This window comes from Lactuca saligna, chromosome 5 (assembly GCF_052625555.1).
Source record: "Lactuca saligna cultivar CGN05327 chromosome 5, ASM5262555v1, whole genome shotgun sequence".
NCBI lineage: Eukaryota > Viridiplantae > Streptophyta > Magnoliopsida > Asterales > Asteraceae > Lactuca > Lactuca saligna.
In genome coordinates this window covers 61,409,686-61,481,774 of record NC_136421.1, presented here as the reverse complement: position 1 = coordinate 61,481,774, position 72,089 = coordinate 61,409,686, and the positions used below count along the sequence as shown (strand labels likewise).

Sequence of the window (72,089 nt, the reverse complement as noted above, 5' to 3'; positions counted from 1 at the left end):
TTAATACGTGTATAGTCATGAGGCATACTTTTGATTTAGTCAACGTTGGTATATTCAATTACGTCTTTTATTATATACATCTTATTTTTATTTTCAAATCTACTATAAACAAGTGATCCTTATTTACATTTGCTCTTTCGTTTTAAATTCGAAAACTAGATTTAAAATGCAATTTTCATTCTATTTCTTTCCTTACAATTAATACACAAGATGAATACCCTTGTTCTTATCATTTTTCTTATGTTTTTTTTAATATTACGATTATCTATCCTTCAAATGATTGTTTTTGGTACAATCACAAAATTGAAAATGCACTATTTTCGATGATCGATATTCTTACTCACTTCTTAAAATAACATTCTACTTTTCAATTTCCAGTTAGTTCCTAAACTCTCAAATTTGTTTTCATAAGTATTCTGGCTCCTAGTAATCTTGAATTTGTCCTGACTTAAATAATTGAAAAAAATTTCAAAAAGTGTAATACCAGTATTTCTATACGAATTCCCTAAATGACGACTTAAACCTTTAACATTAAGTAATCTTTATATTATTTTACTATTTTGTTTGATCATCACTCAAGTATCTTCATTCTCTTGGATTATTACACATTTTGATAACAGTAAGATTTTTATCACTTCTAAACAATTAAAATGCTATCTACACAATGTAATTTAAAATATCATAAACTTTCACCACCTTAATTAGAAACAACGACTTTCTAATCATATATACTCTTCGAATATAGTTCTATTATTGTAATAGTAACCGTAGTAGTAATTATAGCCTTGGAGATCCTCAATCATTTCGTAATTTATTTTGTAGACGACACTTAAATAGCCCTTACATTTGAGATGTATCAAAACTTCGTTGCCTACCCTTAGTACGTATTTTTAGGAACTTACCCTCGATCTCTTCCCTTTCATTCGCGCTACCCCTTCTTGTTTCGAAATATATCTTTTCAAGATTTAGTAGCCAACCCAGAAGTGAACAAAGTGTTCCTAATCTATTCACTATCAGCCGACAAATTTACACTTAGTTCCGATTTAGAACCAAATTTAGCATTAATGCAGATTTAACGCTCGGGGTGTAGTTGGTGCTTAAGCAAAACTTATACGACTCTCTTAATTCAGATAATATCTAACTAGATTATCTTTTTCGACTAGGTCGCTATGGTTGGATCATGATTCCATGACCCAAATTTTCCATAATATATACGAAAGAACTTGAATTAAGGAAACAGTAATTTGACTATAGCTAAAGAATTGGGCTATTCCTTTGAGGAAATAAACCCAAACTAACCAAAGAACACTTCAAGTCGCCACCTCTCCAACTATATAACTGGGGGAGACTGTGACAACAGTCAAAACTCGAGTCGGTTCTAGATTTGACTAAACTTAGTTGCACGTATAGGCACGACACATACTAGACTTAGTAACTAGAAGCTAAGTTATAACGTACTATAAACTTGGAAACAAGTAGAATCGAAGGATAGTGTACTTAGATTTCACATGGTTATGTGAATTCTACAACTACTTAAGTGTAGAGACTATCCATATTCGGGTCACTCTTTGACTCGAACACATTTTCATGAATCATATACACGAATTATGAACTTGACTTAAAAGTAGAAATTAGGTCAAAGTCTTATAGAAACATAAGTTAAAGTTGAAGACAAGGACTAGTATACTCGATTCCTCAATTTCGCTTGAATCTCGAAACCACTACACAGAATGCCAATAAATCGAAAAAAATAAATTACAAACATTATTTTTAACTAGAAAAGGGTTATTAAACTCTAACATAAATTGAAATCTCAAATATTTCAATTCATTTTGATATCCAAATATTTATTAAATCTCAAGACCCTAAAAACCCTAAAAACTCAAATTTATAAACTCTAACACCTAAAAATCCATAAAATTTGGTATGGATTTGTAATATCAATTTAAAATAACTCAAATTAGTAAAATATAACCAAGGAGAAATTTAAATCATTAGTATTTAACTTTATTTTCTAAGCCAAAAATCAAGGTTTTGTGAATGAAAATTAGGATAAGGTGCATATTTTATAAAAACTTGATATTTTTATAAAATAAAGTTATAAAAGAGCGAGCCACTCTCTCCATTCAAAAGTCGCGTTCCTCTCTCTCTCCTCTTCCCAACACACTCAATCAATTCCCCTCCACACTCCATTTCTCCATACTTTGCTTTCTCATTATAGCAACAAACTTTGTTTCTCATTATACCAACGAACTTTGTTTCATTATAGCAGTGAACTTTGTTTCTCATTATAGCAATGAACTTTGTTTCTCATTATAACAACGAACTTTGTTTATACAAACTTATTTACTTATATTAGCAATATATTTTTATCTATGGAAATTTATATCAAAACTTTGATTTTGATTCAGGAAACCAATATTATTTTTTACTTATGAACTCACCAACTATTTTTATAGTTGACATTTTTTCAGGAATCATCGAGTAAGTGGCACTTAGGGACACTTCACTTTTAGGAGCATTCGCATGTGTTATATTTTAATTCAAATTGTAATTTCATTTAAAATTTTGTTAAAACATATTGTAAATTTATAATGATTTTTAATACTATGGTTGGTGTTGTCTTTTAACTTTTGCTATGAGACCCTTTGTATTGCCACGCCTCGTGTTTCCATTTTAGCGGGGGTTTGACAAAAATCTAGACTTTAATCTAATTGTACAAAACTAAATTGCAAGTTATCTTTTTCAAGAAGGAATTATGAATTCATGTAGTATTCATTAGCCTATGGCGTTCTTTGCTATTTTTTATGAAATTCACCAGGTCCAAGGTTGTTATCAAAAGTCGATACCATTTACAGGTGGTCTAAATGTTTGTGTTGTTTCTTGATTTGATAAAGGACCCATTTCACAATTGACTGTCATTAAAGCTCTTATGTTTATAACATTAGGATCCATTTCAGAATAAACCCTTGATAGATCTCTTATGTCCATATAATATGTACCCACTTCTGAAATGACTATTAGAATTTTTCTTGTATTTATTGTGACATCACCTGGATACTGTGAATGAGCATAGGCATCATCATTTCCGAAGTAGCAATATTGTTCTCTACCAGCTAGTTGAGTCCCCAATTTCTTAGCAACCCATCTCCCATGGTGCATGTATCAAGAATATTTAAAACCATACCACTTACAAACTACTGTAGTAGAATATGGATGTTAAGTGAGTTCATCTAAGAGGTTGCTATACTGTTGTAAATATGTTTGTTAAAAAGGGGAGAAAAATACATATATATATATATATATATATATATATATATATATATATATATATATATTTGTAACCTATAGTATGTGTACATTGATGAACCTTGTCTTGAGGATTTTTGGAGAATTGGTTTTTGAGATTGTAGATAGTTGTCGTAGTGAGCTCTCTGTTGAATGTGTGATAGTGTCTGCGTTTAATTGTTTGAAAGAATCTGTAACGATGTAAATTTTCAAAACAAAATTTTGATTTGTTAAACATGTTTTCTTCCAAATCAAGTCATAAAAATCCAATATATCATATAGTCATACAAAACATATAAATCCCAAGATCATAAAATAAATCCTCCGCTAGTGTGTACAGATCATGTCGGCGCCTTCCCACGGTCCTCGCTAGTACCTAAAACACATAACACAACAACTGTAAGCATAAATGCTTAGTGAGTTACTCAAAATACTACTTACACTCACATACGCCCTTCCAGGCCCTGACCTTCCGGTCCATGTGTCTCAGGGGACTTCCGTCCCAACCTGGTAAACCTTCTAGTCCTACCAGCGTCGACCTTCCGATCCTCATCACAATGCCTTCCGGCCCATAACATAACGCCTTCCAGCCCACATCAAACATAGCATACATAGCACATACAAACAGTTAACTTAATCACATACAAAGCATAATTCTCATAACACATCCGACCTTCCGGTCACACATAAATACTCCTCCGAGTACAGTATAGTGAGAAGACTCAACTCAGATATCTCGGTAACTCACTGACTCGGTGGGAAATGCGATCTAGCCTCCGCCTAAACACATAAGGCAAATATTCCCATAAATATGACCGTACTCTAACCTTTCTTAATATCCTCAGAAGGGTAAAAGACCATTTTACCCCTCTTTTGACTCAAAGGCCTCGCTGCTGACCAAACCCTAAAAGCCAACCAAAGTCAACGGTCAACTTTGACCCGACTCGTCAAGTGCACTTGGGCAACTCGGAGAGTCCACCTGTCTCCACTCAACTCCTTAGTCCAATCAACACGTCGAGTACTTCCCTTTACTCGACGAGTCCCCAGGCATGAATCGCGGGGCTACCTTGACTCAACTCGCCGAGTCCCAAGAACAACTCGGCGAGTAGATGCCATGCACAGATTCTTTTGACCTCCTGAGGTCAGATCTGTTCCTCCATTCCATAGATCTGACCTTTCCAATCAATATAATCACGTACAGCTCGAAACTTGATGCTTATAAACATATATAATGGCATCAAATGGAGATTTAGTCCCATAAATGGAAATCTAAGTTCAATCACCCCTCAAGGACCCATAAAGCATACTGGATTTAAGTCTTCGAACCTCTTTGAGTCCAGATCCAAATCATAGACTCAATAAGGGACCAATTGCTCCACATAAACATCCTCCAAAAGGGTTAGAAAACCCTAATACCTAGGTTAAATACCAAAACTGAAGAAAAATCAAATGAATACCTCAAGTTGGAATCTACGGACTCTAAAACCACTTGAACCACACCTCCTTCAGCCTCCTCTTGCTCTTGATCACCTCCTTTTTGCCAAACCAAGGAAAGAAAGATCAATAAAGGCTTCTTCTTCCTTCCAAACGAAATAGATCACTAAGGGAGCTCTCAAGGGACTGGTAGCCGCAATGGGAGGCTAAGAGTACCCTTAAATAGGCTCCAACCCCGAAGGATTTAGGGTTTCATTAAACAGCGTGGACTCACCGAGTCCACTCATGGACTCGCCGAGTCCAAAGTGAATCCGGATGAATAATCACGACCCTACTCGGCGAGTCTACGCATTAACTCATCGAGTTCCTTCTCATAATAATTAAAAAAAATATTAAATAATATACCTGGGATTCCGGATGTTACAATTCTCCCCTACTAGAATCAGACTTCGCCCTCAAAGTCTCATTCTACAAACAATTCCAGATGCTACTCCCGCATCTCGTGCTCTGGCTCCCACGTCAGCTCTGACCCCTTCCTGTGCTGCCACTGCACTTGCACCAAAGGCATTTCCTTGTTCCTCAGAACCTTGATCTTCCGCTCCCTGATTGCCACTGGTCTCTCCACATAGTTCAGGTCTGCATCCACCTGAATGTCCTCCAATGGTACTACTGCCGACTCGTCAGCAATACACTTCCTCAACTGTGACACATGAAAGGTGTCCTGAATCTGACCCAGCTTCGCAGGTAGATCCAAACGGTAGGCTACTCTGCCTACTCTCGTGATTACCCTGAAAGGTCCAATATATCGAGGCCCCAACTTGCCCCTCTTCCTGAATCGGATCACTCCTTTCCAAGGAGAGACCTTTAAGAGTACAAGGTCGCCAACCAGAAACTCGATCTCGGACCGGTGCCTGTCCGCATAACTCTTCTGACGAATTTGAGCGATCAACAATCTCTTCCTGACCTACTGTATCTGCTCTGACGTCTGAAGCACAATCTCCGTAGTACCCATTACCCGTTGCCCCACTTCTCCCTAGCAGATGGGGGTCCGACACCTCCTCCCATACAACAGCTCAAAAGGTGGCATACCAATGCTCGAGTGATGGTTGTTGTTGTACGAAAACTCCGCCAAGGGTAGATAGGTGTCCCAACTCCCTCCAAAATCAAAAACACAAGCTCGAAGCATATCCTCAAGCGTCTGAATAGTCCGCTCACTCTACCCGTCCGTCTGTGGGTGGTATGCGGTACTGAAATGTAGTCTCGTTCCCAACTCCTCGTTAAACTTCTTCCAAAATCTGGAAGTAAATCATACGTCCCGATCTGAAACAATCAACATTGGGACCCCGTACAGCGATACCACCTCCCTCATATATAACTCTGCCAACCTCTCCGCAGAAGAGCTCACACTGATAGCAAGTAAATGAGCGCTCTTTGTCAATCTATCCACAATCACCCAAATTGCATCGACCCCTCTCGCAGTCCTTGGAAATTTGGTGATAAAATCCATGGTAATCTGTTCCCACTTCCACTCGGGAATCTCCAGCGGCTGCAACTTACCATGTGGACGCTAGTGCTCGGCCCTAACCTGGCGACAAGTCAGGCACCTCTCGACGAACCATGCAACATCCCTCTTCATACAGGGCCACCAATACTCCTTCTTTAGATCCAAATACATCTTAGTATCATCGGGAAGGATCGAGAACTTCGATCGATATGCTTCTTCCATTAAAATGGTATGCGTCCCGCCCACAAACGGTACCCAAATCCGTCCCTGAAATGTCATAGGTCCCCGAGTATCGGTAACGAACTCCGATACCTGCCCGACAACCCGCTCCCTCTTTTGGTTTTCTGATCTCGCAGCCTCAGCCTGGGGCCCTCGGATGGTGTCCAATACCGGAGTCATCACTGTCAACCTCATACAAACGTCTCGTATCGGGGCGCTCTCCGCCCTACGGCTCAAAGCATAGGCTCCGACATTAGCCTTTCCCGGGTGGTACATGATCTCACAATCATAATCCTTCACCACATCCAACCATCTCCTCTGGCGCATATTCAGGTTTGGCTGATCCATCAAGTATTTCAGACTCTTGTGGTCTATGTATATGGTACACCGAACCCCATACAGATAGTGCCGTCAGATCTTGAGGGAAAACACCACAGCCCCCAGCTCCAGATCGTGGGTGGGATATCTCGACTCATGAGGCTTCAGCTACCTCGATGCATACGCTACAACATGCCCCCTCTGCATAAGCACTGCCCCTAACCTGGATATTGATGCATCACAATATACCACAAAATCCTCCATCCCTTCCAGGAGTGCGAGCACCAGCGCTTTGCACAACTTCTGGCGAAGTGTCTTAAATGAGGACTGCTGCTCCAGACCCCATGAATATGCAACACCCTTCCGGGTCATCTTGGTAAGTGGCACGGCGATCTTGAAGAAATCTCTAATAAACCTCCGATAATAGCCGGCCAATCCCAGAAAGCTCCTGATCTCTGTGGGTGATCTCGGCAACTCCCATCTCATCATCGCCTCAATCTTGGACGGATCGACCAATATCCCTTTCTGGTTAACAAGATGCCCTAGGAATTGGACCTCTCGTAACCAGAAATCACACTTGGATAATTTGGCATACAGCCTCTCCGATCTCAGAACTCCAAGGATCTCCTTCAAATGCTCCTCGTGCTGCTCTCTAGACCTCGAATATACCAAAATATCGTAAATGAATACGATCACCGACCGATCCAGCATCGGCCCGCACACCCTGTTCATGAGATCCATGAACGCAGCTGGGGCATTGGTGAGCCCAAAATGCATCACCACAAACTCGTAGTGTCCATAACGAGTTTTTGAATGCAATCTTTTGGATATCTTCTTCCTGAACCCTCATCTGATGATAACCCGACCTCAAGTCTATCTTGGAGAACCAAGATGCCCCCTGCAACTGATCCAACAGATCATCGATCCTAGGTAACGGATACTGGTTCTTGACCGTCAACTTTTTCAACTCCCGGAATAGCAACGAGTCACCTCCCTGAGGTCTAGCAGCAGCCACAGCTGTCGTAGCTGCAGCGGTTGCGGCCTCAGTCACCGCGGCGTACCGCTCGTCGAAGTCTCCAACAGCGTGGTCTTGATAGACCCAAACATCTCCGGAAATCTCGGCCCGAATCGCCACAGCCACCTCATCGTGGATCATCTGACGAAGCTCCTCGTCACTCACACCGCTCGTCCCAGGTCTGTGGCGTGTCCCAACCATAATGCCTCTCTGAAACACAACACAAAAATATCAGAGAATCCATCGAGCATACTCGCACTCGATAATGCAACCCTACTCGATCTCCGATTCCCAAAGGATTCTTACTTGGGCAGCCCACTGAGCCGGTGTCTTCAGTAGCACGGGCCCTATACTACTGACTACACCGCATCAGCATTCACCCCAAGCCCTCCTCCTTGGACCCTGGATCCCGAGTACTCTATTTTTGCTATGCATTGGCTACCTACTCGCTCTCAAGACATCTCATAGCAGCAGGATTTCCTAGACTAAGGCATCACAAATCAGCCCACTTTATTCCTAATATGAATACCTAGTCTACTCTAGCATGCATAACGTATCATAACATATTTCATAACACATATTGTAAGGATATCTTGGGGATGTTACTGTTCGGGCGCTGGCTGATCGTACACACTGCTCCTTTGGTTATCACAAAATCTATTATAAAATTTTATGCTTTTATTATTGAAATTTTTTTCTCAAATCCTCAGTTTGAGTTCAGTTACGCTCGAAGGTGCACCCGAATGCCTCAAACCTGGCTCTAATACCAACTTGTAACGACGTAAATTTTCAAAACAAATTTTTTATTTCTTAAACATGTTTTCTTCCAAATCAAGTCATAAAAATCCAATATATCATATAATCATACAAAACATATAAATCCCAAGATCATAAAATAAATCCTCCGCTAGTGTGTACAGATCTCGTCGGCGCCTTCCCACAGTCCTCGCTAATACCTGAAACACATAACACAACAACTGTAAGCATAAATGCTTAGTGAGTTCCCCAAAATACTACTTACACCCACATACGCCCTTCCAGGCCCCGACCTTCTGGTCCATGTGTCTAAGGGGACTTCCATCCCAACCCGGTAAACCTTCCAGTCCTACCAGCATCGACCTTCCGATCCTCATCACAATGCCTTCCAGCCCATAACATAACGCCTTCCGGCCCACATCAAACATAGCATACATAACATATACAAACAGTTAACTTAATCACATACAAAGCATACTTCTCATAACATATCTGTCACACCCCAAAACCAGGAACGGCGGAAACGTTCTGGGGCAGAGGACGTCATGTACAGTATCACAACAATGAAAAGTAGCAAACAAGCAACAACATCTTCCATTGCATTAATAATAGAACTATTATACAAGTGTGTTCTATCAAATTTTGATAAACACTAAAGCATAAATCAAAATGAAAGATGAATCTTCAACGAGCTCCATCTTCCCTAGTCCTTGCATCGGTACCTGTCTATGATGACCTGAGGATACAAGTAATTTTGAAAGCGAGTATCAGCTTTAAAGCTAGTGAGATCATAAGTATTTTAGTGTCTTAATTTGTATGTAAATACTTATATGTATTTGAAATGTAAGTATTTGTATGTATACGAATTGTAAGTATTGAAAATGTAAATGAACTGCAAGTATGAAAACGTATATTAATTGTAAGTATGAACATGTTTGTAAAACAATTGTAAACGTTTGAAAACCTTAGAAATCCCTATGATTCCTATTAGTAACAAAAGGAGTCTTCTACTAAGACTTAACTGTTCTCATGTAGTCTACTACCAAGACCTAACTGTTCTGAATGTAGTCTTCTACTAAGATCTAACTGTTCTGGATGTAGTCTTCTACCAAGACCTAACTGTTCTGAATGTAGTCTTCTACCAAGACCTAACTATTCTGAATGTAGTCTTCTACCAAGACCTAACTGTAATAGTATCACCCTTTGGTACTAGGGAAAATAACAATGTTAACTGAAGACATCCGTAGATGTACATTTACCTCTTTTGCTAACAGTTGGGTATAGGAATAGTCAGTCCCCAAAAGTATACCTGTAATGGTATCAACCGTTGACATCCGTGGATGTGCTTTTACCTCTGTAGCTAACAGAGATTCTAGGAATGGTCAGTCCCGCAACGTATCCTTGGGTACTAGGATATTAAATCCAATCTATCTCGTCGATTATGTGATTGAATCACAAGGTAAAGATAAGAATGAGGATTATATACCAGAATCTATACATATAAAATGTACTAGTAATTCCTATAAGTGTACTCATGTACATGTGATAATGTGACCATATCTATGTAATAGTATGGTAAGGTATTGTAATGTTCTAGTTGTAGTGTACGTGCTCTCTATCTAGCAAGTATAGTAATATACTTTAATGTTCTAGCTGTAGTGTACGTGCTCTCTATCTAGTAAGTATAGTAATGTACTGTAATGTTATAGCTGTAGTGTACGTGCTCTCTATCTAGCAAGTATAGTAATGTACTGTAATGTTCTAGAAAGTATGACTCATGAATGAACTGACTCATTGTATAGTATTGCATTCTAGTAATAGTTCTAGTATCTTCCGAAACTACCCATATGGTAGCTTACTAGTAATATAACTGGTACGTATGAACATGGATGTATACCCTTGCTACCCAAGGGCATTGGATGAACTGGAAGGGCCTTTATGACTATATATGTACATATGATATATAACTAATATTTAAACGACCTTCAGACGGATACCCGATATCCCACCAGACCACATCTCAAGCGCGAAAAGGAAATAGGGTGGATAGCCTTCCTAAGTCTTTTAAACATTTCTCATATAACTATACATATATAGGCATGCAATTTATAATATAAAAGCATAAAGTAAGTTTTGTAAAACCTTTGAACATAATTATTATCTTAAGAAAAGATCGACTTGATGTCAATCTATAAAACAATTTGAAGGCATGGGTTTGATAACACAGTTTAGTATAAAGAAACATTTGTTTGAAACACAATTGTAAATAAGTTTGAAATGTAATATACAGAGTAAAATGTACAGTGTAATAAAGAGTTGTAAACACATAAAGTGTTTATGAAAAACATTTGAAGGAAACTGTTTGGTAAAACGGCTAATGAATAGTCAATCATTTGAATGCTGCTTAGTAATCATATGTGAATGATATAGTAACTAGCATGATTCTACTTGTATCCCCCCCCCCCCCCATAAAACATTTAAAAATGGTTAAAACATTGATTAAGGGGTATGAACTCACCTGTAGTAAGTGGATCGGAAGGAAGTGTCGGATAAGTGCTTGGTGTCAAGTGAAGACTTAGACACGCACAAAGATCCTAATAACATATAAGGATATATGTATATACACGATTAGTCTTTAAACAACTAATAAACAAAGTTAAGACAGTCTAGGACATGCTAAACACTTTATACAAGTGTTATACGTCTCAAGGGTTGCATCTAAGTGTTGTAGGGAAAGGCTAGTGTGTTTGGGGTCCAAGGGTAAACTCCCTTGGAGTTTACGGTTTTCATGGTCATGACACAAAGAGTTTACGGCAGTAAACTCTAGAGTTTACGGTCGTAAACTCCAGTCCTAATGACTAGGTGTTGTTTGGTGGTTTAGCAAGCCTCTTGGAGCAATTCTACTAAGTGGTTTGGCCTTTGGAAGGGACTAGGGCAACAAAACACCTCCTTTGAGGAGTTTACAGCCTAATGGCATTTTCCTTTGGGTTCAAAACCGTAAACCCATATGGAGGAGTGTATAGCCATGTTTTCAAGTCCCTAACACAATTAGGTAATTGTATGTGCTAGATTATAAGCCTAAGGAAGGAAAATAACCCATTTGGACACCCTTTAGGGTGTTTACGGTTTTGGGAGTTCCCCAAACCGTAAAAACCTAAAAATGTAGGATTTTGGGTGTTTTTCACGGCTTAGATACATCAAACTAAGGTTCAATCAATTCATGGAAGGCTTAAACATCAAACTAAGGCTTAGATTTGGACTTAGGTACACTTTGGTGCACTTTATGGTGTTTACCGCCCAAGAACATTCTTGGACCGTGAACACCTCCAACCTTGTGTTCTTGACATTATTTCTTGATATTCAAATGTAATACTAGCTTAAAATCACTCAAGGATGGAAGTACTTACATAAGGAAGCTTGAATTGAGCTAAAAGGCCAAGAACACTTAGTGTGTGTTCTTGGTGTTCTTGGTGTTTTGGAAAATCTAAACAAAAACCGGAAATGAATGGATGAATAGATGCACAAACACTAGATTAAGTGTTTTACTAACTTGAAAGGGTTAAGACACTTACAAGATTGAAGATTTGGAATTAAATCTTGGATGATACTTGAGAGAATATTTTTGGAGTTTACTCTTTTGATTAATGGGGAGTAAACACAAAATGGGGAGTAAACTCATGTATAAGCATGAGTTTAGGGATTTTTGGATGATTTTTCGACCCAAACTTAAAAGTTTGGTTAGGTGTTTCTAATACGCGAATTGTTCGCAGTTTTCAAAAATCAATACCCGAGATGACACTTTCTTACACCCGTTCGCTTAAAAATAATATTAAAATAATCAAAAAAACTTTATTTTTCTTAAAAATAAGAAATAATGACATTGACTTGTGACACGAAGTGGTTGACTTTTAGGGTTTGACCGAATGGAAATTTCGTGTTGTCACATCATCCCCCTGCTAAGGGAATTTCGTCCCGAAATTAGAATTTAGGAAAGGAAGTAGGTATGAATGATCGAGTCGTGATGATGAAACTTCCTAATCGATTGGTTCTAGCGCTCCTAAGTGAAATCGGGTCCTCGGTTGGTATCCCAACGAACCTTCACTAACGGGCGATCGTGTTGCTTCGTCCGCTTGACCACTCGGTCGAGGGTCACTGCGGTTCAAATACGGAAGTGAGGATCTCTACGAGTGGAATTACAAGAGTCCTAACGGAAAGGTATGGTTTCACGATCGAGACACGAAGAGTAAAATGTACGTTGTTGAGTTCGCGGAGTAGGTCTAGTTTGTGCGAGGTACAGGACTGATTCTGGTAAGAATCCCGGAGGTCCTATCTATCTTGGTTTTTGCTTTCCACGCGATACGAAGCGTATTAAGCCATTCCCAGAGTGAGTTTTTCCTAAAGAACTTGGTCTCTCACTTGGAGCTTCCAAGGGTTCTTTCTCTTGCTAAACTTCCTAGTCAAGGGCCACTCCTTGTTGGGTCAAAGTCGAAGGGGTTCCTGTAATTTGCGAGGAGTTCTGAATGAACTATGCAGTAGGTCCGTAAGACCTAGAATGTGGCGAATTTCTGTCGGTGTCTCTGGTGTCGAAAAATTCTCAACGGTTTTGGCGTACTAAGAATTTTCCACATCACTAATAGTGTGTCGTAGGAAATCTAACCCTTAAATTTCAAAACTCGTTTTTAGAGAACTTTGCGTAAGTTCCTCCGACGGTAATGTTTCCATGGGTTCCTTCTTACTATGAGGGTAGATAAGTAAGGCGTTACATGGAGAATGACGAACTGATCCAAGTAAGAAAGACGGACTCTATTCATTAAGCTCATGAATACTATGGGCGTATTGGTCCTATTCGAAAGGTATCACTACGGACTCAAAGTGTCCGCATCGAGTTTGGAAGATAGTCTTCTGGACATCCTTCCCTAATACTCGAACTGGTGATATTCGGATCTCAGACCCATTTCTGAAAGTAATTATTTCCTGGTGTTTGCTCAACCAACTCATCTATGCGAGGCAGAGATAATGATTTCTAATGAAAAATCTTGATGGAGTCCTCGATATCTGAGGTACATACGATGCAATCCTTCGATCTCTGGAAGAATAAGACCGGAGTTCTCCAGGGTGAGAAGCCTAGTCTTCTAATTCTATTTCTGTGTAGTTCGTTAAGTTGTCCGGGTTGTTCTTGTATCTCCGTAGGTGTTTAGGCTATAGGGAAATCTGTTTACATGAGTCGTACTGGGTTCTAAGTTTGTTCACATGATGATGTGATTACTCGTAGTCTTGAGCAGTTCTCCGTCCTGAAGTTCATATTAGAATTCATATGTGGTTTCAAAATCACAACTTCGGCTATACGAGTCGTATATAATTAAGATTGAAAAGGTAGTCGAATAACTGATTCTTCCTTAAGCTCACATCCCATCGGGGAAAAGAATTTAAAGTGGAATCATCAATTCTAAACCTATAGAAGCTTGATTATATATCACTCTTATGTATACCTTCCTCAGTGATAGATTCAATCGCATGAATCCTTGGATTAAACTTGACGTACTGCACGAGTGGTACTTCAGGGATTTCTTCAGAAAGAAAATAACTAAGAGGTACTCCTGGCATGAGTACTTCGGTCTTCTGATATGACGGCTTTGGTGGAAAGGCGATTTCGAAGAAAGAGATGTACGTATGAAACTGGTTTCGTGCAGATCACAGTGAATCTAGTTGTATGATAATGTCAGAATCATAAGGAAAATGTAAGACATTAGATTTGAACATAAGGCGTTATAGACAAAACACAACCGTGCAACCATCAAAAGAGTTACAATACTTTAGATTTACTACAAGACCATTTCTGCGAATAAGGTATACTACAAAAGACAAGTATGCGCAGCACGAGCATCCCCATACCGATGGGATCTCGCAAAATATAAGACTCTAGTTGCACTAGTTTTGGATGGTTTATAAGGCTGTTACAACAAAACGCCTTAAATACTTTTACTTGGGTCCGAAGTAGGTTCTCCTGCAGCTGTGATTCTGAGAATCTTCCCATCAGCGCCCGAGTTCTTTGCTATTGGGCAATCCTTCTTGAGGTGCCTAATTTCACCACATTGGTGACATATCTGAGCAGCACCAACATTTGTGGTGGAAGTGAAGTGTCTAGTAGGAGTTAGGGGGACATAGTGGCTTTTGTTAATTTTCTCCTTTGAACAATTTCTGTAATAGTGCCCTGCCTCACCACAACTATAACAAACTAGGCTAGCTCCAGTGGTGGCAGTAATTCTACAGAAACGAGCGATGTGCCCAATCTTGTTGCAATTGTTGCATTGCCTTGCTCGGCAAATTCCCGTATGGTGATAGTTGCACCGGTCACACGTTAGAAGTGTTCCCTCATATCGCTTGGCCAGTGTTGGGATGGCAGGGGTTGCCACTGGTTGTTGTGGCATGCCGATCCTCTAAAATCGGTTTCGTTCCACTTTGGCTTGACGTTTTCTTTTCTTGAACTCTGAGTTGTTGTTTTTGGTGGTGGCGACTATTACTACTTGTTGATTTCCCGAATCGTCACCACGTTCGGAATTGTCAACTCCACTATCAGTCTTGTTTGCGTTGGCAGCGTTACGGTTTGCAAGGACAGCTGTCACGGCATCCACCACGGCAGCTGTAACTGCTGTTTGAAATGTAGCAGCGCCCATAGGAAAAGCGGAAGTTTCGTTGTTCGGATGGCTGTTTCCGAATGAAGACATGATTCTGTAATACGAAAGATAAGGATTTTTGTGAGCGATTCTGGTTGACTCTCGATGTACTTCGATTGTTCAAGTAAAGAGTAAGACTATGTTCTTGAAAGTTTGACCTACATCCCTATGATGCAGTCCTAGTACTGAGTGGAAGTGTGTTTATGAAGGGTTGACCTACATCCCTATGATGCAGTCCTAGTGATGAGTGGAAGTAAGTTTGAACATTGGTCTTAAGACGTTCGACGTTCGAACCGAGGTATCGTGGGTTGGTGAATAACAAGATCCAACCACTGAAAGAGACTTGGAAATGTCTCCGGAGATAAATCACTATAGTCCAATGACTTGGCTAAAGCATGTTTCAAATAGACTCCAATGAAAGTATGATGAGAGTACTTGAATAAAGGAACGACACAGAAGTTAGCCGACTATCAATATCTTTGATATTCACGATGTAGAGATTTGGGAAAATGACCTTGTAAAGGTCTTAAGTCATATCCAGAGAAGATAGTTCTTGACAGCATAAAGACCTAACTAAAGTACTTACGGTACAAGATAATTTCATAGAAAATACCACATCAGGCATAGACAGAAAAACATTCCTTTATAACAAGGAAAATAAAGTAAAACATTTATTACGGACAACGGTAATCCCTCTGGTGAACTCTTAGTTCAGCCAGTTGACGTTCTACATCGAGTAGGTGTCTTTCATACACCCTCTGTCGTACTCGAAGTTCTATGACTTCAGCTCGGTATTCAGCTAGTGCCTGTAGCAGGGTTTCATGGTTTCTCTCAGATCTCTCACGAGCATCTTCTAGATGAATGGTGCGGAGGGTATGCATTCTCGCATTGGTGACAACTTCAGTGATCTGATGTAGGGCTGTCCTGCCTTGAATCTCATTTTGGGCCACTCTGCGGACCAGGATTGGCAAGCTTCTGTCTGCCGAGCCCCCATTGCTCAGGTCATAAAAGTTTCGATCAGCATCAAATGGCATGGGTTGATCTTGTCCTTGGCTCCATGTTTCCAAACATTCCACCCATGGAGGCGTCGGGACATGAAAAGCCGGACGGGGGTTAGGAATTTGAATGGGAGCTGCCTAGGGTAGATCTTCAACCTCGGGTTCGGAATTAGCACCATCCGAAAGGTCTTCATCATGGTGATCATTCACAGGGATAGGATGATCATTTTCTGGCTCTTCTTCAAACCATCTAGCAATAACTTCGTTAGGAAGGAACAGGTTGCCGTGGGGATGGAGTCCAGCCATGTTATCTACGCGAGATTTGGGGTAAGAAAATAATTATTAGACGGACTATCTAGATAATTAGTTAGAAAACCTTCATCAGTTACATCGCTATTTGTGAAGTGCATACCAGTTATATGTAATCTAAACAGGATAGACCTGCGAATAAGTGGCCTTAATTCCAAATTCACACAGAATAGGTGTAAGGTAAAATTTTCACAGATTCTAAGTCTATAACATCCTAATTACATATAGCCTTAGTGTATCCACTTAGCAACTATCAACTTAGTAATGAAGAATCCCGTTTTAATTCTCAAGTATAAAGTACTTATAGTAACACCAAATACTCCTATAGTATTTTAAATTTTTTTATGTTATGTTCTATTGTTCTCATTGTGGTAGGGTTGGTAAGATTTTAGCATTGTTGCAACCACACAATTAAACTTAGGCACATGCTAGTCAACCCTCGGATAATATAGGTGATCAGGCTATATCTTCCCAGTTTTGACCATATGTCTCTAAGCCCACTTGCGTTGCCCAACAATCGTAATTCTTTTGTACTGTCCTAGTGACACTGATTTTAGAATGAATGCAGACTAGTATACTTAAGTAAATATTTTAATATTTAAGTATAAACTCTTGGTCAGAGTACTTTTTAATCCCTTATGTATTTATAGTTAGTATATTTTTTATGACTTGATATACTTAATTCACTATGAACAATGCTCTGATACCAATCTGTCACACCCCAAAACCAGGAACGACGGAAACGTTCTGGGGCGGAGGACGTCATGTACAGTATCACAACAATGAAAAGTAGCAAACAAGCAACATCATCCATTGCATTAATAATAGAACTATTATACAAGTGTGTTCTATCAAATTTTGATAAACACTAAAGCATAAATCAAAATGAAAGATGAATCTTCAACGAGCTCCATCTTCCCTAGTCCTTGCATCGGTACCTGTCTATGATGACCTGAGGATACAAGTAATTTTGAAAGCGAGTATCAGCTTTAAAGCTAGTGAGATCATAAGTATTTTAGTGTCTTAATTTTTATGTAAATACTTATATGTATTTGAAATGTAAGTATTTGTATGTATACGAATTGTAAGTATTGAAAATGTAAATGAACTGCAAGTATGAAAACGTATATTAATTGTAAGTATGAACATGTTTGTAAAACAATTGTAAACGTTTGAAAACCTTAGAAATCCCTATGATTCCTATTAGTAACAAAAGGAGTCTTCTACTAAGACTTAACTGTTCTCATGTAGTCTACTACCAAGACCTAACTGTTCTGAATGTAGTCTTCTACCAAGATCTAACTGTTCTGGATGTAGTCTTCTACCAAGACCTAACTGTTCTGAATGTAGTCTTCTACCAAGACCTAACTATTCTGAATGTAGTCTTCTACCAAGACCTAACTGTAATAGTATCACCCTTTGGTACTAGGGAAAATAACAATGTTAACTGAAGACATCCGTAGATGTACATTTACCTCTTTTGCTAACAGTTGGGTATAGGAATAGTCAGTCCCCAAAAGTATACCTGTAATGGTATCAACCGTTGACATCCGTGGATGTGCTTTTACCTCTGTAGCTAACAGAGATTCTAGGAATGGTCAGTCCCGCAACGTATCCTTGGGTACTAGGATATTAAATCCAATCTATCTCGTCGATTATGTGATTGAATCACAAGGTAAAGATAAGAATGAGGATTATATACCAGAATCTATACATATAAAATGTACTAGTAATTCCTGTAAGTGTACTCATGTACATGTGATAATGTGACTATATCTATGTAATAGTATGGTAAGGTATTGTAATGTTCTAGTTGTAGTGTACGTGCTCTCTATCTAGCAAGTATAGTAATATACTTTAATGTTCTAGCTGTAGTGTACGTGCTCTCTATCTAGTAAGTATAGTAATGTACTGTAATGTTATAGCTGTAGTGTACGTGCTCTCTATCTAGCAAGTATAGTAATGTACTGTAATGTTCTAGAAAGTATGACTCATGAATGAACTGACTCATTGTATAGTATTGCATTCTAGTAATAGTTCTAGTATCTTCCGAAACTACCCATATGGTAGCTTACTAGTAATATAACTGGTACGTATGAACATGGATGTATACCCTTGCTACCCAAGGGCATTGGATGAACTGGAAGGGCCTTTATGACTATATATGTACATATGATATATAACTAATATTTAAACGACCTTCAGACGGATACCCGATATCCCACCAGACCACATCTCAAGCGCGAAAAGGAAATAGGGTGGATAGCCTTCCTAAGTCTTTTAAACATTTCTCATATAACTACACATATATAGGCATGCAATTTATAATATAAAAGCATAAAGTAAGTTTTGTAAAACCTTTGAACATAATTATTATCTTAAGAAAAGATCGACTTGATGTCAATCTATAAAACAATTTGAAGGCATGGGTTTGATAACACAGTTTAGTATAAAGAAACATTTGTTTGAAACACAATTGTAAATAAGTTTGAAATGTAATATACAGAGTAAAATGTACAGTGTAATAAAGAGTTGTAAACACATAAAGTGTTTATGAAAAACATTTGAAGGAAACTGTTTGGTAAAACGGCTAATGAATAGTCAATCATTTGAATGCTGCTTAGTAATCATATGTGAATGATATAGTAACTAGCATGATTCTACTTGTATCCCCCCCCCCCCCCATAAAACATTTAAAAATGGTTAAAACATTGATTAAGGGGTATGAACTCACCTGTAGTAAGTGGATCGGAAGGAAGTGTCGGATAAGTGCTTGGTGTCAAGTGAAGACTTAGACACGCACAAAGATCCTAATAACATATAAGGATATATGTATATACACGATTAGTCTTTAAACAACTAATAAACAAAGTTAAGACAGTCTAGGACATGCTAAACACTTTATACAAGTGTTATACGTCTCAAGGGTTGCATCTAAGTGTTGTAGGGAAAGGCTAGTGTGTTTGGGGTCCAAGGGTAAACTCCCTTGGAGTTTACGGTTTTCATGGTCATGACACAAAGAGTTTACGGCAGTAAACTCTAGAGTTTACGGTCGTAAACTCCAGTCCTAATGACTAGGTGTTGTTTGGTGGTTTAGCAAGCCTCTTGGAGCAATTCTACTAAGTGGTTTGGCCTTTGGAAGGGACTAGGGCAACAAAACACCTCCTTTGAGGAGTTTACAGCCTAATGGCATTTTCCTTTGGGTTCAAAACCGTAAACCCATATGGAGGAGTGTATAGCCATGTTTTCAAGTCCCTAACACAATTAGGTAATTGTATGTGCTAGATTATAAGCCTAAGGAAGGAAAATAACCCATTTGGACACCCTTTAGGGTGTTTACGGTTTTGGGAGTTCCCCAAACCGTAAAAACCTAAAAATGTAGGATTTTGGGTGTTTTTCACGGCTTAGATACATCAAACTAAGGTTCAATCAATTCATGGAAGGCTTAAACATCAAACTAAGGCTTAGATTTGGACTTAGGTACACTTTGGTGCACTTTATGGTGTTTACCGCCCAAGAACATTCTTGGACCGTGAACACCTCCAACCTTGTGTTCTTGACATTATTTCTTGATATTCAAATGTAATACTAGCTTAAAATCACTCAAGGATGGAAGTACTTACATAAGGAAGCTTGAATTGAGCTAAAAGGCCAAGAACACTTAGTGTGTGTTCTTGGTGTTCTTGGTGTTTTGGAAAATCTAAACAAAAACCGGAAATGAATGGATGAATAGATGCACAAACACTAGATTAAGTGTTTTACTAACTTGAAAGGGTTAAAACACTTACAAGATTGAAGATTTGGAATTAAATCTTGGATGATACTTGAGAGAATATTTTTGGAGTTTACTCTTTTGATAAATGGGGAGTAAACTCATGTATAAGCATCAGTTTATGGATTTTTGGATGATTTTTCGACCCAAACTTAAAAGTTTGGTTAGGTGTTTCTAATACGCGAAGTGTTCGCGGTTTTCAAAAATCAATACCCGAGACAACACTTTCTTACACCCATTCGCTTAAAAATAAGATTAAAATAATCAAACGAACTTTATTTTTCTTAAAAATAAGAAATAATGACATTGACTTATGACACGAAGTGGTTGACTTTTAGGGTTTGACCGAATGGAAATTTCGGGTTGTCACAATATCCGACCTTCCGGTCACACATAAATACTCCTCCGAGTACAGTATAGTGAGAAGACTCACCTCAAATATCTCGGTAACTCACTAACTCGGTGGGAAATGCGATTCAGCCTCCGCCTAAACACATAAGGCAAATATTCCTATAAATATGACCGTACTCTAAGCTTTCTTAACATCCTCAGAAGGGTAAAAGACCATTTTACCCCTCTTTTGACTCAAAGGCCTCGCTGCTGACCAAACCCTAAAAGCCAACCAAAGTCAACGGTCAAATTTGACCCGACTCGGCGAGTGCATTTGGGCAACTCGGCAAGTCCACCTGTCTCCACTCAACTCCTTAGTCCAATCAACACGTCGAATACTTCCCTTTACTCGACGAGTCCCCAGGCATGAATCGCGGGGCTACCTTGACTCAACTCGCCGAGTCCCAAGAACAACTCGGCGAGTAGATGCCATGCACAGATTCTTTTGACCTCCTGAGGTCAGATCTGTTCCTCCATTCCATAGATCTGACCTTTCCAATCAATATAATCACGTACAGCTCGAAACTTGATGCTTATAAACATATATAATGGCATCAAATGGAGATTTAGTCCCATAAATGGCAACCTACGTTCAATCACCCCTCAAGGACCCAGAAAGCATACTGGATTGAAGTCTCCGAACATCTTTGAGTCCAGATCCAAAGCATAGACTCGATAAGGGACCAACTGCTCCATATAAACATCCTCTAAAAGGGTTAGAAAACCCTAATCCCTAGGTTAAATACCAAAACTGAAGAAAAGTCGAATGAATACCTCAAGTTGGAATCTCTGGACTCTAAAACCACTTGAACCACACCTCCTTCAGCCTCCTCTTGCTCTTGATCACCTCCTTTTTTCCAAACCAAGGAAAGAAAGATCAATAAAGGCTTCTTCTTCCTTCCAAACGAAATAGATCACTAAGGGAGCTCTCAAGGGACTGGTAGCCGCAATGGGAGGCTAAGAGTACCCTTAAATAGGCTCCAACCCTGAAGGATTTAGGGTTTCATTAAATAGTGTGGACTCGCCGAGTCCAAAGTGAATCCGGATGAACAATCACGACCCTACTCGGCGAGTCTACGCATTAACTCGCCGAGTTCCTTCTCATAATAAAAAAATATATATTAAATAATATACCTGAGATTCCGGATGTTACAGAATCAAGCTCCTTTTTCGTATCTAAATTTGATATTTTCAAGGTTATTTAGTTTTTTATGTTTTCTAGAATCAACATTCAATCATTCCTAGTTGAACTAATTACAAACGAAAAATAGGTAAGAAACAGATATTAAGAGATATTACACTCAAAATATTTGCATACCTCATAAGTTGCGAGAATTTGAACAAATCGGTGGGAATTAGAAAATCCATCGGGCGATTGAGAAATATCAGGATGAGTTTCCTTTGAATTTTAGGATGTTGTGTTTTCATTTCATGTTCCTATCTAATCAACCAAGTCTTTAAAATTAAATTCTCTCGATTTAAAAATGTTTATTAGCAATAGTTATAATACTAAGAAACAGCACACAATACCAGAACAAAACAGAACAATCCGAGTTAGTTTTTGAAAATGATGATCAAACATGCTTTTGGATATATGCACGAAGGACTATTAATGTAATTTATCTTATAAATAATAAATTAAAATTTGTTAAAAGTTATTTTAATTAAATAATTAAATACTCAGCGCAACACGCGAGGATTCTCGTGTTAACATAAACCATGCTTCGGTTGGGTAGATTTTAATTTGTTTTTGTCGCCGTGGACTACAATATAGATACAAAGTACAAACTAATTATTTTGTGTTTTCAACATAAATGAAAAGTGTAACCATACAAAAAAAGATTTAAAACGAAAACATATAAAAATCGACACAATCAAAAAAAACGGACATGAGAAATTTCTCCTAAATCCCAACGGCAAGACTCATCTTTCCCAGAAGATGATATCTTCATCTTGTTTTTCTCTGGTCAAAATTAATCCTACAACACAACCAACCATCGTCAATGCATCAAACTCAACATCCCCCCACTCTCCTCCTCTATCTAGTCTTCAACGACCCACATCACCAAATCACAACAATCGCTTGCCGATTCAGTCAACCAGAAGAAACCTGTTGAACATCTCAATTCTAACCATAATCGCATCACCAATTTCTCCCTTTTTATCTTCCACATCCACATGGGCTCAAACGCAAGAGTCCTTAGAGCTCGAAAGCTACACAGATACGAACGAGGGGTTCACACTCCTCAGACCCACACCTTGGACAAAGGTCTGTTCGATTCTTCTACTACTCTACTCTCCTCATTCTAGGGTTTGTTTTTTCCTTTTTGGTTCGATTCATTCCGTGAAATTGATTGATTGATAGGTTGAAAAAGCAGGTGCGACTGCATTGTTTGAAGATCCAAGTAAAGGAGGAAACAATATTGGGGTTGTTGTAACACCAGTTCGTCTCACCACTCTTCGTGACTTTGGAGATCCTCAATTCGTTGCTAATAAGCTTATTCAAGCTGAGAAACGAAAGGTATATACATTGTTATTATAACACATAGGATAAATGTAGAAAGCTTTTAAAAAAGAGTAAAGTAGGTTGCAATTTGAAAGATTTGGAACTTGATTTGATACAGGAAAGCACAAAAGATGTAGAAATAATATCATCATCAGAGAGAGGGGGACAAAAGGGTGATGATGTACAAGTGTATGAATTTGAATACAAGCTAGATAGCACAAGGGGAGGGGTAAAAAGGGTATTTTCAGCAGCATTTGTGGCCTCCAAGAAGCTCTACCTTTTAAATATTGCTTACTCAGATAACCCTGAAAAACCCCTTGATGACCACACACGAATGATTTTGGAACAAGTTCTTCATTCCTTTCATGTCATTTCATCACCTTTGGTCAACAGTCAAGTTTGACTTTGACTGAGTCCAAGTTTTTGTTGTGTCAAGTGTTTTAGAATAATATATATATGATGTGGGCATTGATTTGTTTGAATATTTTGATTTGAATATAGAGGAATTGAAGTCTCAAATGTTTGGTTGTTAGAAAACAAAATGGAATTCCATTTCTTTGTTTGGAAAGTTGGAAACAGTAAGTGTAATAATATTAGGAGTATTTTTTTTATTTATAGAATGTTTTAGAAAGGAAACAAATGGAATTTGAAGGAAAGAAAATGGAATTTTATTTGTAATTGTATATCTATGTTTGGTATGTATGTCATAAAATATGGAAGTAGATAATGACAAATGATAAAATCATGTTTTATTATTTGTTGTTCACAAAACTTATTTAAAATTACTTGTAAAAATATTTAAATTATTTTTTTAGTTTCCCGTTCATAACTTTTTACGCAAAAAAAATAATTGTACCAATTTAATAGCATAAATTTATCAACACAAAGCAAACTACCAAAAATTAATTACATAATAACAATAATATGTTTACAAAATGCATTTCAATCATTTGTGCTTTCCTGTATCAAATCATTTATAGAAATGAAAGAAGATTACAACTGAATTCCATCGATTTTGTCAATGACAAAGGGATTGAATTACATAGTCATTTGCATTGAGAAATGAGAATGGAATGGAATGGAATTCCAATTCCGGTGGAGACTCATTCTTTAAACTGCCATTCCCTCCGGCACATGGGACAGTGTGCCTGGGGAGTCTGTGAATTTATCCATTTCAGAATGCAGTGAAGATGGAAAGCATGGTTGCAAGCACCCCAAACTACACATACAAAAAAACAAACAAATAACACCGGAATCGGAATTCGAGATTCCATTCCGTCACATCTTTAGTTGCCAAATTAATGTAATTCAATTCAGTCAAAATCATTCAAATTCCATGTCTGATGGATTTCACCATTCTTTGGTGTGAAGGGATTGTGGAAGAGATTCAATTCCATTCTTCCTTTTTTTTATTAAATGACCAAAATACCCCTAATCTATATTTTAAAATAAAACCAAGAGAGACTTACTTAGTGGGCAATCATCACCAGGGAGTTTACAGTCAGGACAACAGCCATCAAAAGCCATTCTACATATCCCACATGTCTCATCTTGAGCATCCCATGTCCATGAAGCTACTGCATGCCATCTACACACCAATCAACAAACAAAAATACAATTTCAATTCCTTCCATAATTCATAAATCAAATGTTTCTTTTTCTTTTGAAAAAAAAAAAAAGAATGGTGGATGACATACTCTGTTTATATGTTCGCCGGATTTTTGTAGGCAAATTGGTTAAGAAAGAACAGAAACAATGAATTTTTAATTAATCTGATAAAATTGAAATGTAAAAGTGATATCTTAAGGATACGCAAAAGCTTAACCTTCATGTCTCCTTTCCTGCAAATAGAATATGGATTCATTACATTAGCATGGTAATGTCGAGGTCTCATCAAACAAGCATATTCTCATTTTAACTGACACTATCTGAAGCAGAAGGTTGAAAGCAAACAGGGGAATCGAATCACCCTAATGAAATCAAAGTTAAAAGGGTAAAAGTATGAAGATGGGAAGAGTGATGTAAAATCTTGGAATGAAATTAGTCCTTCAATCGGCCAATTTGTCTGGAGTAAATGAACTGATTCCAAACATAGGAGGAATGATTTCCATTTCTATAGAAACTAGTCAGAACCATAAACAGTGAAAGTGTTCATCCAGAGTACAGAACGTATAAACCCTAATCTTCGATGAAGCAATAAAAAGAAAAGTGGATAGAAAGAATCAACCAGATGAAGAAACTAGAAAGAATTAGAGACAGAAGGAATCTGACCTTAAACAAAAGAAAGATGGCGATGAATTCAGCGAAGTTGATGGCGTACGAACGAACAAGATCGAAAGGATACGAAGTTAAGAGCGCTTTCTGAATTTTGAATTCTAGACGTCCACTTCACAGTTCACACCCCCTCAACCTGCAATCTGCATAACAAAATAATTTTGAGAAAACTGCAAAAACAGTCCCTGTGGTTTTTAATTTTCTTTGAATAGTCCAAAAGAATAACAGTTTTTAAAACTATCAGCCTTTAATCAGGAATTTAATGGACAGGTGATGAGGTGCACAATGTGATGCATGATAAAGGTAACATATCAAACTAAATTATATGGATATTGAGCAATATCACATATGTATATGTTTAATTGATTAAGAACATTTTGGACATATGTTTAATTGATTAAGAACATTTTGGACATTTGATTTGCGAAAATCATTGCACAAAAATTTGTTCCCATTCTACCATGTTTAATGACCTAAAGACCTTTTACTGTTGTCACATTGGAACTTTTACCAATTTTATAAAAACGCATCTTAAAAAATCATCCCCAATACCACCACAACTACATGTATTTGAGAACTTTTTCAAATAGTGAAAAGTAACTTGTTATTAAAGCAATGAAGCATGATTTTTTTTCATATTCATACAAAATAACAAGTAAACATCAAGACACCAATAACAAGATCATCATAATCCAATCCTAGAATTGTATGTTCTAGTGTCTACTCATCATAATCACAAACCAAAACTCTAAAAGTTGTACACACAAAGTCCACAAACAACAAAACAAATTCCAATATGGATACAAATACACAGATACAGATACAGATACAGATACTGATATAGATATAGATACAAAAATAACATGTATGTACGTACTAAGGTGGTGATGAAAAATCATCGGCCACCGGATAACTCTATAGCATCTTGATTATAAATGGAGTCTTCTCCCCAATCAAATCGTCTTTGTAAGCGATCATACTCTTGCCTACGTGTGACTTCAACATTCTGCCATTCCTCCCACCTTTCCGCCAGCCCTTCCCCCTCCAGCATCCGCACCACCTCCGACATGGCAGGGCGGTCCTCTGGCGACCCTTGGGTGCATAGTAATGCCACCTTTATCATCATCTCCACTTCCCCCATGTTGTAGTTCTTGCTCAGATTCCTATCAACAATCGCATCCAATCTCTTCTCCCTTTCTAGTTTCTTCACCTGAAAATAACAATTACTTTATGTTTATAAGATGATCAACGTCGTACTTTTAATTTATTTTTTTTATTTTGTATTTTGGCATGGTAGTTTCAAAATCAAATCAATTATAGTTTTTTGACATTGTAGTTTGAAAATTCTAGCCAATTAATACAGTAAAAAAACAGTTTTGTATAGAGATGGAATTGCAATAATTCGGTAGATTTTTTTCAAAAACAACAATATAAACAAATCAATGGACGTGTGTTGCTATGTTTTGAATTTAACCCATTAAAAGGGTTAATTGCAAAAAACAGCAAAAGCAACATATTGATAAAGACCTTATATTTTGTGTTTTTTTCCGGATTAAACCTCAAATTTATTTTTTGCCTGAAAAAGACCTTATATTTTTTCATTTTTTCTGATCTGGCCCTTTTAGCCATTTTTTTCGAAAAAAATTTGTAAAACGTGAGGGTTTTTTCAAGAAAAACTACAAAAGTTGAGGGTTTATTTGAAAAGCATTTAGAAGGTTGAGGGTTTTTTTTTGGGAAAAAAAAATATAAAGTAGAGGGCCTTTTCGGAAAAAATGAAAAAAGTTACAAGGTCTTGTCTTTTCAAGCAAAAAATAAATTTGAGGTTTAATCCGGAAAAAAAAAAACACAAAATATAAGGTCTTTTATGAGATTAACCCTGTTTATTATACCATTCTACTTTAACTTCTTCCTATTACAACATTCTACCTCAAAAAATCTAGCCAATATCATCCACAAACAAAAAAAAAAAAAAGCAATTTCACTCCCATAAATTGAAGTATAATGTGTTTCTCTTAAATTGCTATAACTTGGTTGATTTTTTCAAAACACAATACCTTTTCAAGAAAAATAAAATGAAAGCTATAAATAAATAACTAAACGAAAGCAAATTGCTATTTCTTGCACTTAACCCAAATCACAATGCCCCACCAACAAGATGCACATATAACAAAATAGAGTAAATTACACGAACAGTCCCTATGGTTTGGGGTAATTTGCATGTTTGGTCCCTAACTTATTTTTTTAACTCGGAAGGTCCCTACCATTTATTTTGTTCCACGCTTGGTCCCTCCAGTTTGTTTCTGTTACGTGCTGTCTTACCTAAAAAGACTATTATTTAAATAGAAAAAATTGTAAGGTAGTGGGGTTGAGACAGGGACCAAGCACGTAACAAAAATAAACAGCAGAGACCTTCCGAGTTAAAAAAACAAGTTAGGGACCAAACGCGCAAATTACCCAAAACCATAGGGACCATTCGTGTAACTTACTCAATAAAATAACTATAAAACAATAAATCTCAAATCTTACATGATCAAGCAACAAGACATCATCTTCCTCCTCAAGTCTTGAAAAGTCAATAGCGCGTTGACCAGTGACAAGTTCAAGAAGCATAATCCCATAACCAAAAATATCTGTTCTTTCAGAAGATTTCCCTGTGGAAAGATACTCAGGGGCAATATGTCCCATGGTCCCACGCACTTGAGTAGTGACATTTGTTTTTCTAATATCAACCAATTTAGCCAATCCAAAATCACCTACAACTGCTTCAAAATCCTCATCTAGTAATACATTTGCAGCTTTTACATCTCTATGGATTATTTTAGGGTTACAGTGTTCATGAAGATATTCGAGTCCACGAGCTGTTCCTAATGCTATTCTTTTTCTTGTCATCCAATCTAATACAGCTTCACCAGGTTTGATTTCTGTCAAATGTGAAAATTTGTTGTTTTAGGGATTATAGAAATGTTAATTTTTTTTGGTATTGTGGTTTGATAAATGTTTTTTAAAGTGTAATGTTGTAAGAGGAAAAAATTACTCGAGTGATGTAGAAGTGAAAACTAAAAAAGATTAAAATTATGTGGTTTGGTTTTTGTTGGGTTTGATAATCGGGGTTTTTTAGGTCAAAAACTGTTTTTTTTTTTGGAAAATATTAAGTGATTAGCAAAAAACTTGAAACTATGGTCTGTTCGGTTTTTTTGAAAAAAAAAATGTATTTTTTATATTGCATGTGAATAAAATGTAACTGTATGCTGTATTACATTATTTAATTATAATTGATGAATTTTTCATTTACAGGTATATAAGAGAATGAACATAATAAAAGCTCGTTAATGCCCAAATAAGATTTACGATAAAAATATATTTATAGTTACTTTTAGAAAATAAAACTGTACTTTAAATAAAACCATGAATTCATTAAAAAAAAAAATTAAATACGAAAGAGAGTTATATTGAAATTTTTCATTCCATGGTTGGAAAAAGAACACTCTCTCCAAGGAATGAAAACTAAAAAAAATGGAAGGAATCACATTCCTTCAAGAATGGTCGATTCCATTCATACAAAAAACAAACAAACTTCTTTTCTTGATTCCAATGGAATGAATCATACCATTCCTTCCCGAATTCCATCAAACCAATGGAATAAGCAAAGTAATGGAACGAGTCATTACATCCCATAATCATGTTTGGTCAGTCTGTAGAAATGAAACGGAATAAAGTTTTATATTGCAATTTTTCATTCCATTCATAGAAAACAAGAAAAAAATACTTCTTTTCTTGATTCCAATGGAATGAACCATTCCATTCCTTCCCGAATTCCATCAAACCAAACAATATCTAATAGTGTGTTTGGTTAGATGGAATGGAATGACGAACGAATGAAATAAGCAAAATAATGGAATGAGTCATTACATTCCATGATCATGTTTGGTCAATCGGTAGGAAAGGAATGGAATGGAATGAATCATTACATTCCATGATCATGTTTACATTCCATGATCATGTTTGGTCAGTCAGTCTGTAGGAAAGGAAATGAAAGGAATGGAATGTAATGAGTCATTACGTTCCATGATCATGCTTGGTCAGTCTGTCTGTAGGAAAGGAAAGGAATGGAATGGAATGAGTCATTACATTCCATGATCATGTTTGGTCAGTCTGTCTGTAGGAAAGGAAAGGAAAGGAAAGGAAAGGAAAGGAATGGAATGGAATGAGTCATTACATTCCATAGAGTTTCTTACAAGAGCATAAGCATAACAAATTAACAAGTACCTCTTAGGCGATATGCAACACTTAGGTTTTGCATATAGGGATACACCAACAGCCGCTCGGTTGGGGTGGTGCAAAACCCAATGAGCCGCAACAAATTCCGGTGAACCGCCACACTTATCATCTCAACCTCACGTTGGAACGCCGCATCGCCACCTGGACTCTCGTAATCAGTCAACCGTTTGACCGCAACTTTTGTATTGTCCCCAAGAACTCCTTTATAAACCTTCCCAAAACCTCCTTGTCCAAGCACATTTCTTTCATTGAAATTGTCAGTCGCAAGTTGGAGTTCCCTCCATGCAAATCGCTTCAGTTGACCAAATGCAATCCTTCGGTCAACCTCCCCTAAAAAGTCAAAACAATAAAAATTAGTAAAAGGCCGATGAGAGTTGGAAGAAATTTGGATGAATATACAAAGGGGGATTGATTGTAAAGTTATATTGGGACTTGTCGAGTTTGATTATGTTTTGTTTTTAAGTTTATGTATGGTTATTGGGGTTTTTGTAGAAATCGGTTTGATTTTAGGGTTTTTTTGGGGAAGATGAAAATAGACAGACAAGGGCAAAATGGTCATTTTCAGTCACCTGCAACATCAACAAAGACCTCACGTTTGTAGCCTTTGTGTCTACCCCTCCATAAAAATAACACCAAACATCCAACCAAAATAAGGGCAAGAACTCCACCAATAACCCCAATCACAATTCCTGCCTTTGATTTCTTTGAAGAATCTACAACATTATAATATAATAAGGTTACTTAAATGTAAAAAAAAATAGCAAATTTCATCCAAATAGAAAGCAATTTTCACTGCTATAAAAAAATACCTCCAGAAGTGGAAGCACAAGGATGGGTATTATTAAAACCACAATTCAACCTGTTCCCTGTAAAACTGTAATAACATGTCAAGATAAAAACATCATAAACAAATAAAAAATTAAGAATTCTATTTTTTAAAAAGTTAAAATATACATACTTGAATTTAGAAAGCTGAAATAAACGATCAGGTATTTCACCACTCAGATTGTTGGAACCAAGTAATCTGCTTTCAAAAAGTAGTTACAAATTACAACAACACTTAACAAAATTAGAAATATTAACTACTAGATTTGTTAAAATGTTAAGTATGTTTCTCTTTTTAGAGTATTAATTAATTAAATTACATGCTAGTCAAATTTGGAAGACTTGAAAGTGATTCAGGGATAGATCCTTCAAGGTTGTTTTGGCTCAAGATCCTACACATTAAAAAATATAATAAATGAGAAAAATTATTAATCAATTAGTATCAATGGAATGTTAAAGATTCTTTATCTTTATATGTATTAAATTAAATAAAGTGTTGCTTACAAAAATTGAAGATTTTTTAGATTTCCAAGTGAAGATGGTATTTGACCATTTAATTTATTGCTTTCAAGATCCAACATTGTGAGGCTACTCAGGTTTCCATATTCTTCAGGTATCCCCCCTGTTATTTGATTCCCTTGTAAAGAACTGAAAGTCAACGAAAAAAAGTCAAACCCTAATGAGAGAAAAATTGCAATTTTATAATCTTATTATGGATTCTCCTATACATACAGTATCGTTAGCCTTGACAAAACTTGTATTCTTGGTGACAAGGTTCCTGTAAAGCCCATGAAAGACATCGATCTGCAAATAAAATTAACAATTAATATCACACAAGAAAACCTAAATTTAATCAAAAATAAATAAATAAATGAATGTTATAGTTACTTACACAGAAAAAACATTATTATTTGAATCACAACTAACTTTAGACCAAGTGCAAGGGTTAACTTGATTCTGATTCCAATCAGTGAGTTGATCTGGTGAAGCCTTGAGTGAAGTTCTCAATTCAAAAAGTGCATCTCCTATAAATAATAAAATTATCTCAAAAGTTTTATATTTTCGTTTCTAACAATAGATACAAAAAGGGTTATATGAAAGTAAAATACAAATACAAGGAGAATCAGAATATACCTTGAGCATCAGGTGCTACTAAATGGAAATTTACAAGTAGAAGAAGTATTAATATAAGCTCCATCTTTGAAGAAAACCAAAATCAGTGCTAATGATTTGATTCAACTATTGGCATTACATACACTTTGATTGCATGAATATAAATCATTTCTGTAAATGGAAGAAAAAAATTAATGAGAGAAGGTTTATAATTCATTAATATTCATGTATTCGAGAACTAGTGACAGAGTTAAAGTCACATTTATATCATTATTCAGGTTTGTTGGAACGATTTTCCATTAATTTGACCTTTTAAATGATCAGAAAATCAGATATTAATGAGCGCTATAGGGTCTTCAAGCATAATGTAAGATTCAACAGAGTACTAAAATTAGAAACGAAGAATCGAATTGATGAGAAGCTTCAATGATCCGGAAAAACGCATCCTCAAATTTCAAGAATTTATGTAACTTTTAAGTACCCATTTCGAATAAATGAAACGAAATGCTTCGTAATCAAATATTAAGGTCAAAAAATCGAACTAGATTTAAGAAACTCAAAATGAAAATCTAGAAAGGGCTCAGATTTCTTGTTACGGAATATTAAATTCAAATAAATACGGGAAATCAGCAACTATGATTTTGGTGTCTGAAACGTTCAGACACGGATGAGTTACAGACTTATCGAGCTTCTTCTCAGTGTCCGAAAGCAAATCAACACAGTTATATATCCACATAAACATAGAAAAAGACACAAAAAAAAGGCTGCGAATAAGTGGGTGTTTACACGGATAGAGGAATAAGTAAAACTAGATCGGGGTTTACCTTAGGAAGGATCACAAACAGGACTTTTAGTATGGGGGTGTGAATCCTGAGGAGAAAACAGAGGTCAATCGAGAAGGTTGAAGGTGTTGTTCGTCGTCTCCGTGTGGATAGTCTGTCAAATCACTTTGGGGAATTTAAAACAAAGAAATCGTCACATGCACCTTCTCCCCCAAAACCCACATATGGTAGGCGGTGGGCGTGGCCCTCCAAACCAGAATTTTTTGCAATTTTTTGAGAGTTTTAAAGATAAGACTTAATTTTTTGTTAACTCGTTTAGAAGACAAACTCGGCAAATATAAACAACTTTTTTTCCCCCAAAAATTAGTTAAATAATTTTTTTTTTCTTTTACAAAAATGAGGTGTGGGATTTTTTTTCAAAGAAGTTTAAAGAGTCGTTTTATAGTTTTATAGTCTGTCATGACTTATAATTGATAAATTTAAGAAGATTTCGGATGGATGTAAGGATTTTCTTACGAGTTGTTTCTCCGAAATTGAAATTAAAGACGGGATTTGGTGTTGTGGAAATGATAAGGCGCCGGGACCCGATGGTTTTAAATTTATGTTTTTAAAGAATTATTGGAACTTGATAAAAGGTGATGTGATTATGTTTGTGAAAACTTTGAGTCATCCGTATCTTGGCAAAAGGATGCAACTCCTTTTTTATCTTTTTAATTCCGAAGTCTAATGATCCACTTTCTTTGAAGGATTATAGGTCGATTAACCTTGTTGGGTGTTTATACAAGGTGCTCTCAAAGATTCTTGCTAATCGGCTTAAAAGAGTTTTGGATAAAATTATTTGTCCTGAACAAACCGTTTATGTGGAAGGTAGAAATATTTTGGATGGTCCCCTTTTACTTAATGAAATCATTACATGGACCAAAAAGTGTAAGAAAAAAACCTTGATTTTCAAAGTGGACTTTGACAAGGCTTTTGACTCCTTGAGTTGGGAGTTCTTAGACTCGATTTTGGATCAAATGGATTTTGGTTGGAAATGGAGAAAGTGGATTATGGGGCTGTCTTTCTTCGAGTAGGGCCTCGGTTTTGGTCAACGGCTCGCCTACAAAAGAGTTTGACGTCACTAGAGTAGTTAGGCAACGGGATCCTCTAGCGCCATTTCTTTTTATTATTGTTATGGAATGACTTCATGTTTTTATGGAAAGAGTACGTGAACTTCACTACTTACATTGGTTGTCTTTCCATTAAATAACATTTATATCTTGCATCTTATGTATGCCGATGATGTTACTTTCATTGGAGATTAGTCAGAAACCAACTTTGTTAATCTTAATAGGTTATTTTGATGCTTTTTTCTTGCCTCGTATTTGAAGGTAAACTTGTATAAAAGCAAAGTTTATGGCATTAATGTTAACTCTTTGGAGATTGATAGGTTTGCTAGCATCTTGAAGTGTGAGTTTGTTACTCTCCCTTTCAGTTACTTGGGCCTACTGTGTAACACCCTGAATTCAGAAGACCTAGAAAGGAAAGGAAACCTCAAAATCATAAAGCAACTTGTCGAGTAGGTTGGATGACTCGACGAGTAGGAGCATAAGTTGTGTCGCGGGTTATGTTACCTACTTGACGAGTTGGGGGACCAACTTGGTGAGCTGGTCAGGGTTTGGGAAACCCTAAATTCGGGATTTGGCACCTTATTTAAGCATTTTATTCGCCTTCTCTTGGTTCCATTCCTAGCCTCAATTGTCCAGAGCTCAACCCACGAAACCCTAGAGCCTTGTGAGAGTATGAGAGCCATCCTAAAGTGTTTTATGTGTTCTTGGAGGCTAGAAGCAGAAGAAGGAGTTTGAAGATTCAAGTGGAAGTTTGTAGATCCAGCAACACCATCTCATTTCCATCAATTCTGGTAATCAAGTCTTCATCTTGGCTTATAGTTTCTTAGATCTCCTTATGTTCATTTTATGAGAGTTTTGGTCCATTGAGCTTGATCTATGGGACAAGGACATCCCAAGAAAAGATCCTTTCAGATCTGGAATCCCTAAGAGTGGTTAAGGCATAAAGGTGCAAGCTTTATGCCATTAGAAACCCCTATGCAAGCTTCAAGGAGTAGTTATGGTCTTTTAAGCCTCAAAAGGCAATCCATGGATCTAAAGGCAGAGACTTTATGTGTTCTTCTAGTGTATAAGGCCTAGATCTATATTAATATGCTTTGGATTGGAGTAATGAGGGTTTTTGGACATAGATTTATGTCTTAAGGAGCTAGGGTTTTAGCTAAACTCATTAAGATGGATTAGGAGTGGGTAAAGTTGGAAACTTTACCCTCAGGATGTCATTTCCAACATGTAGACGAAGGTTGGGGTTTGGATCTGAAGTGCAGGGGCTTAATCTATTAAGATGACCCAAAAAACTGAGGGACTCGGCGAGTCTAGGGAGGGACTCGACGAGTCTGTAACATCCCGAGTCCAGGAATGCAAGTTCGGGGTTCAAAGTGTAAATTTGAAGGGCAACTCGGCGAGTAGGGTCGCGACTCAGGTGGCGTGTTAAGTGGCCAACTCGGCGAGTCCAAAGCTGGACTCGACGAGTAGGCGTTGTGCGAAGAAAACCCTAATTTCGGGGGATGAGCCCTATATAAAGGACATTATACCCTCTCCCCAGCCTCCTTACCTTCCCTTGAAGTCCAGAAAACCCTAAAAGCGTGATTGTGAAGGATTTGAGTGCATTTGAGCCTTGGAGAAGAGATCTGGAGGAAGATCTTGGAGAGTTAGGAGGCTTGGAGCAAGGGGCTTTGCTTAGATTCGGATTTCTTTGCTGTTGGGGGCTTCCTTTTGAGGTATTATTTCGTTCTTGGGCTGCTATTCATTTAGATTCATCATTTTTGGGATGTGTGGGAAGTTTAGCTTGTGGTATTTAGATTTTAAAGGTTAGATCTGAGGTTGCTTCCTCAGATCTGGAATGGAGAAGGTCTAGAGTTCATTAAAGTCCCTGTTATTGAATGTTTGGTGAAGCCATCTTGTCCCAAACCCTAGTCCTAGAGTGTAAAATGCTTAGATCTCTTTGGATTCACGTAAAGTTTGCCACTTTACATGATGGAAGGATTGTAGAAGGGTAGATCTACGTTTTGGATCGATTGCATGGCCTGGAAGGCTTCTGTATGGGTTAAGAACTAGTAGTACTCGGCGAGTCACAAGGGTGTACTCGGCGAGTTGCTTGAAGGCGGGCAGGAACTCGACGAGTTTGAAGAACAACTCGGCGAGTTGGTTGAAGATAGCCTTAGACTCGGCGAGTCTGGTCTTGAGGTCTTAGCCTTTCCTGGTTAAGCTAAGAATTGGTGAGTCAAGGGATGACTCAGTGAGTTGAGATGGGTCCTTTTCAGTGTTGGGGGACTCGGCGAGTAGAGTCAGCCAGAAGGTTGACTTTGACTTTGACTTTGACCAAGAGTTGACCAGTTGACTTCTAAGGGCATTTTGGTAATTGTTGGCCTTTGTTTTGAGTTGAGTGTTGGTGTTAGCCAATGGTGGAGATCGTGTCAGTGGTCGGAGCATTTCGGTCTTATCTTTCCAGTCAGTAGTTGCGAGGCGAGTTATCCTTACTATATCAACAGGGTCTAAGGCACCAAGGTCGGCCCTTTATCGGATTGTAATCCGGGTATTGTTGTTATGTTGTTGTTTTACTGTGTTCGCATCCTGGTAGTTAGGATGGTATTCGTTAGAGACCTGGTTAAGGTCGGTATCCTGGTATATAGGGTGATGTTATGCTAGTGACCGGTGAGGTCGGTATCCTGCTTGGAGTATGCTGTGTTACGTGATCTGCTAGATCGGTTTGATTGAATGTAAATTGTTATATGATTGTATGTTTATGTGCACATGGTTGTTAGACTGGGGTTGGGTTGAGGCGGGACCTGCTTTGTGCTGTAGGCCAACATACCCAGGGCAGACCTGTTATTCTGAAGGCCCAGCGAGCCGTCCGGATAGGCTGTAGGCCCGATGAGGGCGGACCAGACGTACTAAGGCTCGGAGGGTGGACCAGGCCGACTGAAGGCCCGATGCGGGCGAACCAGTCATACTGTAGACTCAGAGAGTGGACCAGGTGGGTTGAAGGCCCGGTGCGGGCGGACCAACCATACTGCAGACTCGAGGGACATGACTAGACTCGGAGGGTGGACCAGGTGGACTGAAGGCCTAACACGGCGGACCAGTCACACAGTAGACCCAATATGTATGGCTGTTCTGTGATTTGATATGATATAGCATGTTCTGTGTGTGGTATATGTGGTTGGTAATTTTGGGGGTATATCACTAAGCTTTCAGGCTTACAGTTGTGGTTTAATGTTTTTCAGGTTCTTCAGGAGACCGTGGCAAGGCAAAGGCGTGATCGTACCGCTCCTCGCGTTTATGTTTTATGATATTGTTCTGGAATACTCTGATAATAAATGTATTGAAAACCTTCTTGTAATAACATTATTAAAATGAGTTGTTTTTGAAAAGTTTAAATTGGTTGAAATTTTTGGTCGTTACAAGTTGGTATCAGAGCCTTGGTTTGAGTGAACTGGAGGAACATTCGTGTGAATCCAATCTCAAATCAGGGAGAGTTTTTAAAAAAGAATTTAAAATGGTTTTCAAATTAAGTAAAAGGAGGACGCGGAGGTATGAGAGCCGGAGCCCGTAAGTAACCCCAAAATACCATGCATGATAATTGTTTTCGAGCTTTGATAGAACAACATGCTAGTACTAGGCTAGGGATCTTCAGGATTTCATGATAATGTTTCCTGTTTTATGATGCCTGCTTGCCTAGGGTTTCCTTCCGTATGAGATTTTCAGTGTTCCTCTAGGAGTGAGGATTGAGCGCTTGCTATGTATATTTGTCACTAGGGTGTTGTGGTAGTACTTCATAAAAATATGGGTAGGTGTGGAAGGTAGTATGGGCCCGTACTACTGAAAGCACAGGACCCATACGCTTATCAGGGAAACCATGACCTCTAGGGTTGAGTTGGGAGTTGGTTCCCGGGTTAGTGGGAAGTATCTGAGATTTTGTGGTGTTTTTCAGTATGGTGGTCACGAGGCATGCTGGGAGCAGATCCGAGTCGGGATCGGGAGCAGGAGAGGGAGGTCAGGGCGGGTCTGTACCGCCCGAGGTTGTTGGTCAGATGAGCACAGGCGAGTTGGATGCTACGATACGTGAGATCCTATATGATGAGGTTGTTGCGTTGTTCCGGGCCGAGCTGCCAGAACTGTTTGGGTCGATCAAGACCGCCATGGTGGAGTATTTTAATGAGCGTTATGCCGCTCTCGTAGAGACGGCTGCCGCAACGGCTACAACGGCTGTAGCAGCGGCAGGGGGAGGAGCTGGTAGAGGTTTCCAGTATCGGGACTTCGATAATACGAAGCCCCCTACCTTTGATGGAGTTCAGGACCCGATTGTTGCGATGAGATGGTTTTCAGACGTGGAAGGGTGTTTCTTCACGTGTTCATGCCCTGCTGATCAAAGGGTGAGGTGTGCTCTGAACCTGTTGAGGCTTGGGGCGAAGGATTGGTGGAGATTGACCACAGGGTCATATTCGGATGCGCAGAGGGGTGCGGTTTCATGGGATCAGTTTCTAGAGATGTTTAGCACTCGTTATGTTCCGCGGGTTGAGAGGGAGAGATTGGCTCAGGAGTTCCTTGAGCTGAAGCAGGATTCGAAGTTGGTGACGGAGATCACCAGGATGTTCACTGAGAGGGCGATGTTTTGTCCCGATTTTGCTTCGGAGCAGGCTCAGATGTCCCGATATCTAAGTATGATCAAGAGGTATATCAAGTAGTTCGTGTCTACACAGAGGTGCGAGACCTTGTTAGAGTTACAGGAGGCCGCCAGGCGGCGTGAGTTGGAGCTTGAGTTGCAGTTACGAGAGCAGAGGCAGGTTCCAGTGCAGTCGCAGCCGGCACCGAAACGGTCTAAGACCGTCGATTCTAGATGGGGAGATCAGAGCAGCCACACTTGTGGGAAGTGTGGGAAGGGTCACACCGGAGTTTTTCAGTCCGATGGTGCATGCCGCAAGTGCGGAAAGGAGGGGAACTATGCGAGGGATTGTCGGCAGGCAGTCCCGAGTCGGGATTTGAGGATCTGTTATCATTATCATCAGATTGGGCACTTGATGGTCAACTGTCCACAACTTACTGCAGGACCAGTGCAGGCTCCAGCACCGGCCACGTTGAGGATCACGGGTGGAGGTCAGGGTGGAGCGGAGCCCCCAAGGGCTCAGGGTCGTGCTTTTCAGCTTACAGCGGAGGAGGTCAGGGCAGTGCCAGATGCAGCTGCGGGTATGTTTCTTCTTGATGTCTTATTATTTTATGATTATTGTGGAGTATTGTTTATCTGCTAGTCTCGTTGCATGGTTTTCGGTATTGTATTCTTTGATTTTGAGGGTTATGGCATGGCTATGGGCTTAGTGTTAGAAATTTCGGTATTGTATTCTTTGATTTTGAGGGTTATGAGAGTCTGGTTAGCTGCGTAGGACTCAACAGTGTTTCGGTCAGCCAAAAACGTGGGCTGGTATGAGTAAGTGGCAGGCGTGCGAGGCGGGATACAGACCAAGAGCGATTGATTGTGGAAGGCCTAGGATCGGGCCGGGACTAAGTATATGGGATGGAGGTAGAGTTTGGAACCCCTAGAAGGATAGAACAGTATGCATGGGAGGAGTTTCCCGAAGGAGTAACTTAGAATGTTGATTGCTAGTCGAGCGGTCCGGATAGACTGAAGGCCGGTAGGCGTACCAGCCAGGCCGAAGGCTCGGGGAACGGTCCAGCCAGACTGAAGGCCCTAGAGGGCGGTCCAGGTCTACTGAAGGTTATGAGAGTGGTCCAATTTAGCTGAAGGCCTGGTAAGGCGGTCCAGTCATGCTGAAGACTCTACATGTGTCGTTAGATCAGTGCGAGGAAATGGTTTGAGTATGTCGCAATATGCTAGCGTTAGAAGGTCTGGCCCCGGATATTGATCACGTTTAGTGGAGGTAGTGCATGGACTTGAGAGTCTTCGCGAGTGGATTCAAAGTATGTGTGGTGCAGGGGATAACAGTTATGCCAAAGGAAATGGTGTAGTATTGGGTGAGCACCGTGGCACTTGTGGTAGTGTCAAGGCAGCCAAGTGGATCTCCTTGGTAAGGAAAAAGGAAAGGAATGTAGCTCCGAGAGGGAGTGTAAGTTCACGGAAGTGAAATTAGTAGTGCGAATTTATGACTGAAGTGTTTCCATTATGGTTATTGTGCAGTGTGTGCGGCGGTGATATGGAATCACATCCGGTTTGGATGTCTGCCGAGGTCACAGAAGGAAATTCCGAGGTTGTAAAGTCAAGAGGCTCGTAAGGGATGCAAAGATGGAGTCTTGGATTCCCAGCTCTATTTCGGTTAAGAAATTGTGTATGTAGTGGTAATTCATCATGGGGGATGTTTGGAGGTATCGTTAGTGCATCGGGTTTTCCAACTCGAGGATGCTAGAGCCATTTCAGCATGGGTATGAGATTGCGGAGGGGAACTCATGAGAGTTTCTATGAGATCAAGGGATGTATCATCCTGTCAGCATGGACTAGGTAAAGTTGAATTCAGATCAGGATTCTGGTGGTTTAGGGATTATCTCTAGCTCGTATGAGTCAAGTGAGTGTTGTGACTTGGAGCGAGCGAAGTATCAGGGAGTGATACTCGGTGGTTAGGTGTGGCTATCAGAGGATGAGGCTGGTAGCCAGCTTGAAGTGGGGGTCAGAACACCGCAAGAAGAGAGAAAGTTGGATTTCGGGTTTCGATGGTTGTGTTTGAGGAATCTGGTCTGGTTAATGCCAGGAGGTGCATTGCGAGAGTAGTTCCGAAGTTGTGTTGCCATAGGCTTCGAGGACGAAACCTAATTTAAGTGGGGGAGAATTGTAACATCCCGAGTCCAGGAGTGCAAGTTCGGGGTTCAAAGTGTAAATTTGAAGGGCAACTCGGCGAGTCCATGGGTGGACTCGGCGAGTAGGGTCGCGACTCAGGTCGCGTGTTAAGTGGCCAACTCGGCGAGTCCAAAGCTGGACTCGGCGAGTAGGCACTGTGCGAAGAAAACCCTAATTTCGGGGGATGAGCCCTATATAAAGGACATTATACCCTCTCCCCAGCCTCCTTACCTTCCCTTGAAGTCCAGAAAACCCTAGAAGCGTGATTGTGAAGGATTTGAGTGCATTTGAGCCTTGGAGAAGAGATTTGGAGGAAGATCTTGGAGAGTTAGGAGGCTTGGAGCAAGGGGCTTCGCTTAGATTCAGATTTCTTTGCTGTTGAGGGCTTCCTTTTGAGGTATTATCTCGTTCTTGGGTTGCTATTCATTTAGATTCATCATTTTTGGGATGTGCGGGAAGTTTAGCTTGTGGTATTTAGAGTTTAAAGGTTAGATCTGAGGTTGCTACCTCAGATTTGGAATGGAGAAGGTCTAGAGTGCATTAAAGTCCCTGTTATTGAATGTTTGGTGAAGCCATCTTGTCCCAAAGCCTAGCCCTAGAGTGCAAAAATGCCTAGATCTCTTTGGATTCACGTAAAGTTTGCCACTTTACGTGATGGAAGGATTGTAGAAGGGTAGATCTACGTTTTGGATCGATTGCATGGCCTGGAAGGATTCTGTATGGGGTAAGAACTAGTGGTACTCGGCGAGTCACAAGGGTGTACTCGGTGAGTTGCTTGAAGGCGGGCAGGAACTCGACGAGTTTGAAGAACAACTCGACGAGTTGGTTGAAGATAGCCTTGGACTCGGCGAGTCTGTTCTTGGACTCTACGAGTCTGGTCTTGAGGTCTTAGCCTTTCCTGGTTAAGCTAAGAATCGGTGAGTCAAGGGATGACTCAGTGAGTTGAGATGGGTCCTTTTCAGTGTTGGGGGACTCGGCGAGTCAGCGGGCTGACTCGGCGAGTAGACCTTTAAGTGCCCAACCTGATGGCAATGATAACAAATCCTCATCTCTTGAACCGGGGTCGACTGACGAAAATCCATCGCATAATTCCCCTCTCTCCTGCACTTATGACATCCACCACCAGACTTACAAATTCCGGCATAACCCTTTCCACACTTCTCACAAGTGTGGTTGCTCTGACCTCCAATCCTAGAGTCAACGGTTTTGGACCGTTTCGGCGATGGCTGCGACTGCACTGGGGCCTGCCTCTGCTCTCGTAACTGTAACTTAATCTCCAACTCACACCATCTGGTGGCCTCCTGCAACTCTAACAAGGTATCACATCTCTGCGTGGACACAAACTGCCAGATATCCTTCTTGAGCATACTCAGATACCGGGACATCTGAGCCTGCTCCGAAGCAAACTCAGGGCAAAACATCACCCTCTCCGTGAACATCCTGGTGATCTCCGTCATCGAATCTGAAGCCTGCTTTAGCTCCAAGAACTCCTGAGCCAACATCTCTCTCTAAACCTGCGGAACATAACGAGTACTGAACATTTCCCAGAACTGATCCCAAGTAACCGCATCCTGTTGCGCATTAAAATACGATCCTGTAGACAACCTCCACCAATCCTTCGCCTCAAGCCTCGAAAGGTTCACAGCACACCTCACCCTTTGATCAGGGCAGGAACACGTGAAGAAACACCCCTCCACATCTGACAACCATCTCATAGAAATGATCGGATTCTAGACTCCATCGAAAGTAGGGGGCTTCGTATTATCGAAGTCCCGATATTGAAAGCCCTACCGGATCCTCCCCCTGCCGCTGCTACAGCCGCTGTAGCTGTCGCGGTAGCCGTCTTTACAAGAGCTGCATAGCGCTCATCAAAGTACTCAACCATAGCGGTCTTGATCGACCCAAACATCTCCGGTAACTGAGCCCGAAACATAGCAGTAACCTCATCATGCAAGAGCTCACGAATCTTGGCATCCAAATCATACGTACTCATCTGACCAATGACCTCGGGTGGCACTAATCCACCCTCTCCTGATCCCGATCCATCCCCATTACGCCTCGTAAACACCATACTGAAAATACACCACAAGAACATCAGGCCTCCCTCAACTTAATCACGGGAACTAATTCCCAACTAAACCCTAGGGGTTGTGACTTCCTTGATACGCGTATGGGTCCTGTGCTTTCAGTAGTACGGGCCCATACCACCTTCCACACCTACCCATGTTTGTATCAAGTATCACCACAACACCCTAACCATATATGCACACACCGCAAGCGCTCAATCCTCACTCCTAGAGGAATGCTGGATATCTCATATAAGGGAAACCCTTATGCTACCAGGCATCATGTAATCAGATAATTCTATCATGCAATCCCTGAAGATCCCTAACCTAATACTAGCATGTTGTTCTAACATATAACATAACCAAATAATTGTATGGTATTTTGGGGTCAACTTACTGGCCCCGTCTGATCATACACTCTGCCTCCTCTTTTACGCATTTTAAAAACCATTTAGAAAATCATTTTGAACTCCCCTTGATTTGAGACTGGATTCACACGAATGTTCCTCCAATTCACTCAAACCAAGGCTCTGATACCAACTTGTAACATCCATAAAATTCCAATAAGTTTTAAACTTTTCAAAAACAGCCCAAAATCCATGAATCATTACAAAAAGGTTTCCGGTTTGATTAGTATCAGAGTATCCCAGAAACATCAGTGTAAAAATGAGGAGCGGTACCATCACACCATTGCCTTGCCACGATCTCCTGAAGTACCTAAAACAAAACACTGAAATTGTAAGCCAAAAAGCTTAGTGAGTTACAACCAAAATACCAACTACGCATAACCATACTCATAACATATCACAATACAGAACAGCCATGCATAACGAGTCTATGGTGTGACTGGTCCACTCACACCGGGCCTTCAGTCACCTGCTCCACTCTCCGAGTCTAGCCATGTACATCGAGTCTACAGTGTTATTGGTCTACCCGCACCCGACCTTCAATCCACCTGGTCCACTCTCTGAGTCTACAATATGACTGGTCCGCCCGCACCATACCTTCAATCGGCCTGGTCCACACTCCGAGCCTCGGCACATCTAGACCGCTCTCACGGGGCCTTCAGCCTATCCGGACCGTTCGCTGGGCCTTCGTTCTGTCCGGTATGCCCTGGGTATGTTGGCCTACAGCACAAAGCAGGACCTACCTTAACCCAACCTCATTCAAACAATCATGTGCACATAAAACAATTAATCTCATAACAATCCTTAGCCAAACAAACAGGTTTATTAGATCATACAACATATCAACATCCTAACCAGGATTTCGACCTAACCGGTCATTAACATAACATTACCCTATATACCAGGATACCGACCTTAACCAAGTCACTAACATAACATTACCCTATATACCAGGATACTGACCTTAACCAGGTTACTAACATAATACCATCCTAATTACCAGGATGCAGATCTAGAATATCAATAACATATCAAACAAGTACCCAGATTCCCATCCGATAAAGGGTCGGCCTTGGTGCCGTAGACCTTGTTGATATTATGAGGATAACTCACCTGAAATCTGCCGAACTGAGCCACGAAAGTTGAATCCCGAAGCACTGCCTCCAACTCCAACACCTATAGCCATCAATGATCCATAGACATAAATATCCAAATTACCATAATACCCCTGAAGGTCGAAGTCAAAGTCCTTAGTCAAAGTCAACCTTCCGATTGACTCTACTCGCCGAGTCACCCCATGACTCGTCGAGTTCAATATTCTCTGAGTCCTATCCTGTCCAACTCACTGAATCACCACTCAACTCACTGCTCTAAGTCTTAACCAGAAAAGGTTGGAGGTTCTGCATCGTGACTCGCCGAGTCCAAGAACAGACTCGCCGAGTCCATGTCAATCTTCATCAGACTCGCTGACTTGTTGTTCCAACTCGTCGAGTCCAAGCTCACCATCATATGACTCGTCAAGTCACCCATGCGACTTGCCAAGTCACTACGCGACTCAATGTCTGAAACCCTGGCCTAACTCACTGAGTCATCTCCCAGACTCGCCGAGTTCATACGTGCATTCTTATATTCGAAAGATACAGAGCTACTCCTTTGCTCCAAACAATAGATCTGGGTCCCTAGAGTGCATTAGCAACATAAAGTTGCTACCTTTACTTGCTTCATGTCCCATAATTCTAAAAACTAAGAAAGAAATGAACTTGTCTCATGGGGAATGGCTTTTGCATAGCAACTAAAAGGGCTTTCTGCATATTTGATCTAAATAGAACTCATATTTGGAGTTGTAACTCCAGATCTAACTCATGCACCAAGATCTCATCACAATATCTCCAAAAAAACCCTAAAACTCCATGAAAGATGGATCTAGAAAGGAGAAGTCCAAGGGTAACTATTCATTACCTCTAAAACGACCTCCCACTGAAGAATAATCCGAATCTCCACAAATCTCCTTGATCCAAGCTTATTGATCTTCAAAATCTCTTCACAAAGCACTTATCTAAGCTCCAATTTGCTTCCCAAGGAATCTTACACACGAAATTAGGGTTTCTGGATCTCAAAGGGTGCTAAAGGGGCTGAGGGGAGGACATTAATTCCTTTAAACAAGGTGCAAACCCTAAGATTAGGGTTTTCCTCTTCCACCACTGACTCGTCGAGTCCAGCCGCCGACTTGGCGAGTTAGGCCACTTAATCACGTGCCCGACACTCACTTCGACTCGACGAGTCAAGAGACCTACTCGTTGAGTCCCTTCCTTAATTTTCACATAACACCATTCAACTTCTTGCTTTTGAACTTAGGATGTTACAATCTAGCTAAACAAACAGAAGATATGAATACGAAAATTCTAGATCTAGAGGCAAATATCATAGATATGGAGCCAGAGCTCATAAATGTGCAGAAAAGAGTGTGTGCCAGTGATGACAATGGATGGTCAGATGTGAAGGTGGTGGTTATGGCGTGACATCGATAATAAGAGATGATCTGATCATAAAATGAGAAAGCCCACCAGATCAGAGTTACTAGCAATGGTGGAGGTGTCATTGCTGGTGGTGGCGGTGGTGATGATGCCGTCAGAGGCGATGATGGAGGTGGTAGTGTTCATCACAGGTTTTAAGGTTTTAGAATAAGAAGAGATGAGTTTTCATTTCTTAGAGAATATAGTGTAGAGAGATGAAAATCAGGTGGGTGAAAGTGTGTGTAATAAAATATGAAAGTGGGTTTTAGTTTTTAGTTATTTACATTCCTACCACTCTTTTTATTTTGTTAGTAATAAAAATAAATATCATTTTAATAAGTTTTGTAAACATTTATTGTAGAAATGACAAATATACCTTAATAAAAGTGGGTTTTAAATGGTTTTTAACCTTTTGATGGTTCTCAATTGATCTTTTACCTATATATATATATATATATATATATATATATATATATATATATATATATATATGTGTGTGTGTGTGTGTGTGTGTGTGTGTTTAGAGCACGACACGAAAACGAAATTTAGAGGAAATTTAATTTTGATTTTATGTTTGTTTAAAGTGTAAAAAACTCAATGTCCTTTGCCATGTTTGTGTTCAAATTTGGGCACTAAGTTGATACAATATTACCAATGTTTTTGGTGTTTTGTATGATTAATTATGAGTTAAATAAATTAAAAGACTATTTCATTTTATCATTTTTGTGTTTGTTGTGTTGTTGCTTTTATCGTGTTTTAATTGGGTTATTTTCGTATTATTAAAACCAAACATGACTGATATATAAAATATTGTCGTTGTGTCACCTAAAAACACAACACGACGGTCTAATTTGACACCCTAAATATATATATTCTAACGGATAGATCCATATATGAGAGTTTGAAGATATTGATTTTATAAATAGTTTTTAAATCTTTTGTTATATATATATATATATATATATATATATATATATATATATATATATATATATATATATATATATATATATATATATACTAGCCGTTACCCGTGCAAAGCGGCGGCGACGAATAATTTTTTTCGATGATTAACTTCTTTTTGTGATGAAAACTATGTGGACTTTAACTAAAAAAGTTAAGCACGAAAACTAAGAATCTAAGAAACGACATTGATCATTTATATAAATTTTTCTAAAACTTATTAAAAAATTTCAATAACAACTTTGTTGATTTTAAGCATCAAATTATAATAACTAAAAAAACAAACTCAAAACAATGTAAATGTAATTACTAATGGTTGATTGTACAATATTAATCATGCAATACTTCTTTAGACACCACATTTGAGATATATAGACTTCGTCGTTGTTGAAACTTTTTTAATGATTTACTAATACATTGTATTGTTATGTGATGTTCCTCTGGAAAATGTTTCATAAAGTTGCCCGTATGAGAATACTGATTTTGGTAGATACACACCTACATTTGAAATTGTCTCTTCCTAAGTTTTGTTCACTGTCACTGCAAAACATAGTCGAATAAGAAAATATTTTCTCTTATGTTTGGATTTATTTTATTATTTGAAAACTCATTTCCATAAAAATTACTATATTGTTTTTGTTTAAGTTGTTAACATTATTTCTTTAGAAAACCACTCGAAGAGGTTACCGATCATGAATTACAAAAAAATAGAAAACATGGAAGGAATATTTGTTTTTTTATTTTTTTAATTTCCATTATTGTAGACGTAGTCATCGTTTATTAGCTTGTAGCTCACTTCATGATTATACTTTAGGAATTGGTTCCTAATGCTAAATTGAACACTTTTAAACAAAATGCTTGTTCAGGAATTCAAAATATAATAAACACACTAACAAATAATATTTTTATGGATAACATGGTCGTTATTAAAAAATAAAATATCCTTTTTATATATTTATATTTAATTTCTTAATTTTTCTGAATTTATATATATATATATATATATATATATATATATATATATATATATATATATATATATATATTGCTATATAAGTGTTTTTTTAATTATTAGGTTTTAGTAGGCTTTTTATAGCATTTGTTGTCTTTTATATTAAAAAAGCTATTGGTAAGAGAAGTCCGTTGCTAACAACAAAACGATATGAAACCTAGATAAAGGATCAAATTGAGAAAAGGTTTTAATTTTCAACTAAAATGTAGATATCTTAAATCACAGGGTCCATTTTGTAAATTACTCAATATGAAAATCATAGGCAATGGAAGTTTATTAGATGGATCCAAGTTTGAAGCAAGTTGAATATTTATATTTAGTAAGTAAAATTTAAACGAAAATGAGTAATTTGTTATTGTTTGAAGTGGAGATAAAATGCTATACATTATTGACCGATTTGCACTTGAAGTATAAAAAGAACACTTCATACATGCTCTTATTATATGTCTATCACCAATGTTTCGAAATTTGGATAGATTTTCCCTTAGACATTGAAGATGCATTAATAACTGAAATTGTTTTAGATTCGATGCCCCTTTTTCATTAATCATCAAACAGAATATATACAAGTTTACAGTCCTATATACTAGGAAACTTAACAAACTAATTATCTAAAATAGGAAAAGATATCTACAAATAATAATTACAAAGATACAAAATAATATATGCATTTATTGCATATATATCGATTAATACTCCCCCGTAGTCGAATCTGGAGCTGATCGGATAGAGACTGGAGCGAAACCGAGTGAACAGTTGTCGAGGTAGACCCTTTGTGAAGATATTTGCGTATTGATAATCAGCTGGAACATGTATTACTCGTAAGGCACCAATGCGGACTTGTTCCCGAACAAAATGTATATCTATTTCGATATGTTTTGTACGTTGATGTTGTACGGGATTTCTGGTAAGATAAACAGCTGAAATATTGTCACAATAAATTATGGTGGCTTGACGCAAAGGTAAATGGAGCTCAAGCAAGAGATTGCGGAGCCAAGTTGTTTCAGCAGTAGCATTGGCGACACCTTTATATTCGGCCTCGACACTTGAACGAGAGATAATAGGTTGTCGCTTAGAAGACCAGGAGACAAGGTTGTCACCCAAGAAAACACAGTAACCGGATGTTGATCGTCTTGAGTCCGGACATCCCCCCAATCCGCATCAGAATAGGCTGTTAACTTATTGGATTTGGAGGGAGAAATATGTAAACCATGATTACTTGTTCCTTTTAAATAGCGCAGAATCCTTTTAAGAAAATTGAAGTGAGGGTCGTGCGGGGCATGCGTAAAAAGACATACCTGCTGAACAGCATAGGCAATGTCAGGTCGGGTGAAGGTTAAATATTGAAGCGCTCCGGCTAGACTTCGATATAAAGATGCATCTTTAAACGGTTCACCAGCTGTAGCACTAAGCTTACTTGCGGTGTCAACAGGGGTGGCACAGGGTTTGCAATCTTGCATGTTAGCACGTTGTAGAATATCTTGGACATATTGTTCTTGAGAGAGAAATAAGCCGCCATTGAGATGTTTAACTTCAATGCCAAGAAAATGATGCAAGTGGCCAAGATCAGTCATCGAAAACTCTTTAGATAGTAAAGTAATGAAATGCTGAAGAGTTTGTGTATCTGATGCTGTCAAGATAATGTCGTCCACATATAACAAAAGATAAGCAGTTTTACCATTACGATGATAAACAAATAGGGAAGAGTCGCTTTTGGTGCTTTGAAAACCGCAGGTGTGGACGAAAGTAGCGAATCGATGATACCAGGCTCGGGGAGCTTGCTTGAGGCCATAAAGTGATTTGTTGAGGCGACAAACGTATTTGGGGTTTTGTTCATTCACGAAACCCGGTGGCTGGAACATATACACCGTTTCCTTGAGATCCCCATGTAAAAAAGCATTTTTCACGTCTAGCTGATGTATAGGCCATGATCTAGAAATGGCTAGACTGAGGACAGTACGGATGGTGGTTGGTTTAACCACGGGATTGAAAGTTTCGTCACAGTCAACTCCTACTTGTTGACTTTTCCCATTTATAACCATCCGTGCTTTGTAACGTGCTAAAGTTCCATTTGCATGAAATTTGTATCGATATAACCACATGCAACGGATAATGTGAGCATTAGGCGGACGCGGTACAAGTTCCCATGTGTGATTATCCATTAGTGCTGTGTGTTCGTCAGTCATGGCACGAGACCAGTTCGGATCAGAGAGGGCTTGGGTATGTGATTTCGGAATAGGGAAAATATGGGAGGTATTTGTGTGTAAGTTATAATATGATTTTGGGTTGGAGGTGCCTGTGCAAAGGCGAGTTTGCATGGGGTGATGGGATGTGGTAGCGGAAGTTGGTGGAACAGGAGGTTGTGTGGGTACAGGTGGTAGGGTGGCGGTATTGGTGGTATTTGTAGGTTGGCGGTTCCGGCGGGTATAGGTTAGTGGGTAATGGACAGTGGGCGGTATTGGGGGTGAGGTTGGTGAAGGTGACGTGGGTGGCGATGGTGAGGTAGATGACGGTGGTGTTGGTGTTAACGGAGGAGTGATGGATGGCGGAGGTGTGGTGGGTTGTGAAGGATGAGGTTCGAAAATGAGAGGGGAAGGATCGGATTCAGGAAATGGGTAAGTTGGTGGTGTGGTGGAGAGAGTGGCGAAGGGAAACAATGATTCGTCAAACGTGACATGTCGGGAAAGAAGAACTTTACCCGTGGAAAGATCGAGGCACCTGTAACCTCGATATTGAGGTGGATATCCAAGAAATACACAAGGTTTGGATCGAGGTGCTAGTTTATGAGGGCGAGTTGAGTTTAAGTTGGGGTAACATGCACACCCGAAGATGCGAAGGTGGTCATAAGTTGGGTTTTTAAGATAGAGAATGGAAGTGGGTGTTCGGTTTTGGAGGGTGGATGTGGGTAGAATATTATGTAAGTATGTGGCGGTGTGAATGACATCAACCCAGTACTTTGGTGGAATGGAGGCATGGGTAAGAAGAGTGAGCATGAGGTCGTTAAGACGCCGAATCATGCGTTCGACAATGCCGTTTTGTTGGGATGTGTGTGGACAAGAGAAACGGATGTGTAGGCCAGTGGAAGATGCAAAAGAGTGAAATTGATGGTTGTCAAATTCACTACCTTTGTCACATTGAAAGGTTTTAAGTGAAGTGTGAAATTGGGTTTGGATGAATGTATGGAACGTTTTGATTTTGTGTAGGGTTTCGGATTTGTATTTAATGGGAAGAACCGATGTATAATGTGTATAGTATCGATTAAAATGAGGTAGTATTTAAATCCGGTGTTACTTGGTATTGGCGATGTCCATAAATCCGCATGTATATGGTCAAACGGTTTAAGAGTATTAGATGTAGAGTCTTTAAATGGTAGTCGTTTATGTTTGGCTATTTGACATGATTTGCAAACAAAAGATTTATCAAGTTTATTGCAACTAATAGTTTTATTAAAAATGAGACTATCCATTACATGAGTTCCTGGATGTCCTAAACGAGAATGCCAAATTGGCGAATTGTTATTACAAACTGAAAAAGAAAAGGTTGGAGTAGGCGCTTGATTTGTGAACGGGTAGAGGTCTCCATCACTGTTGTGTCTCGCCAGGTGCGTCCCAGTCTGGAGGTCTTTGACGGAAAAACCAAGAGGGTCAAATTCTACAGAAACAAGATTATGTCTACAGAATTTACGTACGGAAACTAGGTTTTTAATAACATGAGGAGTGTGCAAGACGTTTTGTAGGGAAAAAGGTTTGTTTGGGTGTGGTAAGGTGGTGTGACCGGATCCGAGGACTGGTACCTGTTTACCATTACCAACAAACACAGATTTAATAGATGAAACACAAGTGTTATGAAGTTTACCTGAGTCCGCTGTGAGATGAGATGTAGCGCCTGAATCCATGTACCATTGATCGTCTTGCGGGTCCATGGTCATGGTGGAGAAAGCGGCTTCAAGTTCAGAAGGCTCTAGAGGGTTGATCTCGGCTAAGTGGGCTTGCTGAGATGGTGGTTTGGGAGCAGCGGCTGGGGTCCAAGGGGCGGCCCAACCGGATTGAGTCGGGTATGGGCATGGAGGTCGAGTAGCCCACCAAGGATTGGACCAGTAAGGCGGCGGTGGGTAGGTAGACCAAAGAGGTCTTTGTTGTCCAGGAGTGTTGCGCCGCTGGCTAGGGTTATCAGGTTGCTGGTTGTTTGAACGAACAGGAGGTTGATTAGGCCTATTGTTCGATCGGTTTTGTGGGGTGTTGTTGCGCCGAGGAGGGTTTCTTTGGGTTTGACGTTCTCGGTTTGGTTGAGCATCACGCCTTGGTGGTGGTGGTTCCTGATCAATAGTAGCTGCAACCTCGTTGGGTAAGATTGCATCTCGAGCACGTTGGCGTTGATGTTCTAATTGTAACATCGAGTAAGCCGTGTCCCATGGGGGTAGTGTTTGGTTGATGTAGGCAGCAACCGTGTCAAACTCCGGAGGGAGGCCACGAACCAGTTGCAATATGAGGCGATTTGGAGCAACCAGGCAATCAACATCTTGGAGTTGACTTGCCAGATCTTTGAGGCGTTGGCAGTAAGCCTCAAGAGACGACATGGAACGTAAATTCAAGTTATTGAATTCTTGTTCCAGAGCAGCAGCGCGAGATCCTTTGTTGTTGAGGAAGATCTCTTTGACTTTGTTCCATGCACCAAGAGCGGTGGTTTCATCAAGAACTCGGACGAGAAGTTCATCCGAGAGGGTTCCGTAGATCCATTGGAGAACAATTGCATCAATCTCTGACCAAGCTTCATAGGACGAGTCTGTTTCTTTAGGAGGGGCTGTAGTGCCATCAATATGAGAGAGCACCTTATACCCGCGAGCATGGAGTTTGAACAAGCGTACCCAAGATGTATACGTGACTTTCGTACCATCGAGGATCCGAACCTTGTTCTGGATATGTGTGATAGTGTAGACGGGGTGTATGGCTTTGGACTGATTCTGGTTTGTGCCAGATCCGCCGGAATTTTCTGGTTTGTCATCGATCACCATGGTGATTGGATTGAGAGAAAGGTTTTAAAAGAAATCGGTATTGAGCCTTCAAGGGCTCTGATACCATGAAATTGTTTTAGATTCGATGCCCCTTTTTCATTAATCATCAAACAGAATATATACAAGTTTACAGTCCTATATACTACGAAACTTAACAAACTAATTATCTAAAATAGGAAAAGATATCTACAAATAATAATTACAAAGATACAAAATAATATATGCATTTATTGCATATATATCGATTAATAATACCTGTCTCACTAATGTATGCTCTCTCTTCTCCAAGCTCCTACAAAACCATATTGGAAAATTTATGAGATTTATCACATAATCATTACTATAGATGCTAAAAGAATTTACTTTGAAGAAATGGCAAAAATAAAATAAAACGATCAATAAAACCATCAATAGTGAACATATTTGACCGATCCAAATTAAAGATGCATCATGCAATTTATAGAGGCATCACAAAAGTTTTGGACAGATTTGCCCCTGAAACGGTATACTTGATATGCGTGTATTAGGGGTGGGGTAACGAAAAACCTCATGTTTTGCTTCTGTGTAGCTTTTCCTGAAATTACAAAAATGATTTTTTAGATAAACAGTGATGATCCAAGGATTTCCTAAAAGCGTAAACTTGAAAAGGTATTAGAAGGCCCTTCTAACATTAAAGATATCAATCAAGCCAAGGGCCCCATTTCCACCCATCTCAAATTTGCTTCCAAGCTCTCATATTTTTTAGCATCTGAGAAAAAAAATGAAAATTAAGAGCTTGTTTTTCACATTAAGTGTTGTACACACGAATACACACATGGATGGATAGATACAAAGATACAAACGCAAATAGACACATAGGTACTTACATATATAAATAGAGATACATGTATAAATCCACATAATAAATAACTCAAAAGGAGCATGCAATTGTAATGGGAGTACGATGCACTCTTACCGTCAATTGAAACACTTTCTAGGGTTTTCAAATAAAGCTGAGTGTTGGTGGTTGTAAAGTGGTTTAGAGAGAGAGAGAGAGAGAGAGAGAGAGAGAGAGATGAACCTATAATGTGCCATGTTGGTGATGAGGTTGTAGCAAATTCATAAAGAATAATAAATCACAAAATCAAAAAAGAAAGTAAGAACACAAAAGAACTACCAAATAAAAAAATTGCACTTTTTCATAGACCCGTGTTAGGGTTTGGCAAGGTATCGTGGTGGTTTTCAGCAGAGAAATAAAGGAAGAGTAAATCAGGTGTCGAATTCAAAATGAGAATGATGGGGTGATGGGCTTGGCGAAGAATGAAGAGAAAGGGTACTCCTATATACACAAATAAAATCGTGTAATTGAGCTTTGAGAATGACAAAGTCCCAATCCTATCATCTTCAATTTCATTTTTCTTTATGTTTTTTTTACTCCCTTCAATTTAGATGTAAGTTTTAAAAGATACACTTTTTCTAATTTTTATATTACACTCTAATACTTAATTATTAATTTGAAATATGTATATAAAAATATATATTTGTGTTCTTAATAATTAACTCCTCATTAAGATCTCGTTAAAATTCCAATTACTGAGTGTCATTTTTCTAATAAATTTGAGTTCTTAATAATTAGCAAAACACATTAATCTGTCGTTAAAACACAACCATAAATCTTATTTTATTTGTTAAGCTTGGTTAAAATTGATGAAAAAAATTTCATTCATGTTCATTAATATGGAGTTTGTATCATCCAAAGAGAATTTTTAGTAACTTGTCAATTATTTTTATGCCCTACAACTTATAACAATAAAACACCACAACTTATAACAATTATTTTTAGTAACCCGTTGAGTACGAACTGGTTTATGAACCATTATTATCGTTAAATGTTGATAAGTGTTCTATTATAATGTATTAGTAAGAGTAAATTACATGAATGGTCCCTATGGTTTGGGGTAATTTACGTGTTTGGTCCCTAATTAATTTTTTTAACTCGGAAAGATCCTAATGTTTGTTTTTGTTATGCGTTTGGTCCCTACTATTTGTTTTTGTTACTCGTTTGGTCCTTATCTTACCTAAAATGACTATTATTTAAATATGGAAAAATAATGAGGTTGGTAAGGTAAAGTGAGAGGAATGGAGTTGGGGGTGTGTTTATTTAAATAAATTAAAAAAATCAATGGTAAAATAGACTTTTTAAGTAAGACAGGGACAAAAAGTGTAACAAAAACAAACTGTAGGGACCTTACAAGTTAAAAAAATAAGTTAGGAACCAAACGTTCAAATTACCCTAAACCATAGGGACCATTCGTGTAATTTACTCTATTAGTAACTTGTCAATTATTTTTACACCCTACAATTATTACACCTCCGGCCGAGGCGGCGGAATATAAGGTTTGATTTGAAAATCAAATATAAATGTAAGGATATTTAATGAAAATAATATATTTTATTATTTTCAAAATTCATATTATTAATGATCGACTAATTTATAACTTTATTAAAATGCCTCATCTTCGTGACATATACCCCCAGTTTATCAATGGCAACTTACATATCATTTCAATTATTGTATTAATATGTGTGCCAATCATTTTATCTCAATTATTATATTAATATGTGTGCCAATCATTTTACCGATAGAATGTAATATTATAATTTTATACCCTCAGTTTACGTTGTAGTTTTAAAAAAGACCCTAGATTTTATCAATTTAAATCTTAAACCCTTAAAACTTTATTAAATTTGAAAACTAACAAATAGAAACATATTATTTATTCATAAAAGTTGTATAATTAAAATGATCTCATTAATACATTTACAAGAAGAGTAATAAAGAATATTATTAAATATTAATAGAAAAAAATTAATTTGTTAAATAAGAAATATAAACTATGAAACACTAACAAAAATAGAAGGGATAGAAATGAAAATTTGGTTACAATTTTTTTCTATATACAGATGATTGTTATTTCTTATATGTTAAACTGAAAATGACTTGTAATGTTATTTTGAAAGTAACTTTCCTTAAAAGCAAACATACGATACTTGTTATAAATATAGATTTTATTAAATGACAAGTTAGTAAGAATGGATGGGTGACACATATTATGAGGTATTTGTACTTAACCTTTATTATTATTATTATTATTATTATTATTATTATTATTATTATTATTATTATTAAATGTATGTTTTTCTCTTTGTTATGTTTAGAGAGATGATATTCATTCAGTGGAGACAAATGGAGTAGATGAAAATAATAGCTTCAATGAAAGTAACTATTTTTTCGATGACACATCGCCATTCGAAACGGATATTCATCCAATGGACACAAATGAAGCAGATGAAAATGAAAGTTTGAATGAAAGTCGTTATTTCTTCGATGACACATCACCATTCAAAACAGATAAGGTATAAATTCATTAGTATGTTGTTACAGTAATGATAGCATCGAGTGGATTTGTTAGCTACTGATAATAATATAATTGCCAGGTGTTCAATTCTCGTCAAGAATTGATGGATTGGGTACAAAATATGACAAATACTTTAGGTTATGTCATCATCATAAAAAATTCAAAACGTAACTTTAATGTTGTATTTCAATGTGACCGTGGAGGTACATACAAAAGTACAAAAATCTCTAAAAAAAACAAGGACAAAAAAATTAATTGTCCATTTAGCCTACATGGTAAATATTCGTCAGTAGAAAATTCTTGGAAGATAAAAAAGATATGTGAATTTCACAACCATGAGCCATCATTATATTTGGAAGGTCATCCTTATCCACAACGGCTAACTGAATATGAATGTCGAATAGTGGAAGATTTGTTGTAAAAAAAATGTCAAACCAAAAGATATATTAGCTACACTAAAAACCTAAATCCAAAAAATGTATCTACTCTCAAAACTATCTACAATGCAGACGAAAAACTTCGACGTAGGGAGAGAGAAGGTAAAACTCAAATGCAAGGTGTTATGGAATTTCTAGATCAAAATGGATATGTTTATTATAGTCGTGCAAATGTTTTGACAAATAAGTTAGAAGATTTATTCTTTGCTCATCCAAGATCATTAGAAATATAGCTTGCATTTCCACATGTCTTGTTAATGGATGCAACATATAAGACAAACAAGTACGGGATGCCTCTATTGAAGATTGTTGGTGTAACTCCAACAAATACGACATTTTCCATTGCATTTGTGTACATGCATGAAGAAAAATAGTCCAACTATGTTTGGGCTTTAGACTGTCTAAAATCGGAAATGGAAGGATGTATGTTGCCGCATGTTATTGTGACCGATAGAGAAATGGCTCTCATGAACGCATATGCTGTTATATTTCTAGATGCTAAAGGATTACTTTGCACATGGCATATAAATAACAATATCATGAAGAAATGCAAATCATGTTGGGATGTTCTTTATACGTCATGGACGAGGTTGGTTAACTCTGAAACAAAGGAAGCATACAACAAGAATTTGGCACAAGTTGAAAAAATTACGAACAATTATCCAGGTATTTTTAAATATACATTATAATATGTTATAATTCATTACATCAACTGAAATTTGTTTATGTATTTCAGATGCATTTTCTTATCTAAACAAAACATGGTTGACACCACACAAAGAAAAGTTTGTGTTTGTATGGACCGATAAGTTTCTTAACTTTGGCAACCACACAACTAATAGAGCTGAAAGTCAACATGCCAAGTTAAAAAGATATGTCGAAACATCGCGATCAGATATCGCCAAATCATTGAAGTGTATTGTTGATGTTGTTGAGTCACAATACATAGGTATAAAAGCGAGTCTTGCGCATAACAAAATTTTTATTGTACATCGGTACTACGAAATACCACATCTAAAACCACTGTGTCGTTTCGTTTCAATTTATGCACTTGATATCATTTTCAAAGAATATGAGCGGTCCAAAGAATTTGGATTTGTTTATGAAAATTGTGGATGTCAAGTACGTACAAGTTATGGGTGCCATGTGCGCATGAACAAGCTATATTTGTTAAAAAAGGTCATTATGTACCGCTTCATTCAGTCGATAAGTTTTGGAAGAAACTTGATTTACTAGAATGCAAATCGTTAGAAGATGACAATTTGGGTTGTGTAGTTGAGGTAAATATGTTTAATGCTCATTACGAAAAACAATCAATACCTGTTAAGTTAAGCAAGGAAGTTACTAAACTTAATCTCGTCGTCAACAACTTTAGTTTCTGAACCTGCTACTCACAAAAATACTCGTGGGCGCCCCTCCTTAAAGAAGGAAATTTTCAAGAAAACCCATATCGATTTAAACCAGGACCCACCAACTCAAGATCCACCACCTCAAGATCAACCGACTCAAGCGCCACCAACTCAATATCTATCTCGACGTAGCATTTCTACTTATACGCCAGATTATATGCGGTCTAATTTGTTTGATCTAAACCAGGAACCGGATAGGCACAGTACGTACTCGTTCCGAGAACCTCCAATGTTCAATTCAACTTTTCATCAGGAACAATCGATACATAACTCGTACTTCAACCAAGAACAAGTAATGTATAATTCAGATCCACGTATGAATGAAATTCCGTATGAATTTCACCCATATGTCACAAACATACAAAACGTCAAGGGAGATGGAAATTGTGGATTTCATGCAATAGCTGCGTGTCTCGGTTATAGTGAAGATAATTGGCGTCAAATCCACTTAGATTTACAAAATGAGTTGTTAGCACACCCAGCTGAGTACGCACAAATTTTTGATTACGATTTAAACACCATACATCACTCATTGAATTTCAATGGATCACGTTTCGCACAAAAAGATCGTTGGTTGATTATGTCGGTCACTAGCTTTCTCATTGCTAACAAGTATAGTGTAATAGTTATTTTTCTAAGCAAAGATAGTCCATCAACATGTTTTCCACTATGGCTTGGTCCCCAAGACATCTCAACTCATAGAGTTGTTGTTATTGCTCTTGTTAGAGGTGATCATTTTGTGAAGGTTGATTTACATGGAGCATATCCAATGCCTATTATTTTGCCACTTTGGCGTCACAACAGATCATTATGTTCTGTTGCATGGGAAACTGTTTATGCTGCTCACCTGGATTCATACATTTCTCCATTTGCAACACACCATAATTGTAATAATTCTACATTTATAATATCTGATAATTAATAAAATCAAGTTTATGTTTTGTTGTTTATAATTATTAAGATCTCTATAAATAAAAAAAATTGTTTTTTTTTAAATTTAGCAAACGTATATATGTACGATTTTGATGTTTTTGATATATATATATATATATATATATATATATATATATATATATATATATATATATATATATATATATATATATATATATAAACTAAAGTTGTAAAGTATAAGGGCAATATAAGTACAATGGCATTTATTATAAATTTGAAAAGTAACATCTTTATTAATTTACCATAACCGAACGTTGCCCAAGTACACTTTAATATATTTTTTAATATAAAAAAATATCAATTCTTAACTAACATATATCAGTACGGAAACATTACTACGGATTTGGTTATAGAAAAATTGCTACGAAAATTGCTATGGAATAATGCTACGGAAATGCCATGGAACTCAAATTGCAACGAATAGATGTCGTAGAAACTATCATAGCAAAATTGCTATGAAATTATAATTCCGTAGCTAAATAGTTTGCTACAAGAAATAAAATTACGAAGTTTAACTGAAAATTTTATGTCACAAATTCCATAGTTATTTGGCTTTAGCTATGAATTTCATGTTTTTGGTATGAAATTTTTCCGTATCTAAATTGAAATTTTTTTTTTGTAGTGTATATAGAAAACAATACGTATTTTTTAATTATATATTTTTAATAGAGATGCGTATTGGACGGTTTGGTTTGATTATTGGCCACGGTGAACCTTATTGCCATCAATATGAACATTCATAAGATTATCGGTTAACAATAATTACATAAAAAATAATTTTAACAAACCATGTAAATCTATATTAAATTTATTGTTTACATATAATTAAATATATAAGATTATTGATTCGTTTTCCTTGTAAAACAAAAGTATGAAGACAAAATTTGACTTGATAATGTTTTTATGCAATTCCTTAAAAGATAATTTTGAAAGATAAATAAAAGTATGAGGACAAAATTTGAAAACATAATTGGAACATATTAAGTAAAAGGTTTAAAATAAAATTTTGAAAAACAAAAGGTAAATTTTGAAAGATAAATAAAAGCATGAGGACAACATTTGAAAATTAAAATACCATTATATTCGAGATTTATATACATGAGATTTGATTGATGGAAGACTGCTTTGCAATAATTATTTGTGCATATAGATATTTATTCGTGTCTTTAGAATTACGCGAAAACATATTTAGCTCTCACATTCAAAATGAGAATGATGAGGTGATGGGGAAAATCGAATTGCTAGAGATTCGAGGAAACGAAGGTACATATCTTGGGTGTCATCATTAGGGCGGAAGATGATGTGGTGGTTGTTGACGGATTAAGGAGATGAAGGAGGGTGGAGCGTTCGAGTTTTGAGAGAAAAGATGAGAGGGATTGTAACTATAGTTCCTTGATTTATGCTTTGAATTGGTCATCACTATTAAGGAGAGAAAAAGTCAAGTCAAAGAGAACAAAAGTAGATAATTAGGGAAACAAATATTGAGAGAGGTAAAGATATGCTTTGCTTTTGCTGTACATTCAACTCAAAGTTTTGCATATCTTAAATCTATTTTTAGAAATAGTAAGGTTTGTATAATATATATATATATATATATATATATATATATATATTTTAAAAGAGGACAATAACAGTACCTTACTGTTTATGGGATTATCTTACATGGGTTACTCTACCATAGTCATCGTTTGTTCTTCTCTTTTATTCCACCGCCTCTAGATTCTTGTTCTTAGTGAAACCCGAAAAGGATCTCACCACCACCACTGCTCACTCTATCTTTCCTCGCTGCTTCACCTATTGACTGTTTCTTCTCCTTCTACTCCGATTTCAATTAGGATCGATCTCCACTTCTCACTGGAAGTCACTTTATCGAAGGTCATCCATTGGATTGCCGACAATGACAGATGGGAACCACCGCATCACCATGGTCATCGTTTGTGAGTTTTCATCGACGTTCCTACTCTCCTTCTTATGGCTTTGCTAATAGCAGGACCGGACACAAGCGGTGGCGAGGTAGTGAAGTAGAGGAGAGGGTGGATGAGAAATTTGTATCGGATGTGTCGCACAATGTCCCATCAGCTCTCAAACCCAAAAGCAACCCTACCGACGGCGCACACAGCATATGCCAACGACACGTACAACTGATATCGATGCCTCCCACTGGATTCCATAGTTCCATAACATAAAATGGTTAGTCCATTTTACGGTTTTCCTTCTTTCTAAGAAATTGACAATTTGAATCTTTATCTTGGATCGATTGTCCAACTACTGAATCGATGGTTTAAACGTTTCTCTTCAATCGATAAAGTCTAAGAACTCGAGGTCTCAAGTATCAGGCCAAACGCCTTCTCACCACTAGCATTATAGGCTATTAGTCAAATCAGTTCGACCCATTCAAAGAGAAATCATCTCTCGGTTTCAATTAGGTATCTCTTCTCTAATTTTTTCCCTAAATTTGGAATTTCTAGGGCTTACCATGGTTATGTTGATTGGTCTATGTGCTCCTGATGGCAGCAAATTTATTTTCCACCTTACATACACGACCTTCTTGGGTAATAATCAATTTTGATGGGACTGATCCAGAGAAAATTCAATCATCTATTTATCAGAATGGTCTTATTGTTCTTTTATGTGCTTACATGAGTTTACTAATTTTTATTGTAGATTGGGCAAGAAGAAATAAGTGATGGTGGGATATCCTATCTTAATAGAACATAGGCTAGATATGTTGAAAAAATAGTAACTATTGTTTTAAAATGTAGATTAAGGAATTATAAAGTGTTATGTAAAATAATTTTAGAAACTTAAATTAAACAACTATATTTTTAAAGTAGTTAAACTTTACTTTTTGGGTAGATTCTCAGTAGTGGGTATCAACTGATCAATCGAGTGGCACTAATTATCCTTATACTACTTAAAAGGTGATATAAAATTGATTGACTTTTTCTATTATCTTTCATATATGAATTGTTTTCATGTTAAAAAAAACATTGAAGAGGAAAAGGGTTTTTGCAACTTTTGATGTTTTAGAAACTGTTTTAGAGCAACTTGCTAAAGTGCCAAAATGGTTTCATCTGAGGAAGCACAACATATGATTTTGGTAGAGTGAAAATGGGTGATGTGATGGAATCTGAAGATTTTATTGCTTATAATATTATTCCTATTGATGCCCCTGTTTTAATAAGTGTTATCACTTCTTTCTCTAAGGTGAATACCATTTCATTTTCTTCATCTATCTATCCAATTACTTTCTTATTATTTATATTATTATTCAATATTTCATGATGTTTTACTTAGGTAAGTGCTGCAATATCATCATTGAAGTACTTTAGAGGTCACCCAAAGCTGCTTGCAAAATTTCTATCCATTTTATGTACTATGTTTTTGACATTCAGGTTTGTAGTTTATGATAATCATTAGTTTTCTTTAATATTAGTGGCAAATCAAACCCCCACAAAGCGGGGTTTCTTATCTAGTTTGTAGTTATAAAAGTTGAATGCTATAATTGAGAAAAATAAAATTTAAAATTCTATAATCGACATCGAAATGGAAGTAGAATGTTATAATTGAAAAAAAATTGAAAGTACAATGTTATAATCGACATGAATTGAAAGTTAAATGTTATAATTGGAAAAAGGTAATATGTTATAATCCACATTAAAACGAAATTTGAATGATATGTCAGAAAAGAAATTATAAGTAATATGTTATAGTAATATGAAAATTGAATGCTATAATTGGAAAAAAATGAAATTTTGTATGTCATAACTAAAAAGAGTACAATATTATAATCAACATTAATATGAAAGGTGAAGGTTATGATTGAAAAACGATGAAAGGAAAATGTTATAACCGACATTAAAATAAAAGTTGAATGCTATTATTGAAAAAAAAGTAAAATGATATAATCAACATTAAAATGAAAGTTATATGCTATAATTGAAAGAAAAAAATGAAAGTAAAATATTATAATCGACATTAAAATAAAAGTTCAGTGCTATAACTAAAAATGAAAGTAAAATGCTATAATAGATAATAACATGAAAGTTGATAAGTACATAGAAACAACATAGCATCACAAACAAAAAAGCCAAACTATGCCACATTCCACATGCTATAAGATCATCTTTTTCTTACCCATCTTTGTCATCGTTTCTTCTATTGTGTAAGGTTCCACTGATTGGTTAGCCTAACATGCTAACTTTGAGCTATTTATAAGCATTATACTGAAAAAATCTATCTAATTTTACACACTTGACAACAAAAAGAAAAGCTTTGGATGATAAAAGATTGGGAGTTATACCAAAAAATCAAATAAAATCATGTAAATCATGGGACAAATGAAATTAAAATAAAAAAAAAAATATAAACATCAGTAGCACTTATCAAGATAACAAAAGACATACATATTGAAAATGGGTAATGAGAACTAATGCGTCAGAAGCCACCAATCACAAAAGACCACCAAAAGGGTCTAATTTTCCTAATAATACACAAATCAAGTTCAATATATTTTTGAATCAAATGAAATTCAATATGACGCTGATAAACAAAAATTTTGGGGAGTTGTCTATTGTGTAACATGGTGCAAAGCCCAAAAACCCTTGATTTTCCTACCACAATTGAAATTAGATCCACCTTTAATGTTGTTGATACTAATAAGAAATATGACATACACACGAGAGGCCTCTATCAAGCCATATTGTTGGGCCTACAACCTCAACTAAAAAAAAATCCAAAAGAAGAGTTCTTAAGTTAGACATGGTTTTGTGCCTATATGATGATTTGACACTAAACATGCCATGGAATGGAATCATAAATTTCAATCTCGTCGGATTTCATCGAAATCTGCTAGCCAAAATGCTATACTTCGTTTGCTAGTCATTTTGAAGATAATAATTAAGAGTAAGAACATGGTAAGTAATTTACATAATAACATCCACTTGTTGGATTTTTCATACATCAATACACTTTATAAAGGTAGCGAAAACAATCATAGATTTAACTAGTGTACATGCATCATAGGATCTAGGTTTTACTAGTTAGTAGTTACAACAACCTAATTTTAAATTCAACCAAAGAGGATAAAGCACTTACCCCTTGATCTTGATTGAGTCATTATGATTGGCAACCCTTACAACGGATGAACGAACCAAAGGAGAATCACTCTAATGTAGTCACACCCATGACTACAAAAAGCGAAACAAAGGAAACCCTAAAAGAGGGATAAGTCAAAATTTCTATGTCCTAAGAGATAGGATATAAATTTTGGCCTCATGGAGATATAGGAGAGAGGGCGAACGAAATTTGATGTAAAAAGTGCTCTAGGGTTTAATCCCTAGCACCCTATTTGTAACGTCACGATTTTTCAATACAAAATTTTCACTTTTAAATTATATAAAACATAAATTCAACATCCCATTATCATTGTCATACATTTATTTATAAAAGATAGAGCTTTAGCGGAAGTAAGAAAAACATTATTAATGCATTGTCATGCGTGAGCTTTCCCTCAATCGGAAGAATAACCTGAAAAATAGTTAACCAACAAATGGAAATCGAGGCTTAGTAAGTTCCCCAAAATACCATATACCACAATACATATACAATGCATACACATAATGGCCTTCAACATAAAGTTGGTCCACACCTTGGCCTTCAGTATAACACTGGTTTGCTCGAGTATATTGGCCTTCAGCATGATGCTGGTCCGCTCTCAACTCTTACATAATATATCAACATATATATAACAATAAAAAAGTCCAACATAAAATGCAACCAACTTAAACTAGTCTCATTTCCTAATGGCAAACTACATGGAAACTACATCCTAAAATATAGTGGATACATACTTAAGTATATTGTATAGTGAGAGAACTCATATGGACAATTACTCAGACGATTAACAACTAACCTTTTGACAATTCAACTGGAGGGTAACACATTTATTAAGTATTAACCTATAATATTATAACTTATCAATATCTATGGAAATTTAGTAGAAGTTAAATCCTTCACTAACTCCAAATATACATTCAAGGTTATCGGCAAGACAGTTAGGAGGCATGATCATTTCAGCATATAGTTTTTCCAAAATTTAACAACCAAGCCAACGTACCCATTTTAGACACCTCTCCCGTAAGCAGACCAAACAGAATATTTAACCGGAATTAATGACTAATTTTGTATTTATAGGTTCCTACTACCATCCATAACATAATTATAAATCACCCTAAAAGCCTAGTAAACATAGCTTAACTTATTGGGGTTTTTTTTAACAAAAACCAGAAAGTTAGGGGCAGAACTGAGACCCGAAAGCTCCTCTATGCTGGGCTCCTAGATATCTCATAACCCCGCTAAAATTCTCAAAAGCTCGGAAAAGTTAGACTCAGGAGAGGAAGAAAGGTCAGAGAGGTTTGGGGAGTAAGTTGTGAGCAAAATGATTTGGATACGAGCTCTATTTATAGCAAATTTGGCGTCCAAGGGGCGTGCCACGCCCTTAAGCTATGTTGCTCCTCTGCTTTGCTGACATGTGTCGAAATTTGGGTGGGTCGCGTCCTACCTTCTAGAAGCAAGCCGTGTTGCGCCGTTGTGCGCGTCATGTGAATTTTTAATTATTTTGTAAAAAATATCTCTCTAATGAGCTTCATTTTCAACGTTCTCTATATCCACACGTAGCTATTGACGAGTAATACAACATTTTTTGATACATGAAAGTGACCCTTGGAAGCTATGGAGTGTATCTGGAAGCGAAGACTTATGTGAATGAGAGGAAAGAGTTTTGAAGTGAAGTGATAGTTATGAGTTAATTACTGTTTTGACTGAAGACTTCAAGACCGAAGATAAGGAGATGCGAAGAGTTAAAATATTTTGTCTGTTGTGGATGTCGTAGTGTTAGAAAAGTAATGATCACCTTTTCTAACATTGTGTGTTAAGTTGGTTTTGCCGGTCCTAAGCGTGGGAAGCATGGCCGTCTAAATTAGGATTACCTTTGCATTATCTTAATTATAGACTAATACTATTTCATTCTATAAAATAAACAGTCTTGTAATCCTTTGAACATGTATCTGCTTTCAATCTCCCTTGTAATTGTATCAAGTGCAATATAAATCTCCTTATCATTTATGTCTTCTGTTCTTCATTGTTCATACTTTGTTGTTTATTGTATAATAACTTGTGTTTAATTGCAAACCATGTAATGATTCAACAAGTATCATTCTAACTTCCTTACATTTACCGATATATGTTGTTGTTACGTTTCCTTTACAATTCCGCTATCTATTATTATCGAGCTTCATCAAGATCCACGAGATTAAATTATAATTTTGCACCATAATCTCTTTGTCACTTAAGTTATTCTCTCAACAACTTTCATTTAGACTCATTGGCCAATTCTCACTTTATTTTTAAAGTTATAATTTTAAAGGGGTTAGACTATTAAAAATCGTATAAAAATCATAACTTTTTCATACGACATCCGTTATTGACTGTCTTTATATCGACGGGTTCATATTCACGAGATCTTAAACTCTCATTTAGATTGTTTTGGATAACAATCAACCGATTTGAATTTCGATTTTTGTGTCCACATTACTGTGCTGAAACTTTGAAAAATCATATATTCCTCATATGAAGTCAGAGTTGGGTGTTTTTATATGCACGTTCTCGCTTTTACGATTACTACGATTTTCGTTTAGATTACTTAGTCTAATAAGCAATTTATCTATGATTTACTTTTTACGACATGTTTCGCCGTATATGGCTGAACGTAAAACTTCGCAGAATTATAACTTCCTCATACGAAGTCAGATTCAAGCATTCTATATATCTACGGAAATCATATTTATGTTTACTACATGTTTATGATGTTTATTTTGGCTAAAAGTAATATATTTCTACCTCATATTTTATAATAAACATCTTATATTACAATCTACAACAAAGGTAGAAACGGGTGTTACACTATTTACAAGCAGCAACCAGAATCCTTAAGTTGATTAGTTTTCTAAGGATAATCCTTATCCTTATCAAAACTTGTCATATTCTAGAATATCCTTGTATATTTCGTTTCCTTCCTCTTGCAAGAGGCTTTTAGAATATTTCAATTTATCTCTAGGAATTAATTAATATTCAAGCCTTTTAATTAATTAAAACTATTTAATTAATTACCAAAATAATTTCTAATTAATTTGTTATTTCAAAATAAATTAACATATTATTTTTCTCTATTTCCTTATTGCTAATGGTGTCATGAGGCCAACCCAAAATGACTTTATTATTATTTAGAAATATTAAAAACTAGCAAAAAATCCCTGGATTTGCCCCTGGTCAGTTCTTTTTGGTTTTTAGTTTTCTGGTATTATGTTATAACAGATGTCACAAAGATTACCAAAAATACGTAGTGTACAATTCAAAGGAAAGTTTTTTTCTTTGTAAGCATAAAATGAATAACATAAATCATGCTTGAGTTATAGTATAACACCCATATCCTTAAGTATAATTCTTTAAGATTTAAATTGTCATTTGTTGCATTTTTATGTCATATGCTGAGCGTAGGAGGAAGGACTCATTCCGGGGTTTAGTGACCTACACTGAGCGTAGGTTGGGCTACGTCGATTGTAGGTGCGCTGCACCAAAATCCTAATTCTAGGGTTAAGAGCCCTATTTAAAGGCTCTAACCCCTTGAGGGACTATCCATGCTTAGCCTCCACCCTCTTAGTCAATCATCTCGAAACCCTAGCCACCTTATGAGAGTTTTAAGGCTTTAGAGTGTTTTTGCGTGCATCTTTGAAGGAAGAGTTCAATTGAGAAGCATTTGGGAACTCCAAGATTAGTAGATCCAGATTTTGCACCTTATAATCCACCTCCAGAAGGTATAAAGCTTCTATATTGATGATTATTCATGTTACATCTAGTTTAGTCATGATTTATGTACTTTTTCCCCATAACCTTGGTCTTTATGAGTATAAGCTACTCCATACCATTTAAGTGTCATTTTGATTCATTTTTGGGCTTGTAAAGACATAATAATGAGAGCTTAGTCACTCTCATCTATCCATGCATGAGTTCTTGAGCGAAAGGTGGTATTATGGACTCATGTTTTGGATTTCTGATCTATTTGGCCATGCAAAGGGATAAAGCCAAAGACTTTACCCATTAAGACATGCATTAGATTCGGATGTGAGAGTTGGGAGGTTGGCCTTGATATATTAAGAGCTTACTAGAATGTTGGTGTAACATCCCAAAAATCATGATAAAAATTTTCATTTTATAAAACATTTCCACAAAACCAAAATATAATCAACCATTGTTTCAAGACAAATCCATAAAATCAAAGTACCAAAAATCACTCAAAACATATATCAGCAGGAGGATGTGTATGCTCACGCCTTCGCCTTGCCCCGATCATCTGATGTACCCGAAACCATGAAACCAACAACTGTAAGCCAAATATTAGTTAGTTCCCCAAAATACCCCACACATAACACAAATACATTGCATGCACACAAGATCTACAACACGAGGCTGGATCATCACCTGAGCCTTCAACAATAAGTTAGACCACTCTCGAGCGTACATCATAAGTTGGACCACTCCTTTGGGCCTACAATATTAACTGGACCGCCCGAATATCTTGGCATTTAACACAAAGTAGGACTGCCTCAACCTAAGCACATTATGTAGACATATGCAAACAGTAATCAATAAATAACAAGTATAGGTAATCATACATAGCTACTAATCTAACATATCACTATCACATAGAAACATCCTATAAACAAGGATACGTAACCCAACCTAGTGTGTGGGAATTGGTGCCTTCGACCCACGAGTACAGTGAGGAAAATTCACCTTAAAGTATAGAAGATAGTTGAACTGATCAGAATCCAAATACCGGTTCTACAGATAACCTATACAACAAACAGGGACCAAGTTTCAATCTACAACTCAAAATGCTCCATTTAACCTAAAGTCAAACTTGGTCAAAGTCAATGATCAATGATTAAAGAGTCAAAAGTCAACATTCAACCAATCTACGCCTAATGTAGCTGCTCTACACCATGCGTAGATCTCAAGGTAGCAAAGATGGGGGAAATCAGAGCTATTTCCCACGCAAGGGGATGTACTCCCTATATAAACCCCTGATGCCCTAACTTAATTATTAAGCCCTTAATTCATACCAATAACTCTTCCAACTTCCAAAATTTTATCTTATAAACATCTTAATGGATAAAAATTTAGACTTTACCCATTTGCATGCATACCAAGGGCACAAAATCATAACTTAAGTCCAAAAGCATGAAATCTTAAAACATAACTAGATCTAATGGTTTGAAATGACACTCTAATGGTATGGAGTAGCTCTTACTCATATATATATCGTGGTTATAGGGACAAAAGCATGAAATCTTAAAACATAACTAGATCTAACATAAAAAGACATCAATGTAGGAACTTTATACCTTCTGGGGGATGATTATGAGATGTAAATTCCAGATCCGCAAGGCTTGGAGCTTCCCAAAGTGCTTCCCAGTGGATTTATTCCTTAAAAAATGCACACCAAACACTCAAAGGTTTCCAAAACTCACACAAGAAGATTAGGGTTTCGAGGTGGCTTCTTAAAGAGGGTGGAGGCTAAGAATGGAAAGACCTCAAGGGAGTTAGAGCCTTTAAATAGGGTTTAAATTCCCAAGATTAAGGTTTTCGTTCTGGGCAGCTATGTGATGTGTAACTAAACCTACACCCTGTGTAGGTCACTTAAGCCCTGTGTTGATTTTTGCCTTATACGTGCTGCATATGAGGCTATCCTACACCCTGTGTAGGACTAAAACTCCAAAACTTCAACTTTTAAGGATAAATGAAGAAATTTACATGCAAGGACGAGGTGTTACAATTCTACCCCAGTTGAACTAGATATCTTCCTCAAAATCCTTGGCTGCAAATATATCCAGATAATGCTCATGAATCTCTGCCTCGGGATCCCAGGTCCACTCGGAACCCTTCTGATGGTGCTAGTTAACCTTGACCAAAGGTACTACCTTGTTGCGCAAGGCCTTTTTCTTCTTATCCAGTATAGCCACTGGTCTCTCTACATAGTTCTGGAACTCATAGACCTGAATGTCATCCAAAGAAACCACCACTGAATCATCAAACACACACTTTTGAAGTCGAGAAACATGGAAGGTCATGTAAATCTGATTGAACTCCTCACGAAGATACAATTGGTAGGCCACCTTGCCTACCCTTACCACTTATCGAAACTGTCCAATAAATCAGGGACCCAACTTGCCCCTCTTACTGAAGCGTATAAAACCCTTTAAGGGTGATACCTTAATTAAAACCATATCTCTGACCTTTAACTCTAACTCCGATCAGCGTCTATATGCTTAACTCTTTTGTCGGCTTTGAGTTGTCTGTAACCAATGCCTGATCGGCTTCATAAGCTCTTTCATCTCCAACCTGGAACTCCTCCCCATGACCTTGTTACCGGCCACTACCCAACAAAATGGTGTATAACACTTCCTCCCATATAGAATCTCGTATGACAATGCACTAATACTAGAATGATAGTCGTCCTTGTAAGAAAACTCAGCTAGAAGAAGGTAGGAGTCCTAACTCCCACCGAAATTGATAACATAAGCCCTCAGCATATCCTCAAGTCTCTGAATGGTCCACTCACTCTACCCATCCATCTGAGGGTGATAAGAAGTGCTTAAATGCAACCTCGTACCCAACTCCTAATGAAATATCTACCAAAACTAAGAATTGCAATCAAATGGAATAGAGACCGGCTCACCATGCGAACAAAAATCTTGCACACATACACATCAGCCAATTTCTTGGCCAAAGAACTCTCCTGAATGGCAAGTAAATAGGCACTCTTGGTCAGAAGATCGACAACAACCCATATAGCATTAAATGTATTAGCTTTCCGCTATAGGTTAGTGATGAAATCCATGGTGATCTGCTCCTATTTCCACATGGGCACCTACAATGGCTACAACTTGCCATGTGGCCTCTGGTTTACTACCTTATCCATCCAACAGGTCAAGAATCTCTCCACATACCATGCTATCACCCACTTCATGCATGACCACCAATAGCTAAGTCTCAATTCTCGATACATCTTCGTGGATCCAGGGTGGGTCGAGAACCTAGAATTGTGTGCCTCCTCCATCACTGTTTAGTGGAGCCCGTCATAAACTGGAACCTAAACCTAACCATGTTGTGTCAAAAGTCCTTGACTATCAGTGGAAAACAAACCAATCTGACCCCTGATCCTCTAATTCTTCAAATTCCCCCACCTGATTCCCTCGAACTGAGCCTCCCTAATCAAATCCCGAAGTGGTGAGTTGATGGTCATCCTAGAATAGTGGTCTATAACAGGAGCACTAGCCACCTTGTAGCTCAAATCATCGACGACCACATTGGCCTTCCCTAGATGATATACAATCTTGCAATCATTATCCTTGACCATGTCAAGCCACCTACACTACGTCATATATTCAAATTCAACTGATCAATAAGATATATCAGACTCTTGTAATCCTTATAGATGGTACAAAGAACCCCATATAGATAATGTCGCCAAATCTTGAGGGCGAACATATTACCCCCATCTCCAAATAATGTGTCAGGTAACTAACCTCATGAGGCTTCAGCTGCCTAGATGCATCACAAAATACCACAAAATCCTCCACACCCTCATGAAGGGTCAATATCAGGGCCTCACATAACTCCCTCCTCGGGTTCTTAAACGCAGCCTGCAATGCAGGCCCCCAACGGAAATCCACACTCTTTATTTGTTAGATGAGTAAGAGGAACAACAATCTTGTATAGATTCTGAATGAATCTCCGATAGTAACCAACCAAACCCAGAAAACTCATAATCTCAGATGAGGACTTCGGGACCACCCACTGCATATATGCCTCAATCTTGGCCGAATTGACCAAAATCTCTTTTTGATTGACAATGTGTCCCAGAAACTGGACCTCTCGTAAGTAGAACTCACAGTTGGAGAACTTGGAATAAAGATTTTCATGCCTCAATACCCCAAGAAACTCCCATAGATGCTCCTCATGTTGTTCCTTAGTCTTGGAGTAGACCAAGATATCATCGATGAAAACAATAACCGACCGGTCCAACATCAGCCTGCATACCCGATTCATCAAATACATAAATGATGTTGGTGTATTGGTGAGCCCAAACGACATCACCACGAACTCGTAATGACCATAATGAGTTTAGAGCGTTATCTTCTGCATACCCCCCTATTTGACTCTCATTTGATGGTAACTTGACCTCAAATCAACCTTGGAGAACCAAGACACACACTGCAACTAATCGAAGAGATCATCAGCCCTACAAAATGGGTAATGATTATTCACCATCAACTTGTTGAACTCCCGATAATATATGCACATATAGTGAAACCCATCCTTCTTCACAAACATAATCAGTGCTCCCCAGGGTGAACTGCTCGGTCTGATAAACTGCCCACCCAACAGCTCCTGAACCTGAGAGGACAACTCTTGCATCTCTGGTGTTGCGAGACGATACAACGCCTTAGCAATCG

At 37.7% G+C, this 72,089-nt stretch overlaps 4 protein-coding genes and 1 long non-coding RNA gene across 6 annotated transcripts; 2 read left to right on the top strand and 3 right to left on the bottom strand.

The window, feature by feature from the left end:
• The first annotated feature begins 22,525 nt into the window (after nt 1-22,525).
• On the top strand, nt 22,526-23,794 carry LOC144998619 (Photosystem II reaction center PsbP family protein). 2 transcript variants are annotated; one of them, XM_078958355.1, is made up of 3 exons: nt 22,526-22,946; nt 23,043-23,198; nt 23,302-23,794. In XM_078958355.1, exons 1-3 carry the CDS (start codon nt 22,617-22,619, stop codon nt 23,584-23,586), a joined length of 771 nt encoding a protein of 256 aa, XP_078814481.1. In that variant the 5' UTR covers nt 22,526-22,616; the 3' UTR covers nt 23,587-23,794. The 2 variants fall into 2 exon arrangements, with proteins under 2 accessions (XP_078814481.1, XP_078814484.1); XM_078958358.1 differs by having other exon boundaries at nt 22,823-22,946; nt 23,056-23,198.
• A 282-nt stretch (nt 23,795-24,076) lies between these two features.
• APC11 (anaphase-promoting complex/cyclosome 11) lies at nt 24,077-24,817 on the bottom strand. The gene is made up of 3 exons (XM_078993684.1): nt 24,813-24,817; nt 24,653-24,771; nt 24,077-24,402 (listed from the first exon to the last, which is right to left on the bottom strand). Exons 1-3 carry the CDS (start codon nt 24,815-24,817, stop codon nt 24,287-24,289), a joined length of 240 nt encoding a protein of 79 aa, XP_078849810.1. The 3' UTR covers nt 24,077-24,286.
• Nucleotides 24,818-26,145: 1,328 nt separating this feature from the next.
• On the bottom strand, nt 26,146-32,733 carry LOC144998071 (putative LRR receptor-like serine/threonine-protein kinase At5g10290). The gene is made up of 12 exons (XM_078957899.1): nt 32,498-32,733; nt 31,695-31,844; nt 31,453-31,585; nt 31,293-31,364; nt 31,065-31,208; nt 30,881-30,952; nt 30,694-30,759; nt 30,545-30,609; nt 30,305-30,448; nt 29,724-30,065; nt 27,984-28,378; nt 26,146-26,667 (listed from the first exon to the last, which is right to left on the bottom strand). Exons 2-12 carry the CDS (start codon nt 31,756-31,758, stop codon nt 26,353-26,355), a joined length of 1,812 nt encoding a protein of 603 aa, XP_078814025.1. The 5' UTR covers nt 31,759-31,844; nt 32,498-32,733; the 3' UTR covers nt 26,146-26,352.
• A 17,583-nt stretch (nt 32,734-50,316) lies between these two features.
• Nucleotides 50,317-52,314, bottom strand: LOC145045344 (uncharacterized). Its single transcript, XM_078993683.1, has one exon. It carries the CDS (start codon nt 52,312-52,314, stop codon nt 50,317-50,319), a length of 1,998 nt encoding a protein of 665 aa, XP_078849809.1.
• Nucleotides 52,315-60,145: 7,831 nt separating this feature from the next.
• On the top strand, nt 60,146-61,985 carry LOC144998893 (uncharacterized). The gene is made up of 2 exons (XR_013660470.1): nt 60,146-61,719; nt 61,810-61,985. It is a non-coding gene; the product is annotated as an uncharacterized LOC144998893 (long non-coding RNA).
• The last annotated feature ends 10,104 nt before the right edge of the window (nt 61,986-72,089 follow it).

Coding starts and splice junctions, on each gene's coding strand:
- LOC145045344 (XM_078993683.1), bottom strand. CDS start 52,314: ATGGTGATCGATGACAAACCAGAAAATTCCGGCGGATCTGGCACAAAC.
- LOC144998619 (XM_078958355.1), top strand. CDS start 22,617: ATGATATCTTCATCTTGTTTTTCTCTGGTCAAAATTAATCCTACAACA. Junction 22,947..23,042: donor GACCCACACCTTGGACAAAG/GTCTGTTCGATT, acceptor ATTGATTGATAG/GTTGAAAAAGCAGGTGCGAC. Junction 23,199..23,301: donor TTCAAGCTGAGAAACGAAAG/GTATATACATTG, acceptor GATTTGATACAG/GAAAGCACAAAAGATGTAGA.
- APC11 (XM_078993684.1), bottom strand. Junction 24,403..24,652: donor TGGTGATGATTGCCCACTAA/GTAAGTCTCTCT, acceptor TTGTATGTGTAG/TTTGGGGTGCTTGCAACCAT.
- LOC144998071 (XM_078957899.1), bottom strand. CDS start 31,758: ATGGAGCTTATATTAATACTTCTTCTACTTGTAAATTTCCATTTAGTA. Junction 30,953..31,064: donor CTAAAAAATCTTCAATTTTT/GTAAGCAACACT, acceptor TTTAATGTGTAG/GATCTTGAGCCAAAACAACC. Junction 30,066..30,304: donor GGTCTTTGTTGATGTTGCAG/GTGACTGAAAAT, acceptor TTGACTTTTTAG/GGGAGGTTGACCGAAGGATT.